Raw genomic sequence first — 72,089 nt, forward strand, 5'->3', positions numbered from 1 at the left:
AAGAAGATCAATTCAGACCTCGTATTTACATGCCTGCCCCCTTTCATTAGTTCTTAAGGGGCAGGCATCTGCCTTTTGAAATCATTCCATCCCATTCTCATCTGCATTTCTTTACCTGTATACCTCACACGGTATTTGTTGAAAACAACCAATGAACAAGAGAAACAACAAAGGTAACAAAGAACAAATAAATTTAAAAATTACATATATATATATATATATATATATATATATATATATATATATATAGCTATTTTTGCTAAATTTGTTTCTTGAGTAATTACAGCTAGTAACGTCCTATTACATCCACTATGTTAGTATGTACAGCTTAATGAGGAAAATCCATGGGGGTAAAATTATCATCAGTGGGAATTGTTTTGCTCTCAAATTCTGAGATACAAGAGATACAAGATACATTTCCATTTAGGGATTTAAGGCAAAATTGATTTCCCTAGAGGACTGTTTTGTGGAATCACTACCATTAGAGTGTAGTGGAGGAGAGGAGAATGGCTACCAGAATCAGAAGCATCCACCAGTCAGAGAACCACGATCCCAACAATGACCACCCACTTGACTGGGCCCCAAAACTGCCATCCTGGCCCTACATTAAGAAATAATAATGATGATGTAATGAAATGAAATAACATTCTAGTAAATAAAAGAACGAAACATTTTTCTTAGTATCTGAGACTTAATACTTTGGGGCATAACAATTAGGTCTTAAAATATAATAAAAAGAACATTCCAGGGAGCCTCATCCTAGTAATACTCCTTAAATAGTATCCTATAATCTAATTTCCATTTGGCCATTGGAATTTCCCAGCAAATCCTGGCTGAAGGAAAAAGGGGGAGAGTGTACAAAATATAAAAATATAATATAAAGAGAAAAGTGTAGTCACAATCAAACATCAACAGCAGTGAAGAGACAAATAAGTGAGTAATTGTGTCCATGAGTGAGGCTGTGTCCGTCTTCATACCTCTTGATGGATTTCCAGCACAGCAGAAGACTTCCTGACTGTGGTTACAGTGTGCAGCCTAGACACAGGAGAAGGGAACATAACTTAACATATATATGTACACACACATACTCATCCTGTGTATAAATATCATAGCAGTCGTGTCTACCGAGAAGGTTATACGTACAAGACTTGAATTAGAAGAGAAGGAAAATGATAATTCACTTAAAAATATTCGAAGTCAAGAAATCCCTTGAATGGAGCTTTCCAAAAACAAACCACTTGGTCATGGTACATTTCCTGTGCCCCAGTGAGTTTCCCATCCTCAGAACAAAATTCATTGCCTCCCTATAGACCTACCAGTCAGTTGGGCCTTGTGACTTACCTACAAAGAGTGTTCTTTGGAAGGACAGCATTCAAACTAAGGTAGTCAGGGGAGGTTTATTAGAATGTCAATGCCAGAATTTAGGGCTTTGTTTTCTGTTCTTTATCTTTACTAAAATACCAGGAATGTAAAATGCCTCGGTCCTTCACTATGTACCCCCAGGATCATTTGATCATTTATATTGCATGTAAAATTGGCCTGGCACCTGAAATCTGGTTCCTCTGTCACCCATTGGTCTCTGTATAGGTCGAGGGAGAGGTCTCTAACTACATGAGCTGCACTGCTAATGTTTTTCTTTCCCAGGCTCTGGTCCACTGGCTTTCAACAATGGCTGGGTATGAGAACCATCTGAGAGAGTTAATCAATGAAACAAACCAATGAAGCTTGGGCCCAAATCCAGACCAACTGAAGCCAAATCTCTGCAAGTGGGGTCTAGGCAGCAGTTTTTCAAAGTTCCCTAGTTGCCTCTAATCCACAGCCAGGGTGGAGAAGCACCATTTATGAAATATGGGAGATTACATCTGGACACCCAGATGGGATGAATGATAGCATTTCAAGACGGCCTCTTGGCCATATTTTTTGCTGTAGTTCATCAGCTTTTACCAAAATCTCAGGGGACTCAATTTAGGGAGGAAAATGTGTTAACTTTTAATGAACTGTAAAAACTACTCAAAATTTATTTCCACAATCTCATATTCAACACATTAGGTTTTTTATTTGAACGCAGAATATTTCCCAAGAGTGCCTTCCATTATAAGCAAACTCATTTCAGAGCTCAGAAGAGGAAAAAACAAGGATATCAATTAATCTAGTTTAATTTGATTGAATTGTTCTAGCAGTGCATTAACCACTCTGGACTGGCTTCAGACCACTTCATGTCATTCTATCAGCCTCAATATTACACTTTCTTAGCTCCTTAATAACAACAAAGATAAACAACAACAAAAAAATGTTTTTTTGCTTCTTTAGAAAGTTCTCTGAAACAGAGCCTTCCAAAAATCAGGAACTCATCACACCTCTTCAGTGTCTCTTTTCTGAAGATGTTCCAAACTTGAAAACCCAAGGGTTCCTTTCTGCCTTAGCGCTAACTACTGCTTGCCAGCTTTTTCCACTGAAACCTTCAAGACTCTGGAGTAAGGAAATAGCACTTGTCTTCCTCCAGCAAAGCAATGGTTGTATTTCGTAGAAATGGCTAATAGGAACAGGTGAACGGAACTGATTCTTGCCTGGCTGGCTTCTCAAAAGGTCTGTGGCCCCAAGTCACTGCCTTTCTCATAAATTTCTCTCTTTTCATTATTGAGCATTGAATATTTATGTGCTGCTCACACTTGAGAGCTAATGTACAGAACACAGAATCAGTCCAAGGCAAAATTACGAGGTAGGTGAAATGCGCCTTCAGCCATTCCCGTCAAATTCCCATCATCTCTTTCAGAGGAAGAAATGCCCATTATTTTCTCCCGAAACTGCTCTGTTAAAAATACTCTCTCTAACCTGCTTTCATAATAAAGTATTAATAGTTGATACGGGCAAAGTGTTATTACTGCCAAAATAGATGCATTTTAACGTTTGAATTTATTCAATTCAACAGAAAAAGTATTAATCACCAACAATGTGAAAGAAAAAAACCCACTAACACTTGGTACCTGGCCCTTTCCAAACACACATTTGGTTAATTCTTACAGTTGCAAAAATGGGTGTTGGAATCAGCTCATCCCCATTCTAGGCGCTAAGTAGTTCATTTTCCCGAAGATACAGAAAAATCAACCAAGCGTTGGTGTTCTATCTCCACATTGTGTATTTCTTCCCCTGTACCACAACAACAATGACAATACTGCTTTTTCTTTGTGCCTTTTTATTAATTCTTTTCACTTGATCCTGTACCCTACACGGTGAGGAACCTAAAGGTCAAAAGATTTGTCACTTGCTCAAGCATAGTGAAAGAACAAGATAAAGACCCACATCTTCTCTAGCTAGTTCTACCTTTCCTTCCTCTTCTGTTTCCTACTTAATCAAGAACAATAGTACTGAAAAATAACTCGACATCCAGTGAGTAAGAAATCAGAGAACTTGGACCTTCTTAACACCCCTCACCTCAGACCATGCACTCAGGTGTCTGATCTGCATTTCACCACTAGCCGTGGCCCTGAGTGGACACAGAGCCCACACATCATCCTCAACTCCTTACTCACCCTGAGCCTTTAAGAAAAATGGTGCGGGTACTGGGTGTTTACCCCAAAGATACAGACGTAGTAAAGAGAAGGGCCATATGCACCCCAATGTTCATAGCAGCATTGTCCACAATAGCTAAATCGTGGAAGGAGCCGAGATGCCCTTCGACAGATGACTGGATTAAGAAGTTGTGGTCCATATATACAATGGAATATTACTCAGCTATCAGAAAGAACGAGTTCTCAACATTTGCTGCAACATGGACGGCACTGGAGGAGATAATGCTAAGTGAAATAAGTCAAGCAGAGAAAGACAATTATCATATGATTTCTCTCATCTATGGAACATAAGAACTAGGATGATCAGTAGGGGAAGAAAGGGATAAAGAAAGGGGGGGGTAATCAGAAGGGGGAATGAAGCATGAGAGACTATGGACTATGAGAAACAAACTGAGGGCCTCAGAGGGGAGGGCGGTGGGGGAATGGGATAGACCGGTGATGGGTAGTAAGGAGGGCACGTATTGCATGGTGCACTGGGTGTTATACACAACTAATGAATCATCGAGCCTTACATCGGAAACCGGGGATGTACTGTATGGTGACTAACATAATATAATAAAAAAATCATAAAAAAAATAAATACATAAATAAATAAATAAAGAAAAATGGTGCGGGGTCCCCAAACTCACTTGTTCATTTTATAGCAGAAATAGTGTAGACTGTTTGGAAACCCCATAGGCCAGAACTTAAATCTCTGCTCTGCTACTTCCTGGTTGTGTAAGCACAGGCAGCTCACTTAACATGAACCCCACTTGCACCTCCCATTTCCTTATCTGACAAAGAGAAGGTACAATAGGGGCTCTTTGTGAAAATAACATCAAGAACCTGACAGAGAGGAAAAACGTCACCTCCCTTCTCTCCTTCCTTTGCCTGCCCAAATCCAATACTCATAGCTAATGGGAGAAACATCCGAAACAGGAGAATCTTTTCTGTCGTGAGCACTTAATTTTGGATCGATGCCATGTGGAACCGCACTCTTGGAGTAAAATGGATTTGGTCCCAGATAAGGAAGAGTGAGAAATAGTGGTCGCTCTCATGGACATAGCTTCCTATCTTAGTTGCTCTGCAATCAAATACGGAATTCCTTTTCTCATTATCTACCCATGACATCCAACCCAACATATCTGATGACTTGATCTCAGGAATTTTGAGGAACAGAAAATCCTCTTTAGACTATTCCTAAGTGGTGAGCTCTAACCCTAAGAAGACAGCATATCAGAGTGGCTTGAACCCCACAGGATTCTGAAACAGTATCACTCATTTCTGGCTTCTGAAATTTTACCTGAAGTCTTCCAAGGATTTCTTCTTAGTTGCTTTCAAACCACCAGTCTGGCAACAGGCAAATTTGTAATCAATGACCTGGTAAATGATGGGGTTGTACATTGCTGCTGATTTTGCAAGCAGAGTTGGCACCACAGAGAGTTGTATAGGGATGGAGTCTGGCCTTCCAAAAGCTGACCACACGGAGACCACCGCGTAAGGAATCCAGGCAATCAGGAAGCCAGCGCAAATCAACATCGCTACCTGGTGAGGGAAAGCAATAGAACAGAGTCAAGACACCTGGTGAAAATGATGGGGTGGGGGGGAGCAGTAGCCCATTTACACCCAAGAAAGTCTATTATTTGTCCATTTACCTTGCCTGTAGGAGACATTTCCTATGGACTTCAGAGATGTTCATCCAGAAGAAGTTGTTGCAATGCCTTATTCCAGTTACCATATCCTACCCATTCTTTTTTTTTCTTTTTTTTCTTTTTTTTTTTTCCATCCTACCCATTCTTCACTCCAGAATTTGAATGTACCAAAAGACCCAAAGTTTAACCCTATAAAAGCTGTCAGTTTTACATTGCGTAAGAAACGATGCTAAGAAGACATCCGTGCTCCTGAAATTTCCAGACTTCTCAACCCACATTGATGGAAAACATTTCCCATCATGTTTGGAGCTAGATGGAAAATATGTTCGCCTTGAAGAAATTTTAAATCACTCTTATTTGCCTCAGGAAACAGAAACTCTGTGCTCATTGGAAATTTTAATATGAATCTTCTTCAGAGATTTCTATTAAGTGTTCTTCTTTTGGTTCATTTTTTCAAGTATGAGGCTTGGACAGTGGAAATTCACTAGATATAAAGTAAGACAGAATCACTGAGTTTTAACTAAAGTGACACAGTGGCAGAAAGCAAGACTTTTCCAGAAAGCACTTTTCTCTCTCACAAAATTATAATTACCTTAGGAGCCTCTTAACTTTCAGATCAAAGAATAATTAGAGGGTTTTAACCACCCTCACTGGTTTCTCCCCATCTGCAACCCAGTCTCTCTACAAAGGTAGCCCTAATTAACGCCCTGTAACTGCATACCTGACCCTACAGATTGTCTCGCTTGAATCCAACAATCCATTTTTAGCAAGTGCTTGGTGCCAGACACAATACTAAGTGCTGCTGGGGACACCAGCACACCTTAGTGCCCAGCTGTAGCTCTCTGGAGTACAAACAATGACAGCACAAGGAAGAAGAGGATTTAAGTACCAGCGGAGAAGGACCAGATTACATGGCACGGGGCAAAGTCAGAACGGTGTCCCAAGGGACGTGGTGTATAACCCGCACGTTCGCAAGTTGAAATAAAGGAATAGTAGTAAGATCAGCGTGAGCAAAGGCACAGGTATGTGTGAGGTTTGCACAGAAACTAGCAAGTGCTCGCTTCAGCAGCACATTCTCCAAAACCGGAACGACACAGAGAAGATGAGCACGGCCCCTGTGCAAGGATGACACGCAAATTCGTGAAGCGCTCCACATTTTTGAAAAAAAAGAAAAGAAACTAGCAAGCAATTTACTTTGGCTTATGAGATGAGGCTAGAAAGAAAGATAATATCCATGTATTCAGGGTTTTGTAGAACTTATGACTGGGCTTGTAATTAATTCCATATGCTTTGAGGCATGAGTAGGTTTCCGAGCAGGAGACTTAACGAGAGCTGTGTTTAGGAAGATTTTCCTATAAAATGAAATGGCACAGGAAAAAACTGGAGGTAGAAAAATCGTGGTTTTTTCATTCAATCAACAAGCATTACAGAGCATCTCCTATATGTTTTTTGTCGAGGATAAAGCAATGAACAAAGAAGACACAATCCCTGGCCACAAAGAATTTCCACTTTTAACAGGTTTGTTTAGGCAACAGTCTAAACAAGAAATGAAAGGACCCTTCCATTGAGTACTGACACTGGGAAATGAAGTCCAAGCTTTGGTGTTTATTTTAGACATGAGCCATTTCAAGTCCTAGTTAAGAGAGAGTGTACTAACTTTGAAATATCTTTACATGATTATCTACTATTTTTCTATAAGATAAATACTGAAACGATATTCAAATTAGCACTCTGTGTAGTGGACATCTACTTTTGCAAATCCCCCCTATGTCTTTCATTTCCTCGGAAACTTCAGCATCACCAGCATCCCTCCTACCCCTAGGCTGTTGTATGGAGCCGGCATCCCATGACCCAAGACTGAGCGGAGGACCGCATGCCCCTAGCTGCAAGAGCAAGAACAGGGATGGGCCCATGACTAGAAAGAGCATCATGAGACCCATCTTTGTGGTTTTATAAGGGATTTGTAGGAAAAGTGGAGCTTCCTTTTATCTCTGCATACCCCCCAAACCTAGCAAAGCTGAAAAGATGGAGCTCTCGGAGGCAGGCACCACTTCCTCTTCCCCCATCCTCTTCCTTAAGAAGGAAAAGAACAGTGTTCTCCGCATGAGGGTCATGACAAGCTAGTGTCGAGGATCGAGGATGAGGAAGGAGACCCAAAATGTTTTACCAGTAATAGTTAAAGCAACAATATTTATGCATGCTTTTTGTTGTAGAGGTGGCTAAGTTCTTTCATAACGAAGTCATTTGTGCACAGGTGCATTTCAATAGGCTTCCATAAGGACAGAGCTGTTGTATGCAGGGAATGGTCCCTAGCCCTATTTGACCTGCGGAACAGCCTGTCAGTAGGGTGTTTGCCCTGAGAACCCCATATCTGTGGGCCGTGTCAAGAAAGAAGCCTGGAAAATCTACCATGTGTCTCAGGTTATAAAATGCCACCCTAAGAAGGTCAAGGCTCATCTCTAAAAATTAACGGCAGCTGAGACACACCTCGGTTATATCCATTTCACTCCATTTTACAAATAGAGTCTAAATCTCAAAGAGGTGAATGAGGTGAACCCAGACCTCCTTCGAGTCCTGCCGCCCTGTGTCAGGGTCCTGCAGCCTCGCTTTAGGGGTCTGCGCCAAAATTCTCACCTACGCTTAACAGTTACCAACCAGACCCAGATCACATATGCAATCCTCCTGCTTGCTTGCTTGCTTTTCCGCCTCTCTGCAGAGGGTTACGCAGGAGAAATTGTATTGCATTTGGTCTGTGTGACTTTTGTTTGTAAATGGAATGGATGTCTCAAGGCTCAAAGTGAGGGTCTTTTTTCTAAATCCCCAAATAAACAATAACTGTATAAATAAAACTTGCTTTAGCAGATGTCTGGGAACTTAACATAGCTCCATCCTTTCTCTTTGGTGACTCATTTGATGATTTCACAGTATCTCAAAAGCTGTTTTCTATGTTGCTGTCAAAGCCATTGACAAAAAATAGATTAGCACTTAGTCCGTAATATTTTCTACATTTTACATATTTTCTACTTTTGTGAGAGTGTGCCATGGGGAGAGGGAGGACTGCAAACATTTGCATTACGTTATCCTTTTTAAGAGGACATCGGAGAATTAACCATGCTGTAGTTTTTAAACACATAGTGAATGAATCATCGTGCTTTTTCTGATTAGGATAAAACTAAGTGCCTTAAATTGAATGACTAGAAATCAAGTTTAGAGCAGAAAGAAGGAGAAAAGCCTAGATCTAAAAGCACTGCAGAATATTACTCATGCGTTTAAAAAGTTAACATGAGACCCATTTATTTTTTATAATCTTCTCCTGTTAAAATATACTCCACCGCACATTAAAGCATTCAATATTAAAGACATTTTAAGATAAAGTCCATAAAAGTTACAAAACTTGCATGTTACACTCATTTTCCCAGTGCTTTCTACTCAAAGTGGAATGTGTTTAATCTTTCATCAGTCTGTTCTTTCCTCATTTCTGAGTGTGTCCTCATTTTCGTTTTCCAAAATTTCTATTTTAGATCTCCTTAAACCGGTTCTAGCACGGACACCTGTACCTGTCAACTTTTGCTAAGTTGTTTATTTTTTAATCACTTCACTTGTATCACTGCCTTCTGGTTTACTGGAAAAGCAGGAAAACTTCAATTCTTAAATTAGGCAATTTTTGTGGGAGGAAATTCACAGAATATGTGTTTTGCTTCTGCACAAGAATCACACATCTGCAACCCAGTTCACTTTAAATATATCTTGCTGCAGAGGACTAAGGGATATCTGTATGTTCCAGCTACAGTTCAAGCTGGCCTTAATTTAAGTGTCCCATAGGCAATATCGTCCATAACTGATCAATTCTAGTGAATTGATCAATTAAAGCAGTAATAGAACAATGAGATTGAAAGTAAATTTTCTAAATTACATAAAGCTCTGTCTTTGGGCCCAGTTCCTCTGAACCATTCCAGCAGATATGGTTTCCAAGAAGTGAAGTCCTGCCCTCTCTCTGTGCTGAGACAGTGCGGAGTAGTGTAAATAGCATGGGTGGAGATACTTGAGTTTGGATTCCAACTGTGGTTCAACTCCACTGACCAGTGTGAGTGAGACAGAACCCCTGATTCTCTAAGAGCTGGCATTTCAGTTCCTTACACCAGACTCCTTTGCTCAAATATGAGTAGGCCTTCAGCCAATATTTGAAGCTCTGTGCTACCTTGAATAATGAAATGGATGAGAGAGGACAGGAATTGATATAGAAGTGAACCTTACAAGGAGAGCCAACAAAATGGAATAAATTCCCCACCAAAAACAAGATTGACCACATCACAGAACCAGCTAGACTATTGAAAACAAGGATATTGCAGTGGCTGGGATGAGACAAGGTCACAAGAAGCAAGATCACTACATGTGGGCATTGAGAAAATGGCAGGGGAGCATACAGTTGACCAGAACATAGGGATAATAAGATTTGGTTTTCCGATCTTGAGTCTAGCTGGCAAGCGTATGGATTTGCTCCCAACTAATCAAAAAAAAATAACAATGATCATGATATAAAAAGATGGTAATGTAAGAGTAAAAGCCAGTGATGAGGCCACTACCCCCCACACATGGGCATCCTGCCATTGAGTGACAGTACCAATGACAAGAAGGAAGGGGGGCAACTTAGCTACCGTGACCTACCTCTGTTGGCCCTCAGTCCCTAATATGTATAAAAATAAGGGTGATATTTAGCTTTCACACCACCTTTGAAGAAATAAAGTAATTCGACAACTCTAAGCATGTCTAATTTGAGTTTCTTCCTTCCTTCTATTTTATCAATAGAATGACAACTAAGTCCAACAGTCCCAGACCTTTACCATGCACTTAGAAAGAAAAGAATTCTGAGAGCTTTGCTGTGTCTAGCATCATGTGAGACCTGGGGGTGATCCAAGTAGAAAATATTAATTTGGACTTGAAAAAAAAAAAAAAAGATCTAGGAGAAGGAGGGGTCTGCACTTCCCCACTGCAATTTTCTCCAAATCTTAAAATACCACTCTTCCATAAACAAGCAAAAGCTGTGATTGAAAGGAGAGGATGTAAATTAGATCGTGTCACTCTGTACATCTGTGTTGTGGGGTTTGGGTCTAAAACCGAACACAGCATTCCCCAATGAGGCAATGGCTGGCTTAAAGAACAGGATATACAAATCTCTAAGTATTTGGCTCAACAAAACAAGGGAGACTTCACTGTTCATTAAATTGAACCAAGCCTTTAAGGTGAGGAAAGTGCTACTCAGTGGAGAAATATACTCAGGTGGAGAGACCAGGTGGTTTTAGGAGTAAGAGCTGATGCCATCAACCCTTAAACAACCCAACCAACCTAACCATTTTTATACAACCTGAGAGTTTTAGAAGGTAACTTAGACAGCATTTAGTTCCCTTCTCCCACCTCCTTTCACAGATGAGAAAACCAAGGCCCAGCAAGGTGAAGTGGTTTGTCCAAGGTGAATCAGTCAAGATTCTGAGTTGCAAGCAACAGAAATTGACTTCAGCCAAGTGGGACAGAAAAGTAATGGGTTGGTTAGGACAGAGCATCATTGGGAACGCTGGACTCAGGACTGAGGCCATGCAGACAGAAATGACACCCAAACTGATGTCCCAAACCAGCTCCGATGCAGTGGTTTCTGACATCTCCGTGTCCCGGTGCTGGTATCACTAGATCCTGAGACAGACTGGATGGAACCTCTGGTCGGAGCCGTACTCCATCTGCATGAGAATCTTGGAAAGTCAATGACGGGTCCTTCTGTATCTTTTAAATTAGGAGTCAGCCTTTGCTCAGACATGTTGCTCCTCCCCTCCACTTCCCAAGACTCAAAATGTTGGAAATTCTTCAACACAGAAATTCCAAACACAGAAAGGGGTTCAGCCACTGGCAGCCAAAATAACTAACAAATGTCAGCTATGTAAGACTCTCAGAGGGCTAATGGCAAAACTGGAATTGACCCCTAATTTGAAATTCTTTCCTTCAACAAATATCTCTATTTTATATATATTTATTTATATATTTATTTATATTTAATTTATATTAATATAATATAATTAATTATGTATTATACAGTTTATATCATATTATAATGTTTACTGTATCATGTTTGAGACATTGTGTTATGTCCTAGGGACATAAAATGAACAAAATGATATGGCTGTCACTCCACAGGCCCTACTCTTCAATGCTAAAGCCAGACATTGGGCAAATAATCACAAAAATAAGTATGTAATTTTAAATTAATTATAAATTATGATCAGTTCTAAGAAGAAAATGTAAAGACGGCATTGCCACATGGTAATAGGAAGGTCTGAATTCAGTTTGGGGAATGCTTTTCTGGGAAGTGGCATTTAAGCTAAGAACACTTATGAGGAACCAGAGGAAATGAATTAATTGGTTTAAAAAATAAAAAGTAATGCAGTTCAGCTTTCCCACAAACTGCCCTTAGAGTCCTCCCAGGGGGTTCTCTGAATATGAGCCTTCAATGATAAATAGACTGCAGGAGCAATCAGAGAGAGGAATCATGTGAGGGAAGCAGAGATTTGCATTCATGATTTTTGAAGACTTCACGATCAATGTGAAAGAACAAAGCAAAACAAAATGCCTGTCAGTTATGAAAAGGACAGAGGAACTGGAGCCAGCGGTCAAGGGACCACTTAACGCTCATCAAGGTACTTAGATGAACTTAATCTATTCAATTATGTATCCATTACAGCAATCTTGATTAAGCATCTAGTAGGCACCAGGCAGTGAGGCTCAGAAGCAAACAGGATGTGTAACACTTGAGTTCACCCACCTACTACTTGCGAAGAAGAAAGACAAAAGTGTGGCTCAATAAATTGAATGTGTCAACTGCTCTGATGGCCTATTGCAGGGGGACTTAAACTAGCCAGGGGCAATCAGGAAGGCTTTCTGGTAGAAATAAAGGAAATTAAGAGAAATCCAGATGCCCAAAGGATCTAGACACTACTTATACACCTGGAACTCATAGATAATCTATTTGTGCTGAATGAGTAAGTATTAAGTACTAATCCATACAGCATAATAATATTTGGAAAAATTAGTCTATGCTTCTGGTATTTTCTTCCTGTGACTCCACCGCCCCCCTCATTAAAGCAGAAACAAGAGTGTTCACTGCATTGTGTGAAGATTTTTTCAAGCAGAAATACCCAAAGAAGTAAAACATTCATTTCTCAGCTTGCGAGTTTTAAAATAGAAATTTGAAACTTATAGGAGAGAAAATACTTGAAAGAAAGGGGGTTTGAGTATGCAAAAAAATGACTTTGAGTACCCACAGTCAGGAACTTGAAGGACCAGAGGTATTAATCTCACTAACTAGGAACAGTTTTAGAGGAATGCACATGATTACAGGTTTCCCACCTAAGAGTGGGTAAAGGGTCTACAGCTCAAAGGTGAGGGAGGACATCGGAGGAGCTGGTAACTGACCTTGAGAAACTGTCCTGATGCTATTCCACAGAGCTGAGCACAAGGGGCCAGGGATGGTGTTGGGGGAGTAAGAGCCCCTTAATGCATTTGGGGATCTCAGAGCCAAAAAGTTGTGCTTTGCTTCCCAGGGTCCCAGCCAAGCTCTCAACATGCACATGATGAGTTCCAGTCAAAGGACAGAGAAGTAACTGGAATTGCTGATGAACTTGAAGAGGGCTTCTGGTTGGAACAAAAAGGACGCAAAGTGACCCATGACAACCGATGACTGAGACCAGAAAGAAATTTAAATATGTCAGCAATACCAGGGGCAATAAATGACAATAATCACAACCAGGAGCCCCCACCCAGTGACACCATGGAATTATAAAAGCCTCCCTAGAATTTATACATAGCCCTGGGAGGAAGAGGAAGACCCCCAATTCAACTGAATTGATCCTGGTTGTTTAATATTAAGTTTGTTTTACAAAGTCAAATGCAGGCATGAAAATGAGATGATACTGAGTCATAGAAATATAAAGAGAGTTTTTGTTTGCGTATTTGCTTTTATTTCTTGGGCTTTTTTTGAACACTTCTGTTGGCAATCTGTGAAGTTTCAGCCTGGTACAAAAGTCTAACGAAGCCATCATTCTTAAAAAATTAATTCAAGGGACATTACAAAGTAAAGAGATATTTGTAGGTGGGATGTCACTTTTCAGGTGGATAAACCAGACTGGCAAAATGCAGGCCCAGATAATGACCCAGCTGGACATCATTAGAGTACCCAGAAAAGTAAATGATTTTGACACCAGAATCCAAGGAGGTGGTCTGTAAGTAATAAGCTTTTAGACCAGGCTCTTCTGAAAGATCAGAAGTACCAAGGGAATAAGCAAACCGCCAATCCTGAGAGGTAGTTGAATGGAGAAAAAGCTTCCTAAGACCAAGAAAAGGTCCAGTGTGAGGTTGTTTTTGCTTATTTTTACTCAGTAGAAAAAAAAATCAACATCAAAATTAAATGGTAATTGAAAACATTTTAAATTTAGCAGAGAAGATGCCAAAATAGAGAGTTGTATTTATCAATGTACATTGAATTTTGATCTATGTTTTTTACATAAGTGTTAATAATTAGAAGCATTTTGTATTCAGGTTATTTTAATATGTTTTATATATACGAATGAGGTATAGACATATTATATAATATAACATATATTAGGCCAGATAGGTATTACATATAATGTCATTTAGTATATGTCAGAAGAAGATATGTATAAAATAAAATCATACATATAGATGCCTACACTTTTCATTTAATATCTCTTCGGTTAATCTGGGCTGGGTGAGTCTGGCTATTTGATCTATACAGTCCAGTCCAGGTCAAGGAGACTGATAACCACACACTAAATTAAATGGTGTCTGCCAAGTTTCACCTCATATGCGTAACGAGCTTCAGAATCACTCACTAAACAAATCATCCAGAATACACAAAGAACCAGATGTTAGGGTATTTATAAAAGCAACTGTGGGTTGACTTAGCAATTCAACTAACAGGAAAGCAGATGATGAATAACAGACTCAGAGAAACTGGAGAAGGACCTCACGGGAAAGGATCATCAAGACCTTGCTCATCAAGACCACGAAATGTGTTGAGGTCAACACCATTGGAGGGTGGCAAGAAGAGACAGGAAGGCATATGACATCTCAGCAGCTTTTTGGCATGCCAAACTGCAGGACTACAAGGTAAGCTCAAATCCTCCTACCAGTGTGATGGATATCACGTCGTTTCCCTGGACATACTTCCATAAAGCATTGAGAAGGAAAATTTTTATTATTGTTGCACTCACCCTGTTCCTAGAACAGTACTTGGTTCTGAGTAGGGTTTGGGCTAAACGTAATCCAAATTTAACTTGGATTCATTCATTCATTTAGATTCATTTAAATCTAAATGAATATTTTTTTTAAATATTCATAGCATATCTTTTTAAAGTCACAGATAAGAGCTAAAGGGAGAGCTGGAAATGAACTTAGTTCATGACCTTGGATTTTATGGAAATATTTTTTTCTATTTTACAGCCAGCGATAAGATAAAAAGCAGATTGTGATTTCGGATCCTGTGTTTTTGTCCAGGTATAACTGCTCTATTATTAGATTATGAGTATAGATTTAGAGCAATGAAAATTGTGGAGCTTTCTTTTACTCAGCATGTGGAGTTTAAGAAGTAAAGGTTAACTGGAACCATCAAGAATCTGTAGCTCACACTGTACAGCCAAGAGATCCTTGTACCATCTCAAAACGTCTGCAATGTGAGGAGAGGAATATTACTAGAATGAAGGCCCTGACTTACTAGAAGTGCTCTCAGGTCTGGAGGGAACTGTTACTATAGGTCCTGAGACAAGTGGTCTCCAAAGTTGGCTCTGAGGACATGTGAAGATGATTGATTGGGATACCAGAAGAACTCCAATCTACATTTTTTTTTTATCTTTAAAAGTAAAATAGAAGTGAGGGCGTGCTAATGTTAATATACAGTTTGATGGTATTAGCTGCATGTCATTTATATTGAGGTATGTGCTGGAAAATACTTTTTTCAATATAAGGGTAAGACAGGACAAAAGTGGGAAGACCACCGCCTTATACTGTCCCCGAATACCTAAAAGTTACAAGAGAATGAAGGAATTGCAGTTTCTTTAACACCTTCTGTGCACCAAATGACAGAATAACATGCTTTTATCTCATTGAATCTCCACCACAATCCAATAAGATAGATGTGACTATTCTTGTTGCACAAGTGAGAAGACAGAGACTCAAAGAAGTTTAGTATCTAGCTCCAGACCACAAACCTGGCAAGTGTTGGTGATGGGATGAGAACCCTAGTCTATTCTCAAATCGTGTGTTCCTTTCCTCACATTACAGTATCTAAGGAGATCTCAACTCTGAAACTGGCATTTCCCAAGGGACTCGACCCTGCAGCAAGTGCTCTTGTATTAAGTTTCCCATAGGATAGTAGATGTGGTAAGCTCTTACTCTGTAAATAACGTGAGATGGCAAAAGGTCCCTAATCACACCCACCAAAGTCCATACAAAACAGTACAGATACTGTGAGGCATTTTATGATGCATAAAAGTTATTATTATGATGACTTAAATAATTTTTGAGAACCAAGAATATCTCATTCAGTCGAGAGCATAAGCTCCCAGTACATCCACCACACAAATTTAGTAGATATCAGAAGTGTGTGTGTGTGTAAATGAGAGAGCGAGACAGAAACAAGGAAAAGAAATACTACAAAGGTTTAGATAAATACTAGCGAAGTTCAGAAGTACATAAAGAATAGAGAATCTCAGTTCTCCCAGTCCCCCACATTCCCCATCCTCTTTGCCCTATGAAGTTTTCACTGATTAGAAAACCCCTCTGTAAATTATTGCTGTAGTTACCTTGGTCAGTTTCATCTCAAGCACATGGCTGCTGTGGATCCGACTGTCAAAATGAGCTACTTCTTTAGAGGAGGACTTCACCTTGGCAATGATCTTCACATAGGAGAACACAATCACAGCCGTTGGGAGCAAGAGGCAGAAGAAGAGGATGTTCAGGATGAAAATCTGGCCGCCCACGGAGGCCTGGGCCAGCCACCAGTCCAGCGTGCACGAGGTTCCGAAGGGCTCAGGCGCGTAGTCCCCCAGACCTACCAAAGGCATGGTGGTCCAGAAGGAAGCATAGGCCCAGATGAATGCCAGGCAGATGTAGGCGTGCTTTCTTTTCAGCCAAACCCCTGGAGGTAGAAGAAAAGCATTACCAGGATGTATTCTGCCCTACACCCAAGTACCTCCCCTCGATATGTCAAATTCCACATCCAAAGAGTTATTCCATTGGATTCTGGGAGAAGTGGTCAGATAATTGAACTCTGAGGGAGAGTGGAGTGAAGGGAGAAAAGTTCCAGAGCGTGGGCCTTTTTTCAAGCGAATAAAATCAGAAGTGCTTTCCCAGGGAAGGTTTCCATAGGCACGCAGGCGCCTTGGGAGGGGTAAGTGACAAAAGCTGAGGAAAGGGGACAGTAGAGAGATGAGAGGATGCCAAAGACAGTGAAGAAAAGATCTTAAGAAAGCATCCAGAATGACCTTTGAGATCCTATCCAACATGGGGCCAATTGGTAGAATAGAAGGACAAAGCCCCCAAAAGCATGTATTAATGGTTTATCCAAGGTAGACTCCTTTGGGGAAGGTAAGAACTGATAACACGTTGTTTGTGCCTTTAAATACACTTCTCCCTAAAAGCTTTCATGTCTCTCATCTCATTCACCTTCCTAAGCACTTGTCGGTGGGGGTCGGTGGGCCACGACCATGACTGCGTGCTGAGACGTTAAAGTGGCTGACCCTGCTTCAAGCAGCAGGTTTTGAATCTTCCAACGTGACCAACACAGCAGTCACGCTCGCGCAGCCATAGCAAGAGAAGTAGAGAATCTAGGCAGGTTGCATCGTGTTCTGTAAAAGTAATTCTGTGAAAATACTTTCAGGAAAACAAAAAATGAGCTCTACGTTTTTCAGAACTAGTTTCCATCGACCACAAGAGAATTCCAAGAAGAACTGGTGTAGTCATCTAAGGAAAGCTCTGGAGCACTAGTGATCACTTTCCAAAGTTCACCATAACCACCAAAGACAGGGCAGCTTGATCTAGGGCTGCAGCCTACTCGTGAAATTACCTCCACACCCCACTTATCACCTCAAAGAGAAAGGGCCCCAGAAGCGAATCCTTACTGCCTTGATTTTGGAGTAGCAGAGAAAAAATACCAGAACACAGTCAACAAAGGCCAAATGATCTCTTCAACACGGACCCAAGGCCTGCTTCTGCTCAGAGCCATATGCCGTCCGGGAAGTCAGTAGGGCCTAATTCTTCTTGTTTCTAGTGTTTGACCCTCTTCATGTGCCCTTTCTAGATGCCCATGTTCTTATCAGTAAAATGGAGGAAATAAGAATACATCGCTTACAGGTTTTGATAAGGGTTCAATGAAATAATGCAAGGCCTGATATGGGAACTACAAAGGACTACATTAACACCAATTTTTACTCCTGTGTTTGTCTCAGCACTAACAAGATATATAAAAGATTGTATCTATACTCTATCGTCTCTTTTTTTTTCCAAATACATGGCATTTTGTATCATAAAATTCAGATTTCTAAAGCCCAACGAGAGAGAGGTAACAATCATGTAGCCACAATATATGTCAGCTCCTGATTATCCATTATAATGGATAAAACATTGGCACGGATAATCACATATATTTAGGGAAATGTGCATATGCATACGTATAAGCATTTATGGTTAGGGTTACTTTGCGAGGTGTTGTATACTTACATTCGAGTATGGTGAAAGGCTGTCAAGTACAGGAGGGAGTAGATTAGTAGATTGGTTCTGTGTTGCTCCAGAAGTCAGAACTAGGACCAATGGGTGGAGGTTACTGGGAGGCAGTTTTGTCTCAATATAAGGAATAACATTGTAACAATGAGAGCAGACCAATCAGAGAATGGGCTGCCTTGTGCAGTAGTAAGCTCCCCGTCACTGGTCACTGGAATTATTCGAGAAGAGGCCAAGTGGCTGTCTGTCAGGGATGCCTTAAAACAGTTTATCACATTAATGGGAAAAAGGTCTCCATGTTCCCAAGTGGTCTTCTAATTCCAACATTTTAAGACACTGTGTAGAGGGTTTAATCATGAGTCAAATCAAATGGCGAAACCATCCATTGGGGCTCAATCCTAAGAGAAGCTGGAAAAATATATACGTTTCCCACATGGAGCGATGCCCTGCAATGACTCTGGAGGTGGGCAGTATCACCTCTTTCATGGACACCAAGCCTAAATTGAAAAATATTTAAAAAGCAGAGACATCGAGGTATCTCAAATATCCCCAGGAAGTTGAAATTCTGCCTTCTCATCTATAAAGTCTAGAAGTATATTTACAATCTACTGGATATGACCAAAAATAGTTTATAGAAAGTATGGGACTCTGAAATCATCCAGAATATACATAATTAAATATTTTTAAATTATTGGAAATTCCGGTTTAAGTTATTTCTATTGGAAGTGTTAATCTGTTTAGAAAAAGAGATGCAAATTAAAAAAAAAATGAGTGCTAATTTGTGAAGATAATGGTCCATGACCTTACCCTCCCCTGCATGGTTTCCTTGGAGTCTGGGACTATAAACTTTTAAAATATAAAGGAAAAAGGATGCCTGGGTGGCTCAGTCGGTTGAGCATCTGCCTTCAGCTCAGGTCATGATCCCGGGGTTCTGGGATCGAGCCCAGCATCGGGCTCCTGCTTCTCCCTCTCCCTCTGCAGCTCCCTCTCAGCTCATGCTCGCTCTCTCTCAAATAAATAAATGGAATCTTTTTAAAAAAAAAAAATGCTTTAAAATATAAAGGAAAGTTCTACCACATTGAGAGTATCAGGTTGACTTGATCCTTTCCACTTCAGTTTCCAGGCCATCCTCCGTCTCCATGGTCACAACTGTTCTGATTGACAGATTAACAAACAGAGCAGCTTTTTCCAGAGGGAGCCAATACTATTCCCCAGTTGCACCTGGTTCTCAGTATTAAACATAAGGGTCCAAATGCTTCTCTTCGGGATTCAGTAAGTTTCCAGAACCCCAAGAAGCAAAAGTAATAAAAACTTATTTCTAACATGTTGCATGGTCTCATTATTTAAAAAAAAAAATCTTGAGACTCTGAAAACTTTACTGTAGCTGGCTCTCCCCTCATCAATGCTTATAGTCACTCATCTTTGTACCTACAATACCACAAAAAAGAGTGTGGAGTGATATTTCTGCGTGTGCCCTTTCCTGCCAGCACGGCTGCGCGGCTCTCTAACTTGGAGCTGAACTTGTTGGAATTCCTCATCTCTGAAATCACAGGGAACCTGAGTCCTAAAGAAGGATCAGAGGGGCGCCTGGGCGGCACAGCGGTTAAGCGTCTGCCTTCGGCTCAGGGCGTGATCCCGACGTTGTGGGATCGAGCCCCACATCAGGCTCTTCTGCTATGAGCCTGCTTCTTCCTCTCCCACTCCCCCTGCTTGTGTTCCCTCTCTCGCTGGCTGTCTCTATCTCTGTCGAATAAATAAATAAAATCTTTAAAAAAAAAAAGGATCAGAAACATCTTTCTTATAATTACACTTACCGTGTGGGCAACCAGCTAAAACATCTCGGACCTACCATCCTCTCAATGCATTTTATGTCTTTGTTTGCATGGCAAAACATGGTAGAAGCTTACACAGATTATACAAGGAAATGATGCTTGCCAAAACATTGTAGCCAAACAGCAGACATTCCTATAGAAGTAGTATTAAGAGAAACCTACATTGACACAGGCTCAAATCGTTAAACTCACGTTAGAACAAAATAGGCTCTAAATAAAGATACTCCTGGTCTCTTAGGTTATTAGTAATCTTTGTTCATCACCTATCGGTGCAATATTCACAGTCTGACAATCCACTAGTTTTGACTATCAGGGAATGAGAAGCCTTCGTACTTACCATACGATAAATAGCAGATTTTCAGATATCGATCCAGGCTGACAGCAGTCATGGTGATGAGACTTCCACAGCCAAAGAAAAATCCAGCCCATCCATACCAGCGGCAGCCAATCCAGCCAAACACCCAGCGGTGACAGAAGCAAGAGATGATCGTGAACGGTTTGCCTACAACTAGAGCGCCAAGCAATTTGTCAAGGGAAATTCCCTCCAGTTAAAAGTACCCACCTGCCTCAACTCACTGTGGAGTTATATTCTATTCAGACAAGAGATAGCTATTTTAGTTAATGTTAGGTTCAATCTGTTCACAACCAGACCCAGACTTCTGGGATTTAAACTGCTCCTCAAAACAATAAAACAAGATGAAATCAGAGAGGGAGACAAATCATAAGAGACCCTTAATCATAAGAAACAAATTGAGGGCTGCTGGAGGGAAAAGGAAGTGAGGGGTAGGGGATGGGGTAACGGGGTCATGGGCATTAAGGTGGGCACGTGATGTGATGAGCACTGGGGGTTATAGAAGATTGATGAATCACGGACCTCTACCTCTGCAACCAATAATACATTATATGTTAATGAACTGAATTTAAATGTAAAAATATTAAATTGCAAAAAATAATAATAAACAATAAAAAGTAGACTCTTCCTCAGGCTCTGTTAGTGGTTTGTGTTTTTTACTTTCTAGAAAGCATTCTTCTACTTTAATTCATACCCTGCACCCTTCGTATTCAGCTATTATATTCAATCTTCACCCTCCCAGAAGAGAAGGTGCTGAGGAAGCTCTCCACGACCTTCATGTGATCGATTGATCGATCGATCTACCTATCATAAGTTTCCCTAAACTTATCGTTTTAAGAAAACTGAGTAACTGATACTCACAAGTGCCAGCCCTGCCCCATCCCTCCCAGGTGTGTCCCTTCTTCGGTAGACAGAAGTACGCCCAAGTTCCTGTTAGTGTACTCAGTTAACACATATTTCTTAAGTGGCTTCTGTAAGTCTGACACACATCTCCTCTAGTTTGTCTAGTTGTCTAGGTAGCTAGTTTCACACTCCATCTTGCTGCACTGTGCACCCCCCCCCCCCAATTAGGGCTTCCTAATGCCAGTGGTCTAGCACGATTGTCAGTGAGGAAACTGAGTGTAAAAGAACTGTTTCTTATTCAGCAAATAATTATTCAGTGCCTCTTATGTAACAATCACAGAGCGAGGTGACAGAGGACAAAGTGGTGGAGGTCGAGCCTGACAAATGTATTTCATAGTAGGGAGGGCAGATAAGAGAAATACACAATTTGTAATATAAGATCTGATACGATGGAATGATAGTCATTAGTGCTGAGGGGGGAAAATGAAGCAGAAGGACATGGAAATTGTTGTTTTATATAAGGGGATCAGGGATGACCTCTTTGAGAATGTGACATTTAGGGAGATGTCTAAATCACTGGTAGAGATCGCAAGCAAATGTCTAGAGGGGGAATATTCTGGACAGAGGAGACACGAACTCAAAGCTTGAGCTAAGTGTCAGCTGGGTGGGTGCTAAAAGCAGCAAGAGACAAGTGAAAGGGACTCGGATGGAGTGAAATTAGTGTCTGTCGTGCCTGGGACTATTTTAAGCTTCCTTCTGGAGTGGAGCCTTTGGTAAACCTTTGGAACTTCATCTAGAATGCCTCTCTCTTCTTCACTTAATAGAATAGTTCTGAACCCGGCTGCACACTAAAATCACTGGGAATGTTGTTTTGTTTTGTTCTGCTTTTATTTTACTTTAAATATCAATTTCCAGGACTCTAACCTCCAGAAAGTCTGATTTGTCTGGAGCAAGCTCAGGCATGAATATATTTCAATATATTTTTTTAGCTCCCCAGCTGATTCTAATATTTATACACAATTGCAAGCCACAGGTATATAAACCACAAATAGTGTTACATAGATGAAATACACCTGGTCTCTACTATGCACTTCAAGGTGCTTATAATGGAAGATATTTGACCAAGAAAAAAAAATATTTTAAGGTTTATTGGAATGGGAAATGCAATAGAGATCTCAAAGTTGAAAAATGATCTGGGTGCATCAGAAAAGCTATCACGTGGAAGAAAAGGCTTTTTTGCTGAATTACTCCGAAGACATAGGCAGAGTAATGAGGTGGTTTGTGCAATTCGAGAGCAGATTTGCTTGGTGGAAAGCATGTTCAATGTATCTGACCAATTCAGGACATTTTTATTCAGGCTTAGTCTAATCCAGCCTTAAACATGAACCTGGGATTATTCGCTGGTGAAGGATGTGGATGAAATGGCAGGTTTCATTGGAGCATTTTATGTTCAGAATCGGGGAGAGAGCCATCTGGGCTCAGCCAGGAGAGGTGACCCGGAAAGTTATCATTCATGTTGCGACACCGCCATCGTGTGGCCATTACTAAAATTGCAGTCATCTTGCAACCCTAGCAAATTGCCTGGGGTTCCTTTCAGCTATTTTCATCCCAGGGGACACAATCTGCTTCTCTTCATATGCATGTGCATTTCCGATAAGAGCTCATGATATTTAAGCCTGTCCATACTGAGTAAAGCCTTCCCAAGTAACGAAGACCACGCAGACTCTCAAGGGCAACATATCTGCTGGTGATAAATAGTGACTCAATAGGTAGAGGCTTATTATCGAGCCTTGTTTTTGGAGAAGAAACAAATATCAGAAAACATTTTAAAAGGGCCATTTTAGACAGAAAACTGCTAAAAAGTTTCCAGTGGAAAGAGGAGTTGCTGTGTGCTGTTCACACTCCGTTTTCCCAATCCTAGAAACTTAAGACCATACTCCACACAGCAGAATTTGGGATCCAAAAGCATGTTTGAGTGCATCCAGGCAACCCTAGATGAACGCAGAGGGAGGCTACTTATCCAAAATCATTTATATTTATAAAAATGAATTACAGTTAAAGAGAAATTTTATTCCAATTCTTCCTTGGCTGGGTTATCAGAGAAGCCAAAGAAGCAAGAAATAAACCAGTGGTTTCCGCACTAACTTACCTGATAATACCAACTTTAAATATCCTGATGCCCAGGTTACATTCTCAACCGATGCGATAAAAATTTCTGGGTATAAAACCCAGCCGTGAAGTTTTTTGCTTTTCTGTTGTTGTTTTGTTTTGTTAAGTTCCCCTTAGTGGCTTTTTTGTGCATCCAAGTCTGAGAACGACTGACCTAGAGGCTTCCTACGTTTGCAATCGGTCCCGAAGCCGCACTTCAATGGACCAGCAGGTCAGCTCTCCTGTCTTCCTATACTCACCTCTCAGACTGTCTTTGCCCATCGCCCATGATTTAAGCTTCAAGAACTAGCCCCCTGGTATTTATTTTAACAGAGTCCCCGTAAGGGTGGCAGGGTTGTAGAGGAGCTCAAGATAGTGTTCTGTAAGTTTCTGTCTTCTCAATCATTAAGCCAGTACAATTTGCCGTGTAGCATTAGAAGGTATCATGCTCATTCAAAATTGTCTCCTTAGCATCTAACATGCTCAGCACACAGAAAGGACTCAACAAATGTTAAATGGATGAGCTCCTTGGCCTGAAGACACTCCGTTGACTTACCACAACCTCTGTAAAGATGATTGGTGAAGGGAGGAGCGAAAGGAGGTGGGGGAGGGGTGATCTCTGAGCCAGTGAGGTCTTTAGAATGGGGCACAGCTCAAACCCCCAAAGAAGAAACGGTTGTGTTACCTGAAATGCCCAGATCACAGATTGCTAAATTGATAGTCATTATTTCCGCAGGTCTCAGCTTCTTCTTTCGTCTAGAAGACATATAAAGGACATACCCATTTCCAAATGTGGACAGAATCCCTACAAAGAAAAATATAAATTCCCATCGTCAGCACTAGGATTTGGAGTTCACTCAGATATGAAACACTTCTCAATTTCAAAAATGGACACCATAGGTTTAGAGGGTAGTGAGAGGACTCTAAATAAAAATCTAAATTAAGAAGATGAAGTAAAAAGCATGAGTTGCGAGTGACAGGCGAGGGATGGGTTGCCTCCAAAGGGATAGGAGTCAGGGATTATAAGACTGAACTTACCCAGAAAAAGGAACTGCTAACTTCCCAGTGAAGCTCAGGAGGGGGTGGGAATCCCCATGGTCAGTTCTTGTACTGGCCCCCAGGATGGAGTATTTCCTCCGCCATTTTTACCGAGTATCGGCTCTATAGAACACCCTCCCTCTAAGAAGTAGGGTTAACCCCTGGGCTCTTGGTAAATTCTGAAGCTGAAGTGACCCCAACCAGACAAGGTGCTTTCACTCTCACTGTGGACTGTTGAAGGAGCACCAGCTTCAGGACAGGCAGAGGCCAGCGTGGGCTGGCATAACCCCCTGCAAGGAAAGGGTCAGCTCCTGGAGACACATCCCAGGACTTTTTGCCTCCTGAGGACACACGGACGCTGGGTGTCTGCAGCAACTACTGGACTAGGTATTTTAAGGGGAAGTAGGTGACAGTGGATAATATGGGCTCACCCCTCCCACCAAAGGGAGAGAAAGTGACCCTCAGCCCACCAACCTGCCAATAATGGTATAAATGTGTGCCCACTTTTTTAATATCCTTTTATTAATGACTAATTGGCTTTGGCATGACAATGATACTGTTCAAAAGTTCTTACAAACCCAGTTTAAATCCAAAAAGACCCAATCCCTACTGACTTTATTTAAGAAAAGAATACACCTACTTCCATAGCTTAACATGTAGAGTAGATTTCCTCAGGAATTCTTGCTTCATAGTGTAGCTGTGTATAAATGAGAATCTGGTACAGCTGCCTTTAGTAGTAAGGAATAAGGAGAGTATTAACAGGAGAAACCCAGATTTTTCTATTTTAATTTCTACTTCTCCACCACAATTCATTTTGGGGGCAAGGAAAGAAATGTGTGTTTCAGCTGATGGTATGAAACCACCAGGAACGAACTGCATTGTGCTCCTAGGAAATTATGAATCCCTGGAGTCAGTGCTGCCTAATGGTCTGTTAAAACCTCTTTAGCTTTCTTAAGACAGAAGAGGAAAAAATAGAAGAGATTACGGAGTTCTAGAGCAAGCCAACTAAAATGAAACCTGTGTCTCATTCAAGGAAACCAGCTAGGCAAGGCACACTGGGAAATTAATGTGAAAACATGGCTTGAAGAATTTTAAACAAATGCCTTCTACTTTGTATCCAGGAAGATTAAAAACAATAAGCATACATATGTAATTGATACACAAAGCTCCTTCAAACACCCTTTGTCTTTCTACTTCTCTTTCGAGAATTTGATTTGCTTGCTTTTCCTTTCTTAAATTATCTTTACTAGTGTTTCATAAGGCTTTACCCAGTGCCCAAAGTATTATCCAAAAAATAGTCAACTCTCAATGAGGTGCATGTAGATGATTCCCACTGGCAATCTTATCTGTAGGGGATTATCAAGAGAATGCAAATATTTTTGATGATAGTTAAAGGAAAACAAAATTAAGAAGCTAAAGGCTAAAGGCAGGAGTGGGGGTGGTGGGGGGACATTTTTTGATTATCAAAATCCTGAATCTTTCTAGGACTACAAAACGATGAAATCTCATATATAGACTGTTAATAAACCAAGTAATCTATAGTAAAGGAGTCGAAGGGTGGAAATGGGTCTCTAAATTTATTTCTCCTCTATTCCAAACTCAGATTTATCTTTTCAACTTCCAGTTTCCCCTAAGACTTCCAGTATTTAACAAAACTCACCAAGAATGTCATTCCACTCTGGTCCCTTAAAAAAATATCTGGACATATCCCCATACCTATCCTAGGCGGGGTAAACACCAGACATAGCACCAAGTCCAAGACTGGGTCTAGATGAATCCAAATCCCTCCAAATGACCCTGGCCTTATCCTGAATGAAGACATCCTGAAACAGATGTCTTTGGCTCCATGCCCAGCTCCCTGAGTCACCTGATGTTCCCTTTGTTTGGGGACTCTTTTCGGACCTGTCTTCCTAGCTTCACCTCAGCATGCCCATTTGAATCTAACTGTGGATTTTCCTTCCATCCCCACATACGACAAGGGAGAAATTTTCCTGATTCCCCCACGCATCCAGCTTGTTGCCTCTCTTCCTGAGATCTTCTATACCAGGGCGGGAAATGGACTGTGATTCCTCTCCCTCTTTTGTTTATCTGGAGTGCTACTTTTTAACTCACTTCTTGCAATTGATTGAGACAAATTCAATTTATAAGATGTCAGTTTTTCCACCTTTTCTGATCATTGAAAGTACTTATGTTAAATGAAAATGTAATGTGGGTTTTACTACCAGATAGTCCCTGTGCAGAAACAGAATTTGCCCATTTGGTTCGCTGCTGTATTCCCAGAAACGTAAACAGTGGCAGAGAATGAGCACTCAATATACACTTGTGTTTGAAAGGACACGAGGGTCCATTTATAAGAAATAGAATTTAAATCGGTGTGATAATTGCTAATAATAAAGCCAAGGACCCAGGGAATCCCTTTGCAGTGGAATTTCTGATTCAATCTCATCGATTCCTTTTGCCTCAAGCACTGACCATAGAGGTGTCTCCAGACTTTTCTAATGAGTTTGCTAATTTCAGGAGGTTAAATGAAATTCTTAGCCCGTAATAAATAGATGAGAAAGAGGGAAGGAAGGAGAGAGAAAAGGAGAAAGAAAGAGAGGGAGAGAGGGAGAGAGAGAAAGCTTGACCCAAATCTGAAAAGATTAAAGGCAGAAACACCTAAAGACGTAACCCACCTGTGCACTGGTTACCCAAATTTAAAACAACAGCTTTAAATTTAAGAAGTTTTGTGATCGAATTCTGAGCACCTAGACTAATGCTGTCCAATAGAAATACAATGTAAATACCAGAAATGTGAGCCTATGTATTTCAATTTTTTTCTGGTAGCCACATTAAACAAAGTAAAAATATCACTAAATTCATTTTAATAATATATCTAACCTAATATAGGCAAAACGTTATGGATTTGACATGTAGTCAAATTGTTTCAGTTAGTCATGAACCGTTTCACATTATTTTCACTAGTGCTAAGTCTTCAGTGTCTCGAGTATATTCACACTGCCCCACATCTTCTGGACGAGACGCCGTTCAAGCGCTCAGCAGCCACACGTGGCTATGGCATTGGGTAGCGTAGTCTGGACGCATGTGCACCATGTTCTGGATGATGCACAAGACTTTCTGACCCTGGGCTGACTCCCATTTTATTGCCAATACATTTTTTCAACTCTCACCAAAGTCACACCGTGATGTCATCACAGAGCATCTCTACTGTCGATGCAGTAAACTTAGTGTGTCCGTTGTGACCACAGCCTGGGGATGGTTTCCCCAGCTGTGACCAGAGGAGGCTGAACTAGGTCACTTCTAAAGTCCATTCTGGGCCTATCATCTTACCATTCTATGAAAAGCATTTTTCTTAAAGTAAAAGCACTCTATTTAAATAAGATATCATTATCATTAATTTTGTTATTCAGAAGGCAAACCTACTCCTGAAGCAATCCAAATAGTCTCAGGATAAATGATTTCGCTGTAAAACGTCTTTGATTATCGAGGGAATAGCCATCAATAATAATAAAGATAACCCGAGTCATTGCTATGAAACATCCACTGAAACCCTCTATGCCACCCCACCTTCTACCTTCCTCCCGCTCTTCACCTCTTGTCAAAATAGGTATATAAGAATGTGAATCCTTGTGCAAAATCAACATACTAGCCTGTGAATTTTCTAAATGCAGCCTTTGCACAGAAAAATTAAGGAAGCTCACCAATTATTGTTAAGTAAAAGCCAGCCACTAGATCCGCTTCCCAGGAAAGTTTGGAAGCAAAGGGGTCCCCTTCTCGCAGGTAGTGTGGCAGGTGCTCTTCCTGGGGCGGGGCAGTGTGGTTTAGCGCCATGCTGTGCTCCAGCGACCAGGAGTCTGGAAAGCAAATCAGTAGAGATGGCAACAGACCCGAATACGCCAGCTTGAACCAGCTCGAACCAGCTCGTAACCATGCCCCCCACCTTTTAAAATGAAAACGCAAGTTTCCGGGGTCATGCTTGATTCCTTAATTAAGAACTGGTGAGTATTATAACACTTTTCTTCAACGACCCAAACACGTCCGTATCCAACTATTCAGTATGCAGATAGAGTATCCAAGCCTACATTCCGTCGTTTCTTTATCGTGCTCTCTTGTGTCGCTTCACCACCCTGCCTTGGGCGAATAAGACATGGAAGGCCAAACTCCATTTTACTGTTACTTAGCAAGTTTTATGAAGGGCTGAGCTACGAGAAGATATTTATAAGGAGTTTACATTATACCTATATGGCTATATAGATCTCTATATCTATACATCTATATGTAAAGGGGGAGAGAGGGAAAACATTCCATCAATATTTAAAATATATTATAATTTTATATAAAATGTTGGGGCGCCTGGGTGGCACAGCGGTTAAGCGTCTGCCTTCGGCTCAGGGCGTGATCCCGGCGTTATGGGATCGAGCCCCACGTCAGGCTCCTCCGCTGTGAGCCTGCTTCTTCCTCTCCCACTCCCCCTGCTTGTGTTCCCTCTCTCGCTGGCTGTCTCTATCTCTTTCAAATAAATAAATAAAATCTTTAAAAAATATATATATATATATATATATTATATATATATATATATAAAATGTTTTCTAATCTGCCAGAGTATGATATATTTTTAATTATCCAAATTGCTCAGAAGAGCACCTCTATTGGTTATCTGTTCAGTGAGTGGTTAGAGGTTTTCCAAAAGAAGAAATAGAGTCATTAGCTACTAGGGCATTGAATACAAAGGAACATAGAATCTTCACTGAGTGAAGTTAAGAACTAAGAGATTTTAAAGAATATATGGAAATTTTTTAGCAACGAATTCAATCTGGGCTGGAACTCACAAGGCTCATGCACAGGAAGATTTGGGTTGCAAGTTTCCTAGAACAGAAAGCAGTTTCATTATTTCCCACCACCACCCCTTCAAATCCATTCCCTAAATTCGCTCAGTCCTGCTCCAGCATGAAATCTTGAGCAATGAGGAACTCCCAAAGCACACAGGCCTTTGTAGTGTTTCTATTGAATTTGGATTTTAAAAGCCTTACAGAAGTCTTTGATGGGCACTATTAAAAAAAGAAAAAAAAAATGTCACACCTTATCCCCCATACTGAAAGTTGACTGGTGTGTTATTTCTGAGATAAAGCAAGCTGCTGATGTCACACTTCCCCTGGAATGATTGTTACTGCTTGTTTTGCAAGGGGGAGATACACTAACCTTGGATGTTTCTGCCGCTTTTGAACTTGTTATTTCAAATGGAACCAATAGATGTCACTGTTCAGCCCTCTAGGAAGCCATTTGGGACAGAGCCTATCAGCCTCCAGGTGGAATTTAGAGTCCTATGACCCATAAAACAGACTGAGGGGCCAGTGTGTAAGGAAGCCATTCAACCTCTCCAAAAGACACAGATTTAACCTCTTCCTAACTTCCAACTTACAGTCTAAATAGGACTTCTCAACCCACCCAGGACCCTCCTGGTGCCCAGTGGCTGAGGTTACTGTCACCTTCCATACACAGTTTCAGGACAGTCACCTGGTTAATGTTCATTCAAAATCCTTCTTCCTGGGAGCTATAAGAAGTGGAGCTGCCGGAAGGAGAAATCTCTGGCTCCCAACTTCCCTTCTCCTTCCCACACCCCCATCCCTGCCATCTCAAGTCTTGCCCCAAGTGCAAATTTAACTTTAGAATTCCTAATTCCCTTTTGATTGGGCCTCTTTCTGGTTTATTCTCTCTTCACCACAGATTCCCCATTCCCACAGCCTAACTAGTCCTGTCCACCACTGTAGATTCAAAATCATAAGATGAGGGTTTGAGTCCTGCTGTGACACCCACCCTCTGATCTGGAGCAGATTATTTCAACTCTCTGGACCCTGTCATTTCATCTATAAAGTGAGTTATAGCATTCTTACCCACCACTCATGCTTCTTGTAGAAACAATACGACATTGGATATGAAAGCACATTGCAAATGGGGAGTACTGTTTGCTTATTACATGCTGGGACACTTACTTTTCCAAACTTGCCCATCCATGAGTATACAACTGTTGAATGATAAATTTCCTCTGGGGTCCTATGCCAAATAAAACTATGGTTGGGTAACAATTGAAGTAATTATTGAACATCTACTATTAACCCAGGGTGAGGTAGGATAAAAGACTTACCTAGACTTAAGGAGTATAGTTATCATTTTTGGACAGAGAAAAACGACACAATTAATGATCAGAAAATAATAATAGAAGAATATAAAACAATAGGATGCTGACGTATTTGGGTTTAGACAATAATTTTTTAAAGCAAGGAGATAATTATATGATCAGAGAAATTAGCTAGGTGGGAGTTTTAATGGCAGTGAGAACCACGGAGGGTGTTTTCCGTGGGGGGATGACATAAGCAAGGATCAGAGGCAATACTGAGCATAAAGCACGGAAGGAAAGACAGCCGTCTGCTTCACCGGAATAGAGTCCATGACGGTGAGAAGTGAGGTCCACCTTGGCTTGGTGAGATGACGTCTTGTTCCGGAGGGCAAGAGAAGTTGCTTTTGACATATCATGTGTGGGCTTATTCTTTTCTCAATCCACTGATCAAACTTTGTATTATTCAAGTTTGGCAATAAAACATTGGAGGGTAGGTGTTTCAAATTCTTTTCAAAAGTACAACATAGGCAGTTTCCTGAGGCAGAGTGCAACAACTCGAAAGTAGAAAATCCTAAACTTATGGGTTATCTGGGGACTCTTCCTCATACACAGCAAGCTTATTTGCAGCTCCACACTTTGCACACGGGGTTCCCCCTACATGTAGCATCTGTTCTCTTTCTTCCTAGTCTTATTCAAATTCCACTGGACCTTCAGGTCCCTGTCCACAGTCCACATCCTTCAGAAGGTGAATCTGGCTCCTTCAATACCTACTGAGGAAAGAGCCTCTCTTCTCTTCACTCCTCGAAGTTTCCCTGAGAGGTACTTCACCATGCTTAAATTACTTAATTCTTCTTATTATTTACCCCCCCCCACGTGTAAAATAACTCTTAGTCCTAAAGGGAAAAGGTGGAGGTACCAAGGCATAGAAACAGAACATCACTGGCAATGGGTTCGTTCGTCCTCATTACCCTGGGGGTAGGGGTGTTGTTTCATCACTGGAGTAGGATGAAAGCAGGATGCAGCAATGGGACCATCACAAGGGTTTCCGCAGAACGACCCTAAGCATACTCCTTAGAACAATGAGTGCAGCCTATAGTCATGATTCTACTTGTCCAGAGAACTGTCTTAAGGAATTCCTTTTCCAGTATTGAATGGGCCTGAGTTACTTCACTGTGTAAATACCGTAAGGCTGTTAGGTTATGTGCTCTCCTGTTTTACGTCCTGCATTGGAAGACTGCCTGTGGCATAAGGCTTCCCATTCCCTCTGCCCACGGGCTCAGAACCCTCACCACCGCAGCTCCCGGTCCCTGGGTTAGCACCCTGCAGTCAAACCAGTGCTTCTCAACCAGCTGTACATCTAAATCATCTGCACACTTATTTTTGCTTTTTTTGTACATGTTAGCTGTTGGTTGTGTTCTAGTTGTTCTTTAGACACTCGGTCTAGGGACAACTTCCGGAGACCACGGTAGCTACAGAAAGATCACTTCCAAGAGAGTCCAGTAGTATTCAGAGCCTACCGAATTCTGTAACTATGGAAACTTTCTTTTCTGTCACAGTATCTCATGGGACTAGTGCTTGGAGAGACAGCATACCCAGAGAAATGCTGCTTTAGTAAGCTGCATTAACGAATCAAGAATTAAAATAACATATTTGTGACTGGACATTCTGAAAGTATATAGCACGCAGGGAAAGTTAGCTTTCAGTTGAAATACAGAAGCTTTTGGCTGCTATGGAAATATTGCATAACACTGGAAGCACTTATTTGAAGAGTCTAATATATCAGGGAAGGTGCGAGAAGGTTGCAAGAGAAGCATCCTGTCTAATGGTGGAGGAAAAAAAAATAAATGACCTCTCAAGATCGCCACTGAATTTATGATTCTCTGCAAAGATATAAAGTAACCTCTTGGAGTAAATTACATGCGATTATCCACATTATTCACATCAGCATAAGCCTTTAAGCAATAAAATATACTCTACTGCCCTCACATTTGCTAATTAATGGTCCTTTTGACCATGAATTGTACTATTAAGACTGTTCTCATGATAGCTTATTACAGAAAAATCTGAAAACATCCCCACTCCTCATCACTCATAAAAATTTTAAATATTTTGTGTTACTAAAATTAACCTGAAAAAAAAATCCTTTATGATTCCACGATAAAAACGGAAAGGTAACTTGAGGCATAGCCAGACCCAAATCCTCGTGCTAAACTGAACACACGTACCAAACAGCTATTTAGCAGCTATGGAAAAGAAAATGGCAAAGAAACACCTCCGAAGAGGAAATACACACAATAAACGGGTATCAAGGAGGGCAGTACAATTCTGTTCACTTTATTCAGTCTTAGAATTATCTTCAAAAAATGTTAGGCATTACATTTTCCCTTGGATCTACTAAGTTGTCACTGGTGTCCGGCAGGAGTTAGCAAAAGGCTTGGGCGTGTGGATGGCCACTTACGCAAAATGTTTGAGAGCGCTCTGCGTAAAACGAGCTTCCCCACCTGCTTTTGGCCTCCTCTGGCCTCTGAGACTTTTGCCATTTTTTGCCTTAAGGGATTATCACCCCAAAATATGTTGCGAGGTCTGTATTATCTGAGCATAAAAGACTTTAGTCTATCAGCTCCCGTGAAAACTTTACCATGAGAGAGTTTATGAAATTAATCACTTGATACCTAACAGCAGCCAACGGAGCTGAAATTAGGTGGGATGTAGCCTTTATCGACAATGGCACAGAGGAAGGAGCTGGAAACTGTGTAATACACGGGTACCTTTGAAAGAGCATGAGGGTCATGAAATGTCCAAAAAGTTAACAAAGGAGCAACCAGGAGCTAGGGAAAGGATGTCAAAGAAAGATGAGCAACAGGAATTGAAATATTCAAATTTTAGGGGTAAATTTTCTTAGTGTTAAGCTGGATAAAACATAAACAAGGCAACACAGGTTTTTAAAAATTTAGAAGTCTTATGGATGGCTTCTTTAGGTCTTTGTCAAGTGGGTGTTTGCCCATTCTTACTACTGTCTTCAAGGATTACCCCCAATAAGTCCAAAAGAGAGAGCACGTGTGGTTAGATTCATTTTGACATCAACTCCAGAAAGTTGTGCCACTCATCTTTGTGGTGAGGGGCCAACAACACAGAACCAAACATCTTTGCTCCTTAAGCCCAGGGGCCAGCCAGCATGTGTCCATCATTATGCAGGAAGGAGATTATTACAGACCAAGAAGTGGAGTTTTCCTTGGCTCCTTTATTCTACTCTCTCCTCCTCAACCTCACGCTCTGCCTCCCAGTTGAGCACAGGTGTCTCCTGCCATCGCCCCTTTCCTCTCCTGTCAAATTCTTCTCTTGAAAAAAGGGAGTTGATACATTTTGTTGACATGGTAGGATGTTCACAATATATTTGGAAACAAATAACTAATTATGGAACAGCTATGAAACTTTTTTAAGAGAAAGGAAAGTATAGACAGAAATATTTAGAAAAATATATGCCAAGGGATTCAATCTTTATTATAAATAGTGTTTACTTTTGGGGGGGGGGAACTTGATGATATATCCATTTTCTAATTTTGCACCATTGCTTTTACTTTCATATTTATTGTCCATATTTTTAATAAGAGATTTGTTACAGATTATTTATAGCATTAATGAAAATTCTACATTCATCCACATGGTCATTTGTATAAATATTTAATGACCACAGATTATGTGGCAGGCCCCTACGGAGTCCACAGGTTGCTTCCCCTGGGGATTTGCTGTCAACGGGGCACCTCACGGGATCTGAGATAGGAGATTTTTCTGCAAAGGACTCTGCTCAGAGCTCTGAAATCCCACCCCACGAGCAGCGGCTTAAATCCGTGCTCCTGATCGTGGGCCAGCCCTGTGCTGGATACTATGTCGGTCACAGGTCAGAGCCCCAGGTGACACCCTGGGGATTTTCTCCCCAGTCATTGTGTCTCTTCTTGCTCACTGAGTGTTCTGTAAACTCAATAAGCACAAGCCATGCTCTTCGTAATGATTTCTTTTTTCTGGGTCAACAGCTACAGGTGCGTACTGTGCGTCGAGCGGTAACAATACCCATACTAAGAGGTTGTCAATCAAATCTACCATCCAAAGATTTGGATTCTTGAACATATATAAGAGTATTGTATTTTTTCTTTATATGTTAAAAGGAAAGCTGCCACAGTTCGACAGGCAAAGTAGCAATCAAGAAATAAGATAAATAATGCGGGGGCTCAGAAACCCCCAATCCAGGTCGCCAGAGAGGGAACCTTTGTCTATTAGTTGGTGCTAATGAGATCCCTGCCTTCTCTACAGGGGAACTGTTCACAACCACAAAGAAAACTTTTGATCAGCAAAGGCTGGCTGTCACACAAAAATGCACATACACTCTGCAGGCTTTTCCGCCGTGGTTAAATATGCTGCTAGAGAAGAAAATTAAATAGTTCGAATTTTTTTTCAACCCCTTCACTAGAAATATGGCAGGAAACATGGGGAGGGAGGGATGGAGGGAGGGAGGGAGGAAGGGAGGGAGGGAGGCAAAAAGGAAGGAAAGAAGAATATTTTCCTCCACAGAACCAAGCCAGCAAGAGAGCAATCAATTCAACTCAATAACTTCTAAGTCATGTAAAAATGGGCAGAGTTGTCTGTTCAGAATAATAACCACCAGGTCAATTTATTCCTAAGCAGGTTCAGCTTGAAGCAAATTGACAAGTCTCAGGTAATAGGAGAATTGTGAGCCATGGGAAGTCCTGCTTTAATATTATCTCAAATTGTTCCCGTTAATTCTTTGAAGTATCCACTGTCATGGAACTCCTATTTCAACCATCTCTCCTCTCCTCAATTTCTGAGGAATAAGTTTTACATTAATTGACCCACACATTCTTTCCAACTCACTCACTTCCCCCCGGTAAAAGGGATGAGGCCCAAATTGCATATAATAATTACTATTTGAATTACCAGCCCTCGATAATTTTCATTCACAGAATAAGAGGTCCCTCTAACTCATGTTCCAGATGACATTGCCCGGCTCTGGCCTGGGGCCCATTCTTCTCCTCCTTTTCCCCGGGACCCAATACACCCAAGAGCCCTTCCTGAGGAAGCAATCCAACAGCCCCAAAGTCTGCAGATAATCCAGGTGGCACCTGGCCTCGAGCCTATGGGAAATTGTCAACCCCAGAAACGAAATTGGAGCCTCGGGATTCCTGTCAGCATCGTTACAGAACACCAGACCTGCCCATCCTGCTTGAATTAGGAACACTTTGTCTGCATCCTCACTGGGGACATTGTATTTCCCCCTCCAGCTCTCAAATTTTAGTGTAAAAAGACACTTGGACAAAATAAAATAACATTTAAGAAAGGGTCAGAAATTCCCTTTTTTCTTCTCAAATTCAAATGCTCCAGCCCTGAGCTCATTCATCTCTACAGATCACGTGAGCTATGATTTATAGTAATGAAGTTGCCCTCGGTAATTATAATGGCCAACACGAAGCACATGCAGAATTTTAAGCAATTGAATCTATTCATTCCTTCTCGAAAAGAAATCAACCACACCACACAAGGTTAAAAAAAAAAAAAACAGGAGGAAAAAATAGACGAGAAGACACACAGTTTTTGGCAAGAAACCCAGAGTAGTTCAGACGGATCAGAAACTGCAGTTTTACAGTTTCTCATTGTTCTACTGCTCGGCGCCTGCCTTGCTTTATTCCTGATCTGAAATTCTGTTTCTGAGATGTCTTCGAAGCATAAAGTTGATAAGCCTTAGTTGATAGATTTCGGCCTAAACTCAACAGGAGAAAAAAAGTCCAATTAACTTCATCAATGTACACAGTGGTATTCAGAATAAAGATTCAGACGGAAGGACTCTAACTTGCTCCTAGTTCTCACGGCCACAAAGACAAAGGGGAGGGGAGGGGAACCCACTGTCTGTGTGCCCCCTGAATCTTGCCTTGCCCATCCTCGTAATTCCCTCCGACTGACCTTTCCATGCAAAGTCCTATTTTCCGTACAGTAAATCTTAGAATCTGTTGTTTCTTAGCTATTTCATCCCCTGGTTAAAACTCACCAATTTAAAGAACTGCCAGAAAGAAGTTTTTTTCCCCGGGCTCCTCGGGCTGGGTTTGCTCGGATCTTGCGATGTCTTTTTATTGGTTCTTCCCAAAGCAACCCCTATTACTGTGCACTTGAGCTGCTTTTAAACATTATCAAGTGAAAGGCATTCATTTTCTAGACTTTCCTGCTCTCTCCACCCCTCTGCTGAAAGGACCAATCATATCTTTGGAAAAAATAATCTCATCTTATTGAATTATGAGCAGAGATGCAATTTTTGGAAGCTTAACTTTTTGGTGATTAAAAAACCAACAGCAGCGACTTGACCCCTATATTGATCAGAAACTAGAATAACACCGTTTGCTGACTGTGCTTTAAAACACCGTATCCTCGCTTTTTTTCTTTGCAGTTTTGAACATCTCAGATCAATCTTTAAATAATCAAGAATTAAATTCGAAAGCTTTTATTGTCTTCTTAGGCCTTTTTTTAAATCAAAACATACTCTGTTCAATTACCTAATATAATTGCTTGAGAAAGATCACTAAAATAGAAAAAGAGAAGCTCACACACCATTTTTTAAATCCTAAAAATTAACACTTTGTCCTGACCTGGGTTGCAGCCCCAAAAGGTGTGTCAGCATGGAAAATGAGGCTTTTGCGCTTTCGCATGAAGCATCTCGAAAGTCTGGAGCTGAACAGGTTCGCTCCCCATGACCCGAGCGGCGCTTAGCGTTTCCCACGCGTTGCTCCATACAACACCACGGCAATGCTGTGAGACAGGTTTGGCTGTCAACGGGAATACTGGGATGCAGAGAAATTCAGCACCCACGCAAGGTTTATCCTGCTCAGCTCCTAGGAGAATCTTGTTAAATGTTGGTTGACAAAGTCAGTGAAGCCTTTAACCCACACCTAACAGTGCATCGAATAAGTTTTCATGGGGAAAACTGGGAAATTCTATTTAGGTGAGAGAAAAATAAATGCAACGTGTCAATAAACACAGTCATTTAAGGCAAGCGTTCCAAAAGATAAGATGATTTCAGACCAGGCCGGAAGAGAAATAGTCCCAGATTTTCCAATATAATCCCTTCTGAATAGCCTACCCCAGCAACACTGTGATTGTGCTTTTCCAATCATACGATCTCGTTTTTTTTTTTAATTTCGGTTTTATTGCGATATAGCTGACATAGGAAATTCTAAGAACTTAAAGTGGAAGTCATGGTAATTTCATATACATAGTGAAAAGATTCCCCTCCACAGAGTTAATTAATACTTCCATCACTTATTTAGTTTGTTTGTTAATTTGTTTGTTTGTTTGTTTATATTTTTTGGGGAAACCATTGAAATTCTATTCTCTTAGCAAATTTCAATTGTCTAGTACAGTGTTATCAATTCTAGTCACCATGTTTTACATTAGGTCCTCGGGCCTTATTCATCTTATGGCTGAAAGTTTGTACGCTTTGCCAACCTCTTCCTATTTCTCCCAACACCCAGCCCTGGCAACCACTTTTTTACTGTTTTTGAGTTTGACTTTATTATTATTATTTTTTTTTTTTTAGATTCCACGTATAAGGGATGCCAGCAGTATTTGTCTTTGTCAGGCTTATTCACTTAGCATAATGCCCTCAAGGTCCATCCATATTGTGACAAAAGGATTTCTTCCTTTCTCATGGCTGAACTCCATATACATATATGGAATGGAATATATACGTCGTCTTCTTTATCGGTTCATCCCTTGATGGACTCTTAAGTTGTTTCTGTATCTTGGCTATCCATATGATTTCATCTTTGAAAAGATTCTCATCCTAAGTCATGCCTCCATTCATCTCCCACTCATCCACTTACTCTTTCCCCAGAAATAAAATACCTAGTTTTTAAAGGCCTGGATTCAGAGGACAATTTGTCTTTCTTGGAGGTGTGTTACGATTTTTTTCTAATTTAAAAGTCATTATGTCTCTCCAAAGAATGATGCTGGAGTGAGAATGATGAAAAGATGCTTAAGTGGGCTGTGGGGGGAGGGGGGGTACAGAACAGTACAAGGAGCACTGACTTCCTTGAGTTGCCTCAGATTCTCTACTAATGTCAAACTATGCCTTGTGTGTAAATTCAGCCTTGCAAAAAAATGAAATCTCTCACTATAGATTCAGCGGACCCAAGTTCCAGGGTTAGCTACCCTTACAATCTCTATGAATAGATAGACTGTATCAGAAAGCCAGAGTTAGGGGTGCCTAGGTGGCACAGCGGTTAAGCGTCTGCCTTTGGCTCAGGGCGTGATCCCGGCATTATGGGATCGAGCCCCATATCAGGCTCCTCCGCTATGAGCCTGCTTCTTCCTCTCCCACTCCCCCTGCTTGTGTTCCCTCTCTCGCTGGCTGTCTCTATCTCTGTCAAATAAATAAAATCTTTAAAAAAAAAAAAAAAAAAAAAGAAAGTCAGAGTTAAGTGTCCAAGGAGAAGCCCAAACACTGGAGTTTCAAGAAGGAAGATGTCAATGGTTTGGAAGATGTTGACATAGTCTTTGTGATATAATAGTGTCCAGGTGATGAAAAGGGTAATATTCTCTATTTAAAAGAAAAGAAAATCAGTTTCTCCACTATAAGTCAGGAAATCTACTAGGTGCTGAGTATACAACAGTAAAAAGACAAAGTTTGTTCCTGTTTTCATAGAGTTTCCATTTTAATGGGTGTTCAAGGTCACTACACAAAAAATTTTTTTCTCCAAGTTTCTATTCAAATGCCATTAGTTAACATACAGCGTAATATTAGTTTCAAGTGTAGAATTTAGTGATTCATCACTTCCATACAACACCCAGGGCTTATCACAAGTGCCCTCCTTAATCCCCATCACCTATTTAACCCATTCCCTGCCCACCTCCCCTCCAGTAGTCCTTTTATCTTTATAGTTAAGAATCTGTTTCTTGCTTTGCCTGTCTTTGTTTTTATTCCCCCATGTTCATCTGTTTTGTTTCTTAAATTCCACAAATGAGTGAAATCATATGGCATTTGTCTTCCTCCAACTAACTTATTTTGCTTAGCATGATAGTTCCATCCATGTCATTGCAAAGGCAAGATTTCATTCTTTTCGATGGCTGAGTAATATTCCAGTGTGTGTGTGTGTGTACTGTATCCTCATTATCCATCCATCTGTCAATAAACATTTGGGCTCTTTCCATAATTTGGCTATTGTTGATAATGCTGTTATAAACATTGGGGTACATGTATCCCTTCAAATCAGTATTTTTGTATCCTACAACACAAAAAAAATTTAACTACAATTGGGATAAACACCTATCCAATAAGCATTAATAGGAATTTAAAATGTCTCCAGAATCTTGTGGCAGCAAATCCCTATTTTAGAAATAAGCAAATAGGCCAATGGAAATGAGAGGATATGCTTCCTAAGGATACTGAAGTAGGTAAAAACATCAAACCCAGGACAATGGTCCCTTTATCAGATCTAGCACCTAACCACTATTGGGACCCCTGGTATCCGCCCAAGATAAGAAACGGTGAAGTGCACATCTCACACACCTCAGGAGCTCGGCCCAAAGTATCTCAGTGCCACCGCCAGGACAAGAGTTTCCAGCATCTATGGGAGAAGATATTTGCAAATGACACTACAGATAAAGGACTGGTATCCAAGATCTACAAAGAACTTCCCAAACTCAGTACACGAGAAACAAATAAACAAATCAAAAAATGGGCAGAAGATATGAACAGACACTTTTCCAATGAAGACATACAAATGGCTAACAGACACATGAAAAAATGTTCAAAATCATTAGCCATCAAGGAAATTCAAATCAAAACCACACTAAGATACCACCTTACGCCAGTTAGAATGGCAAAAATAGACAAGGCAAGAAACAACAATTGTTGGAGAGGATGTGGAGAAAGGGGATCCCTCCTACATTGTTGGTGGGAATGCAAGTTGGTACAGCCACTCTGGAAAACAGTGTGGAGGTCCCTTAAAAAGTTAAAAATTGAGCTACCCTATGATCCAGCCATTGCACTACTGGGTATTTACCCCAAAGATACAGACGTAGTGAAGTGAAGGGCCATATGCACCCCAATGTTCGTAGCAGCATTGTCCACAATAGCTAAATCGTGGAAGGAACTGAGATGCCCTTCAACAGATGACTGGATTAAGAAGTTGTGGTCCATATATACAATGGAATATTACTCAGCTATCAGAAAGAACGAGTTCTCAACATTTGCTACAACATGGACGGCACTGGAGGAGATAATGCTAAGTGAAATAAGTCAAGCAGAGAAAGACAACTATCATATGATTTCTCTCATCTATGGAACATAAGAACTAGGATGATCAGTAGGGGAAGAAAGGGATAAAGAAAGGGGGGGTAATCAGAAGGGGGAATGAAACATGAGAGACTATGGACTATGAGAAACAAACTGAGGACTTTAGAGGGGAGGGGGTGGGGGAATGGGATAGACTGGTGATGGGTAGTAAGGAGGGCACGTATTGCATGGTGCACTGGGTGTTATACACAACTAATGAACCATCGAGCCTTACATCGGAAACCGGGGATGTACTGTATGGTGACTAACATAATATAATAAAAAAATCATTAAAATAAAAAAAAAATTAAAAAAAAAGAGTTTCCAGCATCTAGTCCACAAAACTGTGATCCCCTATTATGTATTCCCAAATAATCTTGAACCTCTCCTTTGTAAAACTGGCAACTGCCTTGTGCTTGACAGAAGAATTCATGAGAACAGAGACTATGTTCTCTGGCCATTGACAGAATTCTCAGGGCCAGGCACAATATCAGAAAATACTCAGTAGGCACTCAGTAAATATTTGTTGAATGAATCAGTTGGTGAAAAGGAAGGAAAGAGAAGAGCTCCATGTTAGAAGCAGAGCAAGAAACAAGGAACCAGGATGACATTGCAGAGATCCGATACAATGAGACTTGATGGTGTTGACTCGTCCCCTCTGAAAGGAGAGAAAGAGTATAGGAATCTGGGTTTACTTTTATCTCTTCTCTCTTGCTTCTAAATTCTTCAGATGATTAGTCATGGTACTGTTTTTCTGATCCTTCAATACAGCTTTTTACTTACAAGCTCTTTATTAAGCCTCGGGCTGTGGATTTTGATAAAGGAAGATTTTCTTCTTTGTTCATTTTCCCTTAATCTCCTTTGTCTGTCATTTTGACTTACGACCAATAACACTCAGATAGATGGTTTCAAGTGAATGCTGCATCCCTGAAATTTAACATATAAACTTGGGCATCTAGAAGGATGCAGAATTGTTCCTCCATTTAGATAAGGAAAGCAATCATTGTAAAAATCCATCTCAATGAATGTGTTTTCCATGCAGAAAGCAAAAAAACCAAAACAAAACAAAAAACTACGCATCAACTAAACTGAAATAATCCAACTTGTCACTTGAGCCACAACAAATAATTTACCTAGCAACATTTTATTTTCAGAATATTAGCCTATACTCAGTCTCTGGGGTCATGGTTTTGAAGGATTGCTTTCATCTTAGCTGAGAACAAATTCGAATTTATCTAAATCATTTCACTGGATGCAATAATTATTTTAGATATCCATGCCTTATAACAAATTACTTGATAAATAAATTAGTACAACATTTAAGTTTTATGATAGCTAGCTATTTTTCAATTCTCCTTATTTCCTCCTCAGGGCCTTGGCCCTTTCTCCGCCTGGAAGGTTCACATTGCCGACATATTCGAGGATTTCTCTCTCACCTCCTATGAGACTATGAGACTCCTATGTCACTCTGCCCAGTGACAAGTTTATGATGTGTCCTTTGGGATGCCACTTTCTGCCTCGAGAGAGTTTCCATGTGTGACCCAAGGAGGAAGAATCCAGACTCCCCAAACAAAGAAGATTAAGGAAAAATGAACAAAGAAGAAAATCTTCCTTTATAAAAATCTGGAGCCTGAGGCTTAATAAAGAGCTTATAAGTAAAAAGCTGTATTGACGGATCAGAAAAACAGATGGTTTCAAGTTAATGCCGCATCACTGAAATTTAACATATAAACTTGGGCATCAAGAAGGAGTTGGGAGGTAAAAAAAAAAAAAAAAAAAAAGCAGGAACATGCCATCTCTGATGAGTAGATAAATCAACCAATCAAAACTGACCCAGATCTGAGACACATTAGAATTTAGCAGACTAGGACATTAAAACAGTTGTTATGACTGTATTCCATATGTATATTTGAAAGTTACCTAGAGGCATGGAAAATATAAAATACAAAAATGCCCCAAATCAAACTTCTAAAAATGAAAATTACAATGTCCAAGATAAATATATATATGTTCTAGCTGGAAGTGACAGTGCATTAGACAAACTAGATCAGAAAAGACCGGCAAATTTGAAGAAAAAGTAATAGAAACTCAAAATGAAGCATATAGAGAAAAGAGAAATTCTAAAAAATTAAAAGTGAATCAGGGGCACCTGGGTGGCTCAGTTAAGTGTCTGCCTTCAGCTCAGGTCTTAATCCTGGGGTCCTGGGGTCCTGGGATCGAGTCCCACATCGGTGTCCGGGGATCAAGCCCTGTTGTTGGGCTCCTTGATCAGTGGGGAGTCTGTTTCTTCCTTTCCCTGTACCCCTCCTTGCTCCTTGTGCTCTCCCTCTCTCTCTCTCTCAAATAAATACACTCTTTAAAATTTAATTAATTAATTAATTAATTGAAAGTGAATCAGTGGGCTATAGGACATCTTCAAATGGTCTGATGTATGTGTAATTGGAGTCACTTTAGCAGAAAAATGTTCAAAAAAATATTGCATTTTTTCCCAAATTTGAGTAAAACTTTAAACCCACAAATCCAAGTTCAATAAACTCCAAGTATAAGACACACAAAGAAATACTACATCAAGTCACATCATAACTGATTTGCTTAAAACCAGTGATTGTAAGAAATTTTAGAAGCAGCCAGAGAAAAAGGGCATCACATAACAGAGGAACAAAGATTTTCTCACGAGAAACAATGGAGAGAAAAAACAGTGGAACAGAGTGTTAAAAGTAGTAATGGGCAAGGGGGTAGGAGTGGAGATTTACCTAGAATTCTATAGCCAGAGAAAATGCATTTCAAAAGCAAAGGCAAATAAAGACATTTTGAGACACAAAGCTATAAGAATTCAGCAGCCGCCAACCCACACTACACAAGAAGTGTTCAAAGACGTCTTTAAGGTGGAAGGAAAATGATGCCAAACGGAGACATGGGTCTTCACAAAGGAATGAAGAAGAACAGAAATACAATTATATGCATAAATATAATTATATGCATAGGAGATATTTTTCTTATTATTTAAATCTCTTAGAAATTTCATTGTTTAAGCAAAAATAATAAAAATGTAGTGTGGGATGTATATTATATATAAAAGTAAAGTGAATGAAAACATCACAAAGAGCAGGAATGAAGAAACAGAAGTATAATAGCGTACAATTCTTATGCTATATGTGAAGTGTCTATCACTTGAAGGTAGACTGTGTGATCAGTTAAAGATGTATATAATAATTCTTAAAGCAACCACCAAAATAAAAAAACAAGGAGTTATAGCTAATAAACCAACAACAGAACTGAGAAGGTATCATAAAAATAGAAGAGGAAAAGAAGAACAAAGGTTAGATGGTGTGTTAGTCAGGGCTCTTCAGAGAAACAACCAATAGGATGTGTGTTTGTGTGTGTGTGTGTGTGTGTGTGTGTGTGTGTGTGTGTGTATTAGAGAGATAGATTTATTATAAGAAATTGACTCAAGTGATTCTGGAGGCTAAGAAGTCCCAAGCCCTGCAGTAGACAAGCTGAGGACACAGGAGGCTAAATAGCATAGTTCCAGTGTGAGCCTATGACCTAAGAACAAGGAAAGCTGATGGTACAAGTTTCAGTCCAAGTCCAAAGGCAGGAGAAGATTGAGGTCCCAGCTTGAAGACACAGTCTTCCTCTACTGCAGAAGGACCTTTGTGATCTCTTCAGGTCTTCCATTAACTGGACAGAGCCCATCTACATTAAGAAGGGCAGTCTGCTTTACTGGGTATACAGATTCAAAAGTTAATCTGATCCAGAAATATCCTTGTAGACACACCCAGAATAATGTTGAACCAAATATCCAGCACTCTGTGGCCCAGTCAAGTTGACACATAAAATTAGCCATCACAGATGGCACAGGTAGAAAAGAAACAAGGTGAGCGATACAAACTTCAATAGCCACATTCAACGTAAATGGTCTAAACCCCTAAATTAACAGTCAGATATTATCTGATTGGGTAAGAAAGCAAGAGTTAACTACATTTTGCCTACATGAAATGCACTTTAAATATAAAGACATAAATAGGAAGAAGAAGAAAGAAAGAAAGAAAGAAAGAAAGAAAGAAAGAAAGAAAGAAAGAAAGAGGAAGAAGAAGAAGAAGAAGAAGAAGAAGAAGAAGAAGAAGAAGAAGAAGAAGAAGAAAAAGAAAGAAAGAAAGAAAGAAAGAAAGAAAGAAAGAAAGAAAGAAAGAAAGAAAAAGAGATATACCATGTTAATGATGAGGGAAAAAGGAAAGCTGAGGACAGAGCACATGCTGACACCCCACAGCCACGACCCCCACACACACTCCCAGGTGGACCATGTGTGACATTCCTCGGGCACTAATAGCTGCACTAAAGCCAAGGGAAGGAAAAACAAACGGTTAACAAAGGGTACAAAGATTGCAGGCCTGCAAGACATGAGTCTCCCTCAGTTTACAAATGTATTAGTGATTTACAAGGGAAAAGCATTCTTATCAATAACCTAACTTCCAGAAGGAAATGTAGATAAAATTAATGACCTTATAACCTACTGCCCATTGACAAATACTTGAGGCAGGCAGAGCTCCCAACTGTCTTAATGTTAACCCTTTATTAGAGGGAAAAACCACCTTAACCTGACAATGGAGAGGCCTCCAGTATCTTGTAGGTCCTCTTTAGCATATGAAAGTTCTTTTGAAAACCTCCCTTTCTCCTTACCCCCAACTCCCAAGTATATAATCAGCCACCCCTCACAACCCCAAGGCAGCAGCTCTTTCTGCCCACAAGTCCTATCTCTGTGCTTTAATAAAACCACCATTTTGCCCCAAAGACATCTCAAGAATTCTTTCTTGGTGGTTGCCCTGACCTCACCTACATTCAAAAACTACATCACTAACACTGATAAAAAGAAAGCTGTTGTGGCAATATTAATATTAGAAAAAGTAGCATTTGCAGCAACATGGACGAGACTGGAGGAGATTATGCTAAGTGAAATAAGTCAAGCAGAGAAAGACAATCATCACATGGTTTCACTCATTTATGGAACATAAGAAATAGCAGGAAAATCTGTAGGAGAAGGAAGGGAAGAATGAAGGGGGTGTAAACAGAAAGGGGAATGAACCATGAGAGACTGTGGACTCTGGGAAACAAACTGAGGGCTTTAGAGGGGAGGGGGGAAGAGGGATTGGGATAGGCCGGTGGTGGGTATTAAGGAGAGCACGTATTGCATGGTACACTGGGTGTTATACGCAAATAATGAATCATGGAACATTGCATCAAATACTGGGGATGTACTGTATGGTGACTAATATAACATAATAAAAATTATTAAAAAATATTAGAAAAAGTAAATTGCAGAGCAAAGAAAATTACAAGTAATAAAGGTCATTTGATAATAATGAAGGGTTGAATTCATCAAAAGTACATATTTATAAAGAAGTTTCTCAAATCAATGACTTAAGATTCCATCTTAAGAAACTAGAATGAAGAAAGTGCAAATATAAACAGAAGAAAGGAAGTAATAAAAATAAAAATGAGAATCAATGAAAGAGAAAACAGAAAAACAATAAAGAAAAATCAGTAAAACCAGCAATGACCATTAAAATGTTTCCTGAAAGAAAGAACAGTCTGTGGAATTGGGTATCCAATGGCATTTGCCTCAGTGAATGACTGAACAGTGGAAGGATGAAATCTATAATTATGCAGGTTTAGCTCAGTGATTTGAAACTTTAACTGAACCTTAGAATCCCTTAGCAAGCTCCTTTAAGTGCCTGGGCCCCACTGGGGTTTCTAATTGAGATCTTATGCATATTTAAAACCCTCCTTGTGACTCTTATGAACACACATCTCATGAGGTAATGAGGTAATGAGATAGAGTTCTCCTAAAGCAAACAATTCCTCAGAAATGAATGTGTGTGAGCAGTAACATCAGGAGAGTAAGAAATGGGAAGAGCATTGGACCCTTCACATCACAACATGCCCGAAGTCATAACATAAGATGCCATCCATGACACAGGCAGAACCCAATGTCCTCCAGGTAATTTTTCAAAACATGATAAAATATAAAACACAACGAAACATGAAATCAGCTGCATACATTATGAAATATCAGTCAGGGTCCATACGTTCTAAAATAATGAGGACAGAACAAATTTCTCAAGAGAAACAAAGAGAAAAAAAAAAAGAGTAAGAGAAACAAAGATCAAACAGCACCTCATGGAGAAATTTATCACAACTACCTAAACTAAAATTTTTTTTTCACCTGATGACTATGACTAAGATGATAGTTAAAAAAATTATGGTGATGATGGTAATAATAATAATTCCTACTGATTTTTTTCAAGATTTTATTCTTAAGTGCCCGACATGGGGCTTGAACTTACAACCCCGAGATAGAGAGTCACATGCTCTACCAGCTGAGCCAGTCCGGTGCCCCAATAATTCCTACTGTTTATCGAGTCACTACTCTATGCTTGTGTAAGTATGTGCACCTCTATGTGGGAGGGAGAGAGACTATATTTGCCTCACAGTGGTATTTGCCTTATAAGTATGAGGAAGGAAACAGTCCCAAAAGCTAACTTCACAGAATTTTCCATCCTAGATCAACAAGCTAGTTTTGCTCGTCACAAGCATATTTTAGGTTATTAAATGTTATTTTCCCTTACTTGAACCACATAAACTTCCATGGACTATCCCAGCTTATCCGTTTAAGACCTAACAGGGAGGTAGGGTGTGGCTGTCCACATGTCCCGTCCAACAACCCTAAAGAGGAGTTTCTTAAAGCTCTCAGAGAAGATGAGGTAAGGTCACTGGCACATCAGCAACCGATCTGGATTCTGCACAGCTTCCTGCCCAAATGAAACAGCGAGGAAGATGGCGTCCAAACCCAAGCTGTAGTATTACTGGGCACACTTGCGAGTTCTAGCACACATCCCCAGAAATGTGTGCAAATGCTGAATGTTGTGGTTAAATGAAACATGAAGCCTGTCTGATTAAAAAAAAAAAAAAAAAAAAAACCTTGAAAAAGAGTTGTGTGGGTGTGTGTTTTGAAGGGAATTTATAGTTCTCATGGAATTGGCTCTCTAGAGATTTACAGGGAGCAAAGTGCAGAAAGATTTCCCTTCACAGAGACTTTCAAAGAGGAAAAAAAGTGAGCGAAGTGAAGTAAATGATATTCTAAGACATAGTTATTTTCGTAGCAACTGAAATTTCCATTCAGACATAATTGGAGAATCCCTCAGGTGACACTTCCACGCAACGAAAAAAATGCTATAACATAATGACGGAATTTTAAAAACCTATCAACCCTCAAAATTTATTTTAACACCAAACAAAATTTTCCCAACCTTTCTCATGTCGATCAGGGACATAAATATGACAGCTAGTCAGCTAATAACAGTGGGGGTCATCGACCTGACATGATGATTTCAGAACAATAGATTTTATTCACAAATTTTATATAAATTATTACTGCTGTTTATTACATATCTTTAACACAAAATGAAATGCAAACATTTTTTGCTTATTCCTGTTTTTTAGTTATATTCTTTATATTGACTATAATTATGTAACAATGTATATCATGGTCATAAAATATAAAACAAGGACGACCAAGGAAAGTCTCTACATTTATACATATTGATGTGCAGGTGTGCGTCACAGAACTCTTTGATCAGATCTGTGTTGCTTTTTCCTGTTACTTTAGACACAATTCTAACAAGCTTAGTTATCTGGCTCCCCTGACTGCAGGATGTTGGAAAGAGATTAAAAGTACAGAGGTAGCATAATGTCCTCAAAGTTCATCTATGTTGTAGCATATGACACAATTTCCTTCCTTTTTTAAGACTGAATAATATCCCAATGTATGTATATACCACATTCTCTTTATTCATTCATCTGTTGGTGGACAGTTAGGTTGTTCCCAACTCGTGGCTATTGTGAATGGTGTTGCAATGAACAATGAAGTGCCAATATCTTTTTGAGAACCTGTTTTCAGTTCTTTTGGATAAATATTCAGAAGCGGATTGCTGGGTCATACGGTGGTTAAGGCCAAATACTGCCAGATCACTTACATGAGGATCTAAAGTAGTCCGCTCATAAAAGCAGAAAGTACAATGGTGGTGGCCAGGGACTGCTGGGAGGTGAAAATGCGCTGCTATTCAATGGGTATAGATTTGCAGTCGTGCAAGATAAAAAAAGTTCTAGAGATTTGTTGTACAATAATGTGCATATAATTAATGATACTGTTCTATAAAAATTTAAGAGGGTAGGAGTGCTTAGGTGGCACAGTTGGTTAAGCATCCAACTCTTGATTTCAGCTCAGGTCATGATCTCAGCCCCACGTGGGGCTCCATGCTCAGTGCAGAGTCTGCTTGGGATTCTCTCTCGCTCTTCCTTGGCCCCTCCCACTTGTGCATGAGCGTGCGCTCTCTCTCTCTCTCAAATAAATAAGTCTTGAAAAATTTTTAAGAGGGTAATTTCATGTTAGGTGTTTTTTACCACAATATTAAAAAAAAAAAAGTACAGAAAAAAACTAGAGATCCCAAAAACAAAGGTGATTGCAAAGGCCACTTTAGAAGACAAGTTGGTGGTTTCTTACAAAACTGAATATACTCTTACTATATGATCCAGCAATTACATTCTTTGGTATTTACTCAAGTGAGTTAAAACTTATGCCCACATAAAAACCTGCTCACAGATGTTTATAACAGCTTTATTCATAACTGCCCAAACTTGGAAGCATCCAAGATATCCCTCGCTAGGTAAATAGGTAAAAAAAACTGTGGTATATCCAGACAATGGACTATTATACAGTACTAAAAGGAAAAGGGCTATCAAGCTATGAAAAGACATGGAGGAAATTTAAGTGCATGTTACAAAGTGAAATAAGTCAATCTAAAAAAAAAGAAAAATACAAGAGTGGCTGGCTGGCTCAGTAGGTTGAGCATGCAATCCTTGATCTCAGGGTCATGAGTTCAAGCCCCACGTTGGTCATAGAGCTAACATTTAAAAACAGAAGGTGAAAAACAATACGTACAGTATGATTCCAACAATATGACATTCTAGAAAAGGTGGAGCTATAAGCACAGGAAGAAGATCAGTAGTTGTCAAGGATAAAGGGGACGAAGGGATGAATAGGCAGAGCACTGCAGATTGTTAGAGCAATAAAACTATTCTGTAGAATGCTAAAGTGATGGACACATGTCACTGTACATTTGTCAAAACCCATAGAATGTACAACATCGAGAGTGAACCTTAACGTAAACTATGGAGTTTAGATGATAATGAGGTGTTGACGTAAGTTCGCAAGTATAACAAATGTACCTCTCTGTTGGGGATGTTGATCTTAAGGAAGGTTGTCCATGTGTGGAGGCAGGGGATATACGAGTACTCTGTACTTCCTGCTCAATTTTGGTATGAACCTAAAATTGCTCTGAAAAAATTGAGTTTGTTAATCAAAAGAAGACATGATTACAGGTCACCAGCCAGCAAGGGAAAGATATATATATATAAAATAATAAATATATATACATATATATAACAAAATAAAGAATTTATCAGAAGATAAAAATACAGAGACACTTAGGGTTGAGATAAATGGCTGTGCACATGGTGAGAGCACCTGGGATCATCAATGTTTTATAGCACAATGCAATAATGCAATATTAATATCCATAATTATGATCTTAGTAACTACACAAATATTTATTAAGCATTTTCCAGATGACAAATATTGAAGGGAGAGATGTGGCTTATGATGACGTCAGTCATAGATGCCTACCTCTATAGGGCTTTTAGTCTGGTAAGAGCAGGAGAATTAGACTGTGCAGTGAAATGTCTAACCACACAATGTGGGAAAGCTCCAGTGCCATAGTTCCAGTGGCATAAGTTAGATACCTGGGGACTCAGCCTTCACAGGCTGAGACAGTTTAACAGGCAAGATGAGCTCAAGGGCGGGAATTTGAAGAGTAACTAAGATCTAAATAGGTAAATATTGTAGTGGTTATGAGCATAGCTTCTGGAGTCCTAGTTCCTGTGTTCACACACAAGAACCTCTCCCTACTTCCTAGTTGATTGCTTGTGGGCAAGTTACTTGTGATTAAATGAGTTAATATAGGCAGTGTTTGGAACAGTGCATAGAAAGGTTTGCTGTCAACATTTATACAGGAGAGGAATGAGGATTAGTGATTCCAAAAGATGTCTACAAAATGAACACTATGGGGGCGCCTGGGTGGCACAGCGGTTAAGCATCTGCCTTCGGCTCAGGGCGTGATCCCGGCGTTATGGGATCGAGCCCCACATCAGGCTCTTCCGCTATGAGCCTGCTTCTTCCTCTCCCACTCCCCTGCTTGTGTTCCCTCTCTCGCTGGCTGTCTCTATCTCTGTCGAATAAATAAATAAAATCTTTAAAAAAAAAAAATGAACACTATGATCCATGTGGCCAGGCAATAATAAACAGCCACTTTATACGTGCATCCGCCCGCACGGGTCTATACACTGAGAAGAAGTCTCACACTATAGAGAAAAACTAGAAAACTGAATGGTCACAAAACAAGGGGCGCCTGGGTGGCTCAGTCATTAAGCGTCTGCCTTCAGCTCAGGACGTGATCCCAGAGTCCTGGGATCGAGCCCCACATCAGGCTCCTCTGCTGGGAGTCTGCTTCTTCCTCTCCCACTGTCCCTGCTTGTGTTCCCTCTCTCGCTGGCTGTCTCTCTCTCTGTCAAATAAATAAATAAAATCTTTAAAGAAAAAAAAAAACAACAACAACAAATAACATTTGAGAGAATGCTCTTACAGACAAACACATGGGTTCAGATACCGGGTCTGGCCGAGTGATCTTAAGAAGATACAGGAACTCTCTAGACTTCGTTGCCCCAGAAGCAAAATGGAGATAACAAGGTCATGCCTACATTACAGAGTTGTGAAGAATAAATGATTTGTGGCCTGTAATACACACTGCTCAACAAAATTATGAATAACTTTCTGGCTAACTAAAAGAAGAAAACATTTTTGATTATAACCACTTTATTAAAAAGAACTCTGAAATATATTTATCTACTTTCAAACCTTAATAGGCCCCAGAAACCTCATAGCTTGTTGTCTAGCTAGGATGTGACTCTTGTCAAAGAGATGATCTCTCTCTACCTTCTCATGTGCTGCCACTGCTTTCTGGAATATTCATCCTCTGTCCTCCACAACCAGCTCAATGTCACCTGTAGGTATCATTCCATTCTTGTCATCACACTTCAATAGAGAGTCACTAATTCCTCACTCATTTCAGTTCTCCTAGTTCCGGTACTGATCACTATTATAGCACACATCCCATCGTACCACAGTTAATGCCCTGTGCCCTTGCTGACCCCATTTCACTGTGTAATTCTTAAACAGAGACTGTGTTCTGCTCACCACCTTTGCATGCTTCACACCTTCACCTTGCCCACCTCCTAGGAAGCATTCCAAAAAAGCATATTGAGTGAACAGCAATTATAATTTGACATTTCATGCTCTGCAATACACCAGCGTCCTCATTTCCATTCAACCCGATTTCTCATTGACATCTACATATTGCATGTCTATTAAACTCATGGTCAGAATTTAAGGACCTAAGCAGTTAGGTTTTATTAAAGAATTTGACTCTAATTGCCTTTTGCTGATTCATCTCCTGCACAAAATGGAGATTAGCATTTGTTGTCCGACAACTTCCTTAATTTAATGCCCTGGACGCCAGGAGAACTGTTAGCGTGATGTCATGGGGGAAGCATTCCTGGAAAGTAATGTTACTCATTCTCATCACCAATCTACATTTAAAAGCTGAAATTTGAAGCTCATCACTATATATATATATACTTCTCAAGGTGGTTGCCTTGGGAAGTACTGACTTTCCTTGTTCTCATGCATTCTCAAGTAATTCTTTTTTCCTTAATAAATGTGTCAGAGCTTAGATGACCTTTACTTACTTTATCGTGGCACTATGTTTACATTAAAAACCTATCACATTAGCTATTTGGTTTCTTTTGGTTCTGAGACAAATTCCGATACCACCAAGCAATTCTCCAGACACCAACAAGGTGTCTTACAATTCAAACTCAATTCTTCCACCATCTAACCAGAAACAGCATCAAATTTCACAGGTTAAGGGTCACTCCTACAAGCCTGCTCCTTCCCCATTACCCCCCTCAACTACAGATTTCAGTTGAAAGCCAGGTTATTATCTGTATGTCTGACAAACCCGCTACAAACTAGAAGTTCCAACAAATGGTAGCCCCTCCTCCACTTGGATTAATTGGCTAGTGTGGCTCATGAAACTATGAGAAACATTTTACCTACTAGATCACCATTTTATTATAAAAGGATATAACAGCCAAGTGCAAGAGAAGCTCATGTACAGTTGTGTCGAAAGGGCAATTTCCGAGCTCTCTCAGAGCTTTCTACTCTCCCCGAATCTGTACCTGTTCACCAAGCTTCCTGGTTGAAAGCTCTCCAAATTCTGTCCTTTTGGGGGTTTGTGGAGGCTTCATGACACAGGCACAGTTGATCAAACATTACTCGTTCTCGGCCCCCTCTCCTCTCTTGAGAGGTTGGGGCGGGCAGGGGTAGGACTGGAAGTTCCAACCCTCTAATCACACGTTTGGCTTCACTGGCAACCAGCCCCAAACCCTAAGTAGGGTCCTAATTAACATAACAAAAGACATTTTTACTTGCTGTCATCACTTAGGATATTCCAAAGTTTTTAGGAACTCCGTGCCAGAAATGGGGATGAAGACCAAGTATGTATTTCTTATTTTAAATCACAAGCACACGGGGCGCCTGGGTGGCACAGCGGTTAAGCCTCTGCCTTCGGCTCAGGGCGTGATCCCGGCGTTATGGGATCGAGCCCCACATCAGGCTCCTCCGCTCTGAGCCTGCTTCTTCCTCTCCCACTCCCCCTGCTTGTGTTCCCTCTCTCGCTGGCTGTCTCTATCTCTGTCGAATAAATAAATAAAATCTTAAAAAAAAAAAAAAAAAAAAAACAAGCACAGGGCACAACTATCATTTCAATGAGAGTCCAATTAAATTAAGCTCCTGGGTTGTTTTCATGTCAGTTCATCTGGTATCTCACCGATACTTGTTATTCTTTTGAAACTAAAATATAAGCTATTAAAAGACCCATACATTCCTATTAAATTTTCTTCCTTTATAGTTATTATGCTAAACTGGAAAGATCTTTTTTATCACTGTGTTGCAGGCTCACTATCCTCCCAATAAAAGGAGTAACCCATGAATCTAGCAGGAGACAAATGATTAAACTACAATATACCAACATCATGGAATACTGAAGGCCGTTAATTGGTATTTATGAAAACCAGATAATAGCATGAAGAAATGCTTAGGATGTGATATTACACATAAATTAAACTTTCAAAGCTTAATAAATGCGTATATGTCACAAATAGGTAAATGAAATTTGTAGAAGAAAATGTAAAAGGTTGATTCTACGTGGTAAAATTACAGGTGATTTTTTTTTTCTATTCTTGTTCTATTTTCCCAAATGTTCTAAACTCCCCTATTGATTTTTAAATCAAAGAAAATATTTAAAGAAAAAAAATGAGGATGGAGATTTTAGATTATTACTCTGAGAAATCAGAAGAAAGTTATTTTTCCCAAAATGATTCTGCTAATTCCCTGGTTCCTGGGGCCATTGCTGTCTTCTGCCCCATGGCTTCAAATGTGCTTTCCAGCTGATTCTCCCCTCCTATTGAAAACCTGTGGGGCAGTCACCAGGTATCTCACTGCTTGCTAATTACCAACCTGCTTTTGTGCCTCTAAGCTTTAGTGCATGTGCTTTGGTCTAGAACTCTTTCCACCAATACTCTTATACTCTTACATGAGGTTCAAAGTCCGTTTCAAGAGCCACCTCCTTCATGATGGTCCCACTTTGTTGAGGATTAATGGGTTTATTCCAGGTGGAAGAAAATAGGTTGAAGTTACTTGGATGAAATGAGTAACAGCAAAAACCCATGTGATTTTCTCAGGCTATATTGTTCATGGGGTGAAAATCCAGAGCCCAGACTATGAAGCAAGAGGAAGCTGGCCTGAGCCACCCTTCTCACCCCACCTCCCTCTCAGGCTTCAAATCACGAGCACATGTCATCCTGACCTGCCATACTGCCCCCCCCCACCAGGGGTGCTCTTTACCTCCAGTTCTCTGTTGACTTCTTCCAGTGTCTGTTCCATCACTGATCTGCTCTATTGACCATTTCCAACTCCTCCCCAGCACTTTCAGTCTCCAGCACTGATGACTGCCTCATTTCTTAGCCCCTGACTGTCTCAACGCAGAAAAATTTTCCTCAGGTGATGCAGCTCTTTCAGCCAGTTTTAAAGCATCGGACTCTAAGTGGTTTGTGCCCTCAAAATGTAACTCTTTGCTTTGAACTTTACATCGGTTCCTTGAGGGACAGTTCTCAGGTCCCATAGAACCCAAGTCTGGAAAGTTTCCAATGACATTTTCTAGCTGACTTCTTCTAAGAACCCTGGCCAATCTCCCAAAGAAAAAATATATCCCTTCACTCACCTAGCCAGGAATCTGATCCAACTCTTCCACAAGTACCCTTCTTAACTCTTCTAGTTTCTAGGAACATGACCTTGAGCCCAAAGTCCCCATTCTATGTCTCCCACTTCTTCTCCCATGGGTCCCCAAGGTAAAATAAAATGCCCGAGGTCCTGCTGTGACTTTCTAGAGTTCCTAAAGGAGCAATGTAAATTTAGCCCCACAGATGTTCAAGGCAATCAGGAATATAGATATATATATAGATATATATAGATATATAATATAGATAGGAATATAGTATTGGACTTTTAGAAGTTTGAGGTTACTGTATATTGACAATAAAAGAAATTAAAAACACAAATATGTCGAGTGGAAAAACAAAATCCTAACACTTCCTAAAGTTCCCTAACATGTAGGAATCAATTGTTTATTCACTATTGAAGTTGAGGACCAAATCATATTTTTAAAACTTGCAGAAATGATGACATTGAATTATAGGAACTCAGAGATTCATTATACTATTGTCTCTACTTTTTTTCTACATATTTAACATTTTCTAGAATAAGAAGTTTATATATATGTATATATATACATATACATATGTACACATGACTGTTCACTTACTTAAGCAAATTGCACAGTGAAGAACCTATCATGATGAAATATGAGAAATAAAAAACTTTATGCATGCATATGTTCATTATAGCATTACCTTAAATAAGAAAAAGTTAGAAAAAATCTAATTGGACATATTTCATACTCTGCAATTAGTAAAATATATAGTTGAATAATATTCGATGAAACAAAAAAATATTTGATACACTGCTAAGTTTAAATGAATCAGATTATAAAAAGCATATGTGGGATTCCATTTAGTCAAAAACCAAGATATGTCTATAGTAGAGATAATGGTTGCATATATGTATATATGGTCAGCTCAGACTCCATAACAAAATATTATAGACTGGGTGGGTATCTTAAACAACAGAAATTTATGTCCCGCAGTTCTGTGGGGCTGGAAGTCTGAGATCAGGGTGTGTCAGCATGGTCAGGTTCTGGTGAGAATTCCCTTCCTGGCTTGCAGAGAGCTGCCTTCACACCATGTCATCACATGACAGGGAGAGAGACAGCAAGCTCTCTGGTGTCTCCCTTATAAGAGCACTAATTCCCCCAGAACAGGGCCCTGCTTTCATCACTTAATTACCTCCCAAAGGTCTCTGTCCAAATACCATCATGTTGGGGGTTAAGGCATCAACATATATATTTTGGGTGGACACAAACATTTAGTCTATAGCATATATGAATATTAAAAGTAATTATCTGGAAGATGAATGATTTATTTTCATATTTTCTGAGTCTTCTATAGTTGCCACAATAAATATGTATCCTTTATGTAATCAAGAGGGGGAAAAAAATCTATAGATAGTGCTAGTTTCTATGAATTAGAAAGACTTTTGCTTCCAGCTATCAAAGTTTAACTTCGAGAAAACCAATTTTCCCACTGAGAATAACAAGGGAAGTTTGTAAGACACACACACACAAAAAAATCTGAATGCAAGTATCAAAATACTACCCAGTCAGCCATGATTTTAGAGGCAGAGAAAATCAAAGAGGTGAATCTAACTTTCTTCAATGCTTCAAGGCATTTGCTTGTTCATAAAGTAATACAGGCAAAGAGACAAAAGCCGAACAAAACTTGGATAATAGAAGAAAATTTGAGCAGAATTTCTGGTGGTTGGAAAGTCATATTTGTAGGTTAGGGCTACCAATGCAATCAGGACCAAAATCGAATAGAGAGGAGAAGCACAGAGAAGTGAACTTGGTGCCTATGGTCAACAAAGAGTACTTGCTAAGAGGCTAAAAATCTCAGCACAATTATTAGCAGTCTTGTTGTGCTGAGCAGATAAAAACTGGAGTTTACATGTGTGCTTATTTGGAGAGATAAGCAATCCTAGCCTTCAGAAGTACTGCATCCTAGAAATTAAGGTTAGGTGGAAATTGATCAGGTATTTTAAACAACTGAAATAAAACTTAAAATCTACTTAAGCCCTGAGTGAAGTAAGATGATCTCCTCTTCTCTGGAAGAAAATAATCATCCAGAACCTCTACAATATTTCATATACAATAAAAAATCACCAAGCACATATATTCGGAGAAAAGAAAAGACATAGGACAGATGATAAAAACACAGGGATACAGATATTGTAACTAATGAACAGAATCCCTTCTTTCAAAAACTGATTACATGTTCGAAATTTAATAAGAAGATAAAGAACCAGAGAACTAGAATCAACAAGAGGTATAAAAAAAGTTGTAGATCTGAAAAATATAACTGAAACTAGAAATACAATAGATAAATTAAAAAGCAAATTAGATACTAACATAGCTTCAAATATATAAAGCTGACAGAATTAAAAGGAAAAATAAAGTTTCCCAATCATAGTGAATGATCTTAACATACCCTCTATTTCTGATAGAACAAATGCAAAAACACATATAACAACTTAGAACTGTGCTGGCCAATTTACTAACCATGAACCATCTGTGGCTACAACTGAAGAATTCAATTTTTATTTTATTTATCATTTTAAATAATTCAACTTTTACAACTAAATATTTTTTTGTTAAACACAAGTGTGTTTTGGTAAGTCTGCATTTCACGCTCAGCCGTTGTAGCATATTATTGCCATTTGTAGTACATGTGTCAGGTGCTTATACCAGTTCCAGTATAATAATATATATATATAATATATGACGATATCAGTCTAGTTGGTGTCAACAAACTGATTAAGTTGGAATAACTTTGTTTCTATATACCAATGTAACATTTTAATGTGCTTATTTGAACATTTTGTGGAGACAGCAAGAATTAAAGACTATGTAGATTGCATTAATAATTAATTAATTAATTACAATGTAATTAAATTATATTTTAATTTAAAAAATTAGTAGGAACAATTTTTTAATATAAAATTAAGGTACCTTACAGATCCAGACATGAGTATAGATGCAGAAACCAGTGTTATAACTGATACAGTGACTGTAAAAAAACTGAGAAAACAGATGTTACGGATTTCACAACAAATGGCAATGTTGACTTTTTATGACAGAACAAAGCAAAAAAACGGTTTGTTGGATTAAAAAAATGTTTAAAGATAAAGTGAAAATATTGAGAGATATTTTCAGCATTATATAAGAAGTTCACTTTCAACAGTCAAAAAAGAATTGGCAAAACTAGCGATTTGAAATCAGAATTGAATGTCCAATAAAAAGTGTTAAGCAATTTTTAAGAGGAGCTAGGCTTGTCCACCTATAAAGCAGCTTGATTTGTGCACAAAATAGAAAATCATTTTTAGATAGAGATATGAGAAAATTATCATTTTAAATATGGAAATTTAGCCAGAAAGTTATAAGAAGAGCCCAAAATTAGATATTTTACACAAAGTTAAAGATCTTTGATTAAGCCACCATTGCCCATAAAATACAAGACCATAAAATGCAAATATTTTCTTTAGCTTTAGAGAAGTTATATAAATAACAGACTCTGCTCAGTTAATATTTTGGACATATATTGTCTCAAGGGCTTCCCAGCTTATAAAAAAGTTGGAAATTCACAGCCTAAAATTTTGTACTGATGGGATAGATGTTCTTAAGTCTTTTACAGCTATAAAAGAAAATTTTCAACTAAATATTTAAAAATTAGTTTCTGACACAGAAGATACTACTCCAGTAATTTTAGATCAAAAATACATATTTACTGGAATTTTGAACAAGAAATTCATGCTTTCCTCATTAATTCATTTTAATATGTGATACATATTGAAAATATTTGTGCTCACCATTCTGAAACAGTCTCTATGAAAGATCTCATGCATAAAAGTTATTAAAATTGTTCAGTATATATATGCAAGTGGTTGGATTCATCACCAATATGTGGACCTACTGAAAGAAATAGAAGACAGTGAATTCAATTATCTTGTGTTCTTTGCCAATGTTCATTGTGGAAGATTTTACAAATATTTATTGTATTGTTAACTCCAATTCAAGATTTCCTTAAAACAAAGGCTGCCTTTCAAATATCTAATAATCAAAGACAAAAATTTAAGAGTGTGATTTATGTTTCCTCACTGATATCACACTGCATATGAATGAGCTAAATTTTCAGGTTTCAAGGAAAAGAAACAGTTTATTAAATCTAGCTAAATAGGTACAATAATCTCTGTTAACATCACAACGTACATAAGTCAGTAATACTTAGTTTTACACATTTTTCTAACATGAATCAACATATAGAAGTTTTAACTGTAATCAACACTATTATATAAATCAGCTGCAAACACTACAAGAAAATTTGAATGATGCTTTCTTGATGTCAATAAATTTAAAATTGCTTTTCAACTAGCAATATGCATTTAAATTGATATTAATATTATTGAGTTGGCACAAAAGTTAGTCAATTTAATAAACTTGAACAGGTATAGTTTTGAAAGTTATATGCTTTTGCCTCAAAAGTCAAATCAAATATTCTGAAAAAGATAAACCAGTTTTGTTGACATTAATGTAAATATTAAAGGAGAATTATTTTTGGCACTTAACTGAGGTTTGAACATTTTTAAGTTTGGGTGGAACAACCTGGATATGTGAGTCTGTACCCATTTTTAAGCAGTAAATTTTGTGAAACCTAAGTAAGAGTCAAAATTTGACACTTGCATTGAAATGTGCTGTAAATATCAAATACATACTGAAAGATAAGTTAAAGATAAAGAATAGTCTCATTAATTTTATACTAATTACACATTGAAATGATGTTTTGGGGTATATTGTGTTAAGTAAAATATATAATTGAAATTAATTTCACCCATCCTTTTACTTTGTAATGTGCTTACGAGAAAGTTTAAAATAAGAATTATATATACAGACAGCATTATATTCTATTGGACTCTGCTGACATAGAATATTTGAACAAGAATGATCAGCTTCACCTAATTAACATGTACAGAACATTGCATTCACATACAGAACACACAGATTTTCATGTGCACATGGAGAATTTACTGAAATTGATCATACAGTGGGTCCTAAAGTTAGTCTCAATAATTTTTAAAGAATTTGAATTGCCAAAATTATGTTCTAAAGCTTATGGTATATTTGCTGTACATTTATAATAGTGGAGGGGGAAAACAAACAAACAAACAAAAATACCAAATGCCAAAAAGAAAGAAAAAAACAAAAGCAAGCTAGCAAGCAGGATAGAAAGAAAAAAATCCCCAATGCCAATATAACACTCAAGGAAGCAAAAATATGCCCAGCGGACATATATTATGTGATCGTTAAAATGGAAAGTATGAATATAATACAAAGTTACATGTGAGAAATAAATTTTGCATAATAACAGAACTCAAAATAATATATATCTACACATATGTAAGTTGTATGTATTTTTTTAAAAACATACTATACAAAAGGACCCTCAAGGTTATTTTAGATATTATTTTTAGTGAAATTGTTAGACTGTATTTTAAACATTTTTTAAAAACGTGCTTTTTATTAGCTTGGAAAAATGAGATCTTACTTAACGGTAGTCCTGAATCACACAAAAACTTAAAGACACTATAGCATCATGAGCAGCTGTAATTTGAATGTTCCAATTAGGCATTTTTTAAATACAACTTAATTTCTAATTCACATTGGTAGGACTTCTGAAATGATCATTCAATATTAATCTACTAAACCCAGAACTTTCTACCACCAAAATATAATAATGGGCTTTGCTCAGCAATAAATGCATTTACAAAGTTAACTATCATGGTTCATAAATAGAAAAAAATATATTTTCTTTAATTTCTGGGCCAATTGGTGGAATAGTTGAAGGGATTTTCTTTTTTTTTTCTTTTTTATTTCTTTTTTAGAACATAAAATAAAAGCTACTTTTAGAAAAAAATGAACCATACAGGTTCATTTGGGTTCAATACAGGCAGAAATAGGATAGGAAACAAGCCATTATAGAAACTGACACTTTCCTTTATATTTGCACGTTCAGTACTTGTTTCGCAAAGACCAAGAATGTGTGAATATTGTCCACCAGTTGGCTGATTTAGAAGAGCTGTGCTGCTCTACAAAGTCACTAGTAGCCTAAACTTTTAATTGGACGCTAAAAAAATATCACTTGCAGTAATCAGAAAGTTCAATATTATAAGTAAAAAGGATAATAAGCAAGGAACCATCAAAAAGCTATATTTATTTAAAGGGAAAAGATTAAATTGGCTTACTAGGGAGAGTAAAGTGAATTACAGTAAACTTCCCCAGAGACCAGGCTCCCATTAACGCATGGGAAGAGTCTTTGTAGCAAGAACCAAAGAACACTTTTCTTCTCTCCCTGTGACTTCAGGATGGTGAAGAACACAGATTACTCTATTTTCTAAATTTCCCTCCATCTATTCCTGCTATATTATCAATATTTTTCTAGCCTTATTTTTTATTTTTATTTTTCTATTCTTTTATTTTTCTATTTTCCTAGCCTTATTTTTTAATTTATATGTGTATTTTATTACCTTCTTTAGACTACCTCAAGTCCTTTGTGGAATAGTATGTCCAATTAGTGAAGAAAAAATTCACAATAAATCAGTTACATAAATATTAAGTTTGCCTATTTTCTCTATTGTCAAGTTTCTGTAACAACGTCTTAGTTCTGCTTCTCAATAAACCATTCTTCATTTTCTCTCTTCTTCGCTTATAACTTATATTACAATTTTATAAATACAGTGATCTTCACCATAATGCTGTTGCCTCCTCTTAGATTCATTCATTCCATTTTTATTCACAAAGATAGGATGCTTAGTTTAAAGGTAGGATGCCATGGAGAGTGCTGTCCTGGCCACTGGTCTTCTGTACTAGGAGGGTGCTAGCACTATGACTTACTGGCCCTATGCAGCCCTTCCTCTTCACTCCTCTTGGGTGTAAGCATTAGATGAAGAAACAAGAGTTGGGCTGGAGCTCATTGAATAGGCAGTCATCACAGGTAGACTTGCTGAATTGGAAGACTTATGTAGAAGAGGTGGCAGAGAATGGAATGGAGGTATGCTCCTCAGCACATTACGTGATAAAAAGAACCAGATTTCCAGTGAAATAATTAAAAAAAATCAAAGCAGAGGCAGGAAGCATTGCTGTTGACTTTGAATCAGAAGATAATTACTGGAGATTGGTATTCCAGGAAAGAATGCGGGAATGTCATATGACTGTCCTGAACACTTTCTGTATATTCTTAATTTGCATGGTACAATTAAGAAGGTGATAAATAATAATAATCTTGCTATTTCTAAAATGACCTGATCAGTGCTGCCTGACATGATAGAAAGATCCAAAGCGACAACCCAGAATTCCTCTCTGCTAGTGGCATGTACCCAGTTCTATTCATTACTCTCTGCTCCTCACCCAAGACCTTGCAGACTTTTTTCAGTGATTCCAGGCAGAGTATAGAAGCAAGAATATCTTTCTGCAGTGTGTTGTGCCTTTCTTTATGCCCTCAAAATTGACTAAAAAAAAACGATTTTGAGGCTTCTCTTCAACAGCATTTGTGAGTCTACAATGAGTACAGTAATCCTGCACTCCTGAATCAACAGATACCTGGGCTACTTTATCATAGGGTCAGTACTCTCATCCCTACTTTCTTGGATTTCCATAAAACTTGCTACAAATACAAACAAGTCAACATGGACTGTTATCTAAAGAAAGCCAAACAGACAAAAGTATTGATAACTGCATCAAGTGAATTGACAAGATGCCCCAACCTATGCTTATTTATTGAAAGGCACAAACCCTTCTCTTAAATCTTTGATGATCATGATGATAGTTAGTAACCTGGCTAAAAAATTGTCCGTTCGGGGCACCTGGGTGGCACAGTCGTTAAGCATCTGCCTTCAGCTCAGGGCATGATCCCAGCATTCTGGGATCGAGCCCCACATCAGGCTCCTCCTCTGGGAGCCTGCTTCTTCCTCTCCCACTCCCCCTGCTGTGTTCCCTCTCTCGCTGGCTGTATCCATCAAATAAATAAATAAAATCTTAAAAAAAAAAAACAAACTGTCCATTGGAAGGAGAGCAGAAGTTGCTTTTTGGTGTTTCAGATACATATATACTGAATACTCGCTAGATTTTTTCCAAAGTATAATATATATCCTCATATCATTTATAATGACAAGATAAATATCATTTATAATGACAAGATAAATATAAATATAATGACAAGATAAATATTAGACAAGATAAATATTAGACAGAGTCAGATATAAAACTTAATAACTTCATCTGATCCAAAATCTTAAGAAAATTTTTCATGTGTTTTCTCTGAAACATACTTACAAACATCATGGCCAACTATTATTTTTTGTCTTTAATACTTTAAAGTAATGAGTGGGTCGGTTGTCCTTATAAGACCCCTGTGAAGTTTTTTAAAAAGATGCTTTATAGCTTACATACTTACATGGACTTAAACCTTTGCAGAAGTAACTAATGGAATGAAAAGTGTTCCTAAAACACTCTCTTGTTCTTAACACATGAAGCCCTCTAAAATCTGCTTTCCTATAACTAACACATATCCTTACTAGAAGTTTAAATGTATACAAATCTTGAAAAATACATGATTTCTAACAATAAATAGACCAAAAGATATATTGAGTCTGGCAGCCACTAGCAGTGTCACTGAACCCCTGCTACAGACAAACACTGTGCCTGGACACTCTCTTGCAATTGTTTCTTGACTGTGCCAATATTACTGACATGAAAATAGGCTACTTTTTCTAGCAGTAATGAAATTGTAGAATTAGCACTAATTTGTTATGCCTTTAGGCATTGATATCCTTAGGGTTTTTTTACCTCTATTGAGATATAATTGATATATAACATTGTGTAAGTTTAAGGTGTACAACATGATGACTGGATGCACACATCATTAATTTCTTAATTGAAGATAATAAACAAAACAAATAAACAACCAAAAACAGTAATGAACAAAGAAGTCAGACTGATGTACCTTCCAACCAGTTGACTTTTGAGATGTTTCATGATCTCACTAAATCTCAGTTTCCTTATTAAAGACTCAATAAATACATTCCCTTCTGCTTTATTTCTTCAACCATGCAAAAATCCTGATGAAAACTTTTCTGAGCTAGCAGGACATGAAGATCGGTACATCCTCTAGCAGTTCTGCAAAATGGATATTAGAATAGAAAGTCAAATTATGTTTTATCTTTTGTGGTAGACTGAATTATAGCTTCCCAAAGATGCCCATGTCCTAATCCCAAGAACCCGTGAATATGTTACCTTACAGGGCAGAAGAGACTTTGCAGATGTCATCACTAAGTTAAGGATCTTGAGATGGAAAAGTGTCCTGGATTATCCAGGTAGAACCAATGTGATACAAGTTTTCTTAGAAAAGGGAGACAGGAGGATCTGAGAGAGAGAAGGAGCTGTGCTGGTAGATGCAGATCAAAGGGAGAAAGATTTGAAGATGCTGCATTCCAGGCTTGGAAGATGGAGGAAGGGCATGCCAGCCCAGGAATTCAGGAAGCTGTAGGTGCTAGAAAAAAGGAAGGAAACAATTTTCCCCTAGAGTATCTAGAAGGAATGTAGCCATACTAACACCTTGATTTTAGGACTTCTGACATGCAAACTGTACGTAATACTTTTGTGGTAATTTTTTACAATAGCAATATATCTTTTAACACTAATTCCGCTCAGCCGGGAGTCTGCTTGACATTCCCTCTCCCACTGCCCCTCCCCCAGCACACTCTCCCTCTCCCTCTCTCTCTCTCTCTCTCAAATAAATAAATAAATAAAATCTTCTAAAAATATAAATAAATAAAATAATATTCAAAGAAATATTAATGACAGAAAAATAATTATGGAATAGTAAGAAAAATAATAACGATACACAATTTGTATGAAGAGCACATCCTCACAGAATCTTTAAGAAAACACCAGAATAAGAATAAAACGACAATCAATAGAAAATACAATAAAATGTAGAAAATGGATATCTTCTAGATGACTAATTTTTATTTTTGAAACATATTTCTTTGTAGATTTTCCACATTTTCTATAATAAACATGTATTACCTTTACAATTAGTAAAAATAAGTGTAACACTATGTTGTTAACCCATGCCATAATTCAATATGCAAACAGATGACTAAGGAGAAAGGGACCCCCTGACATATAACAAAAACAGCCAATCCGAAAGAATTCAAAGGGGTTCACTCCAATGATAAAATCTAGTCACCAATATCTATCTGAAAGAATGTTGTACAATGCCTGACACCCCACCCTCAGCAGCTGTCATCTGATGAATGTGCCTCTGGATTGCCTGGCTTCTGATAGCCAACAGGGCTTGCATTCATGAGTCCCATAGGACTGTAGTAAACAAAGAAGCAGTTCTTACTCAGAGCACGTGCAAGCACTTGCAGAAGCATGCCCCTAGGGCTCAGCATGGAAGCAGCAGGCAAAAACACCAATCTCCCAATCTTTCCCTGAATGGGGTTTGATTGCACACTTTACAAGCTGCTGCCTGAGGGTCCAACTTCTAATTAGCACACATTGAGGGGCTGGCTAGGATCCCCTCCAGAGCCCAGAGGAGCCAAAGGGCACTTCCACCACCTGCTCCCTCCTGCTCACTCCAACAATAAAACCAGGTTGCTAGTATCTCCCTAGAAGGACCCTATTTACACATCAAGCACCCCTACCTTTTACAACTGCTGCCCGAGGTACCAATCCCCAAATTACATGGCTCTAATACTTAATGGGGCTTCCATTTGAGTCCCATAGGGCTCTTGCAAACAAAGAAGCAGTTTTTAAACAGGAGAAGGAGAACCCCTGTAACACCTGGCCCCAGCAGAGAAGGAGCAGACAAAAACATGCACCTCCCTACTTTCTGGAAGGGGTTTAACTACATACTTTCCCAACTGCTGCTTGAGGTCTGGCATCTAATCAGCCTGCACCTCGGTGCTGATTGCAATCCTTCCCTTTGGGATGCTGACAGGTCTTGACATACTCCCAAATATGGGGAGCCACTATGAACAAAGAATGTGGCTTAGATAATCAAAAAAGTTTGAGAGACAACCAGGAGCTCAGTCAGGGCGGATTGACAATGTTCATCTCCTATACGAGACCAGTCTGTTGAAATTGAGAGAAGTGGCTGTTTTGTCTAAAGCACAGAAACTAACATAGAGAGTGGAGGAAAATAAAGAAACAGGAGAATATGTTCCAAACAAAAGATCAAGATAAATCTCCAGAAACTAATCTTAACGAAATAGAGATAAATAATTTTCCCGATAGAAAACTCAAACTAATGCTCATAAAGATGCTCGCTGAGGTCAGGAGAACAATGCATGAACAAAGGGGTAATTGCAACAAAGAGAAAATATTAAAAAGCACCAAACAGAAATCATAGAACTGAACAATACAATAACTGAACTGAAAAATCCAACAGAAGGGTTCAAGAGCAAACTAGATGAAGTGGAAGAAAGGTTCAGCAAACTTGAAAACAGGGCAGTGGAATTCATCCAATCAAAGGAGGAGAAGAAAAAGAAATGAAAAGGAATGAAGATAGCTTAAGGGACTTACAGTGTCCTGTCAAGAGGACCCATATATGCACATATCACAGAAAGAGAAGAGAAAGAAAAGGGGGCAGAAAGCTGATTCAAATACCTAACACCTGAAACTCTCTTAACCTGATGAAATAAACAGACGTCCAGATCCAAGAAGCACAAAGAGTTCCAAATAAGATGAACCTAAAGATACTCATAACAAGACACATTATAATTAAATTGTCCAAGTTAAAGACAAAGAGCGATTTTACAAGCAGCAAGAGGAAAACAACTTATTATGTACTGGGGAACCTCATGAGAATATGAGCAGATTTTTCAGCAGAAACATGGCAGGCCGGAAGAAAGCGACCTGATATATTCAAAGTGCTAAAAGAAAAAAAAATCTGCCAATCAAGAATAGTCTACCTGGCAAAGCTGTCATTCAGAATTGAAGGAGAGATAAAGACTTTTCCAGAAAAACAAAAACGGAAGGAGTTCATCACCACTGTACCAGCCTTCCAAGAAATGTAAAGGGACTTCTTCAAGCTGAAACAAAAGAATGCTTATTAATGACATGAAAACATAGGAAAATATAAAACTAACTGGTAGAGGTAACTGTATAGTTATATTCAGAATACTTCAATATTGTAAAGGTGGTAGGTTATACAACTAACTTTAGCATAAAAGTTAAAAGACAAAAAAAAAGTTAAAAGACAAAAGTATTAAAATTAACTATAACTACAATAAGTTGTTAATGGCAACACAGTATAAATAGATGTAGATTGTGACATCAAAAATACAAAATGTGAGTGGCAGCGTGCCTGAATGGCTCAGTCAGTTGAGTGTCCAACTCTTGATTTCAGTTCAGTTCATGATCTCAGGGTCATGAGATTGAAACCTGCTTCAGGCTCTTCAGTTTGGAGTCTGCTTGTCCCTCTTCCTCTGCTCCTCCTACCACTCTCTCTCTCTGTCTCTGTCTCTCCTTAAAATAAATAAAATATTTTCTAAAAATAAATAAAATAAAATAAAACGTAAGGAGCTCTGGGTGGCTCAGCTGGTTAAGTGTCCAACTCTTGATTTCAGCTCAGGTCATGATCTCATGAAATCAAGCCTCATATCAGGCTCTGTCCTGGGCATGGAGCCTGCTTAAATTCTCTCTCTCCCTTTCCCTCTGCCCCTCCACCCCCCGTCTGTCTCTCTCTCTCTAAAATATATATATATATATATTTTTTACACATATATGTAATATATTATATATATTACATATATGTACATATATTATATATTATTTATATATTATATATCATATATAAATGTGGAAAATATATATATAAAATATGGAATGGGGAGTATAAAAATATAGAGCTTTTGTATGTGAAGTCAAGTTGTTAACCAGTTTAAAATAGACGTTATAACTATAAGGTGTTTTATGTAGTCTTCATGGTAAACACAAAGCAAAAACCTATTATAAGTACACAAAAGATAAAAAATAAGTAATAAATAAATGAATAAAGAAATTCTCAAAAGATAAAAAGAAAGGAATCTAAACATATGACTACAGATCATCAAATCACAGAAGAAAATAGCAAGAGAGGAACAAAAGAACTATAAACAACTAACAAAATGGCAGTTGACATGTCTATAATTTCTTTAGGCGTCAATGGATTAAATTCTCCAATCAAAAGACTTACAGTGACTGAAAAGATTAAAAAAAAAAAAAAGACCCAAGTGTGTGCTCTAAGAGATTTGCTTCAGTTTTAAAGACACACATAAGCTCAAAGTGAAGGGATGGGAAAAAAAAATTCTATTGCAAATGGAAACCAAAAGAAAGCCCGGGTAGGATGTGAGGGCGATCTGGCTGCGACATCTGTCACCCCATTGATCGCCAGGGTTGATTCGGCTGATCTGGCTGGCTAGGCGGGTGTCCCCTTCCTCCCTCACCGCTCCATGTGCGTCCCTCCCGAAGCTGCGCGCTCGGTCGAAGAGGACGACCTTCCCCGATAGAGGAGGACTGTTCTTCGGTCAAGGGTATACGAGTAGCTGCGCTCCCCTGCTAGAACCTCCAAACAAGCTCTCAAGAAAGCAGGGGTAGCTATACTTCTACCAGGCGAAATAGACTTTAAGCCAAAAACTGTAGCAGGAGACAGAGGAGGTCATTGTATAATGATAAGTGCTCAATTCCTCAACAAGAGTTAACAATTGTAAACATGTATGCACTCAACACTGGGGCACCAAAACATATAAAGCAAAAATTCATTAAAAGATCTGACCAGAGAAACAGCAACACAGTATTAGCAGACTTTGGTGCCCCACTTTCCACAATGAATGGATCATCCAGATAGAAAATCAATAGGAAAACATTGGACTTAAACCACATGCTAGGCCACATGAACCTAACAGACATATACAGAATATTCTGTTCACCAGCTGCGGAAACACACATTCTTCTCAAATGCATGTGAAACACTCTCCAGGACACACCGTATGTTAGGCCACAAAACAAGTCTCAATGAATTTAAAAAGACCAAAATCATATAACATACCTTTTCCAACCACAGTGGTATGAAATAAGAAATCAACTACAAGAAGAATTTTCACAAATATGTGGAACTTAAACAGCATGCTCCTGAACAACCCCTTGGTCAAAGAGGAAGTCAAAAGGGAAAACAAAAAATACTCTGAGACAAATGAAAATGGAAACAGAACACATCCAAACTTGTGGGACGCAGCAAAAGCAATTCTAAGAGAAGTTTATAGTTACGAACACTTACGGGAAGAAACAAGAAAGATCTCAAATAAACAACGTAATTTTACAGATAAAATAAAATGAAATAAAAAGAATCGAGAAACAATTTGCACATTATGAATTGCAAAATTTTTTTTATCAAAATATGTTTAAAATATAGTGACACCTAATTAGTCAGGGGAAATGATGTCATTCACATAGGTACCTTTTCTGGATAATTGAAGCCATTCAATTTATATTGTTACTATTTCAGAGATTTTAATACTTTCATGGTGGAAATATTTGGATCATGTATTATATTTTTCTACCCATCATTAGATTGTGAGTAAATACACATAATCTGTAAGATCATTTGGTATTGGTCACATCATTTGAGCGTTTTGTATTTCTGATTCCTTACCTATAAACTGTAAATAAAAATTTATGCTCTGGCTACCATACAAGGTTTTGTGAGGGTCAAATGAGATAATATGTATTAAAGCATCTTCAAAACTGGAAAGACTATATAGAAATAAGGAATGTTAGCTATTACATTCTAGGTGATTCGGGGCTGTTGTTAGTATCAATATTTTGTGGATATTGGAATAAACGATGTCTTATGAACTGTCTGACTACTCAGTACTACTTGTTCATACCTTCATTGGCCAATATGCCGTGGTTTTGTGAGTTCTGGAGCCTTCTTTCTAGAATCTAGGCTGTGGTTATTAAATAAATAAAAAAGGATCAAAATTAGTTTCGGCAAAGAATAGCAGGTCAGTTTTACTCATTTCATCAGGAATTACTAACAGCCATTGGGCAGTGGGAAATGGTTCAGGCTGAGATGAGCAGCAGATAGGAGCTGAACATAGAGGATTAAAGTGTGTATGTATCTATGATTGTGTGTGTGTGTGTGTGTGTGTACCCATGGACTCATCATTTTTGTTTTTTTTCAAAGTCCTAATTATATTTAAAAGGTAGCGATTCTCTCTCCTTTTAAAGAATAAGTGCTCTATTTTTTGTATAATTAAAACTTTGATCATAAATTTAAAATAGCCTACCCTGTATTCTCATGTCAGAGAAAAATGTGGGCTCTGATTTAGGTCCTGGGAGACTTCTTTTCTTCTCTTTCCCACCCCAATTCAATTCTCCAGTACTTGTATTTTTTTTTTTTTTTTCTGTACAGATAGACTCAGTTCTAAGAAGAGAAGCTATGAGAAACATGAAACAATCACTGACTCCTTGGGAATATTTTATTTGCACTTTCTGAGTCATTTTGACTCACACAGGTAAGAGTCAGGGTTTAAATTAGGCAATTTCTGGCTGGGCAAGTTATACTGTGCCTAAAATGGAACTTGGAGAACGGAGGTGTGACAATTGTGTAAAATGACTCATCAACAGCCACAATTAGACTTTCTCAATCGCCTGCCAAGTGCTTGACAGGCCTGGGCTCCGCGCTGCACAGCCCCTGTTAAAAGCTCCCTTGACTTCTGGTAATCTTCCTCAGTTACTGAAAACTATTGATCCTGTTTCCACAAATCTCCACGGTAATCGGCTTGTCCTCAAGCAACCCCATGGATACCACAGACCAGCTCGACCTGCTAAATAAGCAGAGTTGATTCCTATTAATATTTTCTCTCTTCTAAGTTAAGCGGTTAGACACCGCCGACTGAGGCAACTTTTAATTTGTTCTAAAATAGAACAGACGTTTCCAGATGACCCATTCCTATGAGTCCCTATCTTTGACAGTGACTCAGCGTATAATTGGGATCAAGAGAGATGGTACAGGGCAAGACCTAGCTGGAAAAAAAAAATCACAGGAGACACAAAATAGACCGGATGGGCATTAAAATCAATGAATTTAAATCCCTGATCTATCACTTTTTAGCTATTTGTGATTGTCTCTAAAAATGGAAATATAAAAAATACAGATATTCAGTTCTCGATATATAAATCTTAAGAACGCAAGGGGAAACGTCCATTATGGCACATTGGCATTTCTGGCTACAGTGTATGTAGACCCTGTGTAATAATGATAAATTCAAGAATCAGAAATGCCTGCAGGAAAACAAGATAAGGAAAGAGAAATCAACTTCTGTGTATTAGTTTTGTTTTTGGCTTTTGATTTGCTGATACTTTATGAAAGTCAAACTCTAGGTAAATAATAGAAGTTACATTTCAACACTATCCATGGTAGCCTATGTCTCTCGGGACAGCACTAACTTTGTATACACCATTTTTCACTGTTTTCTAATGGAGTCGGTTTCAAGGGCAGACAGTGGGACCTCTTCGTTCCATGTCCTGCAGCACCCTGAACAGTGCTGGGCATGCAGCGGACACTCAGTCTCAGTTGATGAGAACACTCAGGGTTCTCTTGTTCTCAGCACCTCTGAATGCTTCCGACAACAGTAACATAAACCTCATTCCATCAGTTAGATTGGCCTTCCCTTTGAGGAAACTTTACTCCATTTCCTGGCCTGTTGCTGTTCAAACTTCATACTTCATTGTTGTGGAAACAAGATGGTGCCTTCAACTCTTATTATTATGTGTAGAGAGAGGTGCCCTTGACATTACACCTGCTTCTCCAGGAATCTTCCAGGCTATCAGTAAGGAGGCAGACAGAACAGAAACCCTTGGGGTGAAGCCCAACACCCGGTGGAGTAAGGG

At 39.0% G+C, this 72,089-nt stretch overlaps 1 protein-coding gene and 1 non-coding gene across 2 annotated transcripts; one reads left to right on the forward strand and one right to left on the reverse strand.

The window, feature by feature from the left end:
- Nucleotides 1–275: 275 nt before the first annotated feature.
- On the reverse strand, nucleotides 276–28,025 carry OPN5 (opsin 5). The gene is made up of 6 exons (XM_045801973.2): nucleotides 27,889–28,025; nucleotides 23,835–23,954; nucleotides 20,144–20,314; nucleotides 16,060–16,394; nucleotides 4,852–5,093; nucleotides 276–1,035 (listed from the first exon to the last, which is right to left on the reverse strand). The coding sequence occupies exons 1-6, from the start codon at nucleotides 28,016–28,018 to the stop codon at nucleotides 972–974; spliced, it is 1,062 nt and encodes a 353-aa protein (XP_045657929.1). The 5' UTR covers nucleotides 28,019–28,025; the 3' UTR covers nucleotides 276–971.
- LOC123797593 (U6 spliceosomal RNA) lies at nucleotides 6,254–6,360 on the forward strand. The gene has a single exon (XR_006780987.2). It is a non-coding gene; the product is annotated as a U6 spliceosomal RNA (small nuclear RNA).
- Nucleotides 28,026–72,089: the final 44,064 nt, after the last annotated feature.

This window comes from Ursus americanus, chromosome 29, assembly GCF_024610735.1.
Source record: "Ursus americanus isolate L20-20 chromosome 29, mUrsAme1.1.p, whole genome shotgun sequence".
Classification (NCBI taxonomy): domain Eukaryota; kingdom Metazoa; phylum Chordata; class Mammalia; order Carnivora; family Ursidae; genus Ursus; species Ursus americanus.

Excerpts from the sequence above, each read along its gene's own strand:
- OPN5 (XM_045801973.2), bottom strand. The coding sequence starts at position 28,018 with ATGGCGCTAAACCACACTGCCCCGCCCCAGGAAGAGCACCTGCCACAC. Across the intron at positions 20,315-23,834 it reads CTGTGATCTGGGCATTTCAG|TTGTAGGCAAACCGTTCACG; the intron begins GTAACACAACCG and ends TTGGCGCTCTAG. Across the intron at positions 1,036-4,851 it reads AAATCCTTGGAAGACTTCAG|GCTGCACACTGTAACCACAG; the intron begins GTAAAATTTCAG and ends TCCTGTGTCTAG.